Source organism: Gopherus flavomarginatus, chromosome 3 (genome assembly GCF_025201925.1).
Source record: "Gopherus flavomarginatus isolate rGopFla2 chromosome 3, rGopFla2.mat.asm, whole genome shotgun sequence".
Classification (NCBI taxonomy): domain Eukaryota; kingdom Metazoa; phylum Chordata; order Testudines; family Testudinidae; genus Gopherus; species Gopherus flavomarginatus.
This window is the reverse complement of record NC_066619.1, coordinates 156,750,047-156,822,135: the sequence shown is the minus strand read 5'-3', so window position 1 is coordinate 156,822,135 and position 72,089 is coordinate 156,750,047. Positions and strand designations below refer to the sequence as shown.

Here is a 72,089-nt window from a genome sequence, read left to right as displayed (position 1 = left end):
GTTCAGAGCCAAATTCCTTCTTGCATATGGGGAACAGCTCCATTGACTGATAAAACTATTCTGCTTACCTCAGGAGTGAGTGAGCTTCTCGGTGTTCTGTGTGTCTGGTTGTTCGAACACTGTCAAGTCCCAGCAATTTCTGTGTCATCTTTGGAGCTCCTGTTCCAAAGATAAGAGGCTTGGTCATTCTTTAATACAGTTATGACATATTGTTGATGAGGCTGTTCAGCTGACTGTGGCTGCAGCAGACACTTCTAATCTAACAATCCCAATGAAAACTGCAGTACAGCCAATAGCTGCCCTCTGGTTGCAGCATGGGGAAAGCTCCCATTATGGTCTGCTGGTACTACTGACCCAATGGCTTTGCCCTCTGTGATCTTACAACTGGCCTAGGTGTGAGCCCAAGGTCTGCTCTGTCGAACATTTCATATTTTAAGCTCCAAAGGATTTTGTACACTACCAACCATGCTGACAGGGCCTACTTCTGAAGATGCATACTGTGATGGGGTGTCCACAAGGCCTGAAGGGGTTATGACCTGAATGGGCCAATTAACTGCCTAGGCTGCACCTGGAGGAGGAGCTAGGGAGCAAGGACTAATTAGAGATTAAATGCATCTAGACAGGAACAGGTGGGGCCTGTATAAAGCCCCATAGCTAAGAGCAGAAAGGAGGCTGCTGAGACAGAAACTGCAATTGCTGTCAAGGTGAGAGAAGGTAAGATAGGAAGTATCTCAGGGATACAGCAATGAGGTTCAGGACTGTGCAGACTTTGACTACTTGTTGTAGATCCCCTGGCCAGAACCCAGTGTAGAGGGCAGGTCTGGATTCCCCTATGCCACTGGGCAGTGGCACCATTAAGGGGCGGTGAGAGGAAGGATTGCCTGGGACAGTGGGTCCCAAGAGACTTATACTCTGGAAGAGGAGGACTACATTGACCTGGCCAGAGGGTAAAGCCACGAAGTGGGAGCAGTTGAGTCCCAAGTGAGGGAGACAGGTAGAGAGAACTGGAGCGATCAACCGCAGAGGGGCATCAGACTGGCAGTGCTAATCCCCAGGCGCAGCCAGGAGGAGCCACACCGTGAGGACTCCATGAAGCCTACCAAGTCTTTCATAACCATTTGTCACTATCCAGCCCAGAAAGGGATAAGCAAGCATTCCCCCAACTACACTGCTGTATGAACTGTGGGCATTAACTCAGGCCAAGAGAAACAGAGATCATCTCTGAAAATCTGGCCTTTTTGATGGAACAATGTACAAAACTGAAATCCTGGTCCCAATGAAGTCATTGATTTCAGTGTGTCCAGAATTTCAACCTGTATCTTTAGAAGCCTTTTTCAAGTTGGGAGGGATAAAGCTTGGTATACATTATTTACCTGTTGTTTACAGTACCTTACAGGGGAAGGCTATGCAATTCTGGATCTGTCCTTGATGTACATTTTTGTTGCTGATGAATTAAAGTTACAGATGTGAAAAAACAGGGACAAAGATTCTCACAGAAGCTGACAAAATGTAGACAGCCAGGCTGAATGTCTTTATGAGCATGAATAATTTCACTGAAGCCAGTTGAAATGCAGCTTGTGAATCTGGCCCATATTCTTTAGCACAGTAACATTATTAATATGCAAGGCTGAACAACACATGTTCGCATCAGCAGTGATAGCACTGAGGTGGAGACCTATTGTAAGGTGGTCATGGTTCTCTCCCTGTCCATCAGGGAGGGAGACCATGCCCCCTCACTATACCTATTTTATCTCATTGCCTCTGCATTGACTTTTGGCTGCTATAATATCATGGCACCTGCAAACCCTGCTGTCATTAAGGATCTGGGCAAGTGTTCACAACAGACCCCTATTTGCAGAGCTTTATCATTTGGGGTGGAGAGTTGGAATGCACAAGATGTCAGTGCACGAGAGATTTACTGTGTGTATTTTATTATTTCCATGATTGATTTTTCAGATGCATTATGAAATGCAATGAAAAGATTGATAGCTTTGGAACAGCAAGAAACAAAATGTAATTAGAGTACATAGTTATGAATGATAAAACAATCTATGGGCCACATTCCAACCCGCTCAGTCATACTGCACAGCCTAAGACTCCACAACCATGGCTTTTGCAGTCAGTGGGACCATTGTGGGGTAAGGTGCTGTTCAACACACAGAAGGATATCAGAATCTGGCCTTGTATGGAAAAGTTACTCAGGCACCGGTTGAGCAAACTGCTTAAGCACATCATCACCATTCATCATTATCTCAAACCAAAGCGCCACAGAGTCACATCACAATGAACAGTAAGAACAGCACATGAGAGTCATTGGCCAGCAATCTTCCTATGCGTTTTGCAGTCTTCACAAGCCTTGAGAAGCATGTCATACTGCATCCCATCCAGTCCTCCACATTGTCAAACTCCACTCCCTGTGGTCGTCCCCCAATCCCAGGCACCAGGCACCAATCCTTGCAGCACTTGCTTTGGCAATCTTCCTCTGCTCCAACCCACATGTCCCTCAAACTCAAATGTTCTTCATCTGATTATCTTGATGATATCAGGTATCACTCTGGTGATGCTGTCAATTTGGGTAAATTACCTCCTCATTAATCAAATGTGCAAAATATACCTAACATGCAGCAACTGTTTGTAGCATTTCAATCAGAAGGCAAAGAGCCTCTTGATGTCCTGTTTCCCTAGCATCCATGTCTCACAGGCACCTAGCAAGATGCTGAAGATGAGACTGCAGCTATTTCAATTTACACTCTGTGTTAATACTTTTGCTTCTCCAAATGTGGCTGAACATTGTTAGAGAAGCAGTGTGGAGTCCCACTCTATGTCAGATCTCTAAGTAATGTTTAACATCCCAAGTAATCACACTAACCAGTTATTAGAAGTGTTCAACATGCTCCAGTGTCTCATCAGATCTGGGTGGAATTATCTTCACCTTCAAGAGATCTAGATGCTGCTGTTGTCTTTGTCTTCTCATGTGAGATCTTTAGACCTAACATCTCTGATCCTACTGCTATGTCTAACAACTTTTGCACCTCCTTTCACAATGATCTAATCTGTGCAAAACACAGAGGTCTAATTTTTCATCCACTTCAGTAATGGATGTTACTGAAGTGGATGAAAGGTTTCATCAGTGGCTTTTCATAAGATTTTTTCAAGATAACAGCTGAAGGGGGTCAGGACTAGCAACAGAAACCCTGTTTGATACCTATCCTCAAGTCACACCAATGACTTTGCTCACGCCCTGCAAACACTAACGCCATTGCACTTGCACAAAGATTTTGTATCAGCCTTATTACATTTTCACCAACTCCAGCCAGCCGCAGATTTGCCCGAAGAGCTTTGTACCATATACTGTTCAGTGCCTTGGCAAAATCCACATCATTCTCCAGCACTTTCCCGCATATCACATGCAGGTTGAATTTTCGCTCCACTGTGCCTCTTTTGGGTTTGAACCCAGCTTGTTCCTCAGTCAGAAAGTTATCTATCTTGGGAAATTCTGTCCGGGATGATGCAAAGCAATATTTTGGTAGGTTGTATCAATAGTGAGATGTATGGTAATTTCCATAAACAACTGAGTGAGTCCCCTTTTTTGTGAACAGTAACCACAGAGACCGTGTCCAAGTTCTGGGCAATCTTCCAGACTCCCAAATCACACTGGCAGTCTTATGGTGTGTCCAGATGAGTCCCTCTCCACCACTTTTAATTAGTTCTGCTTGTATGTTATCCATTCCAGGGGCTTCTTTGCTTTTTCAATGTCCTCAACATCTCTGATCATAGAAAGGAGTTCATCACGATAAGTCTCACATACATCTCCTCTGCTTCTCTCACTTACATCTTAGAATTCATTTTAATCATGTTATACAGTTCCCGGCAATCCCTACCCCAAGTGTTGGGTGAAATGTTGTTTTTCCTGCAAGAAAAATCTTTGAAAGAGTCTTGATGGTTTTGTTAGTCCTTCCTAGTGGCATTTGCCACAAAGGAGTTCTGTATATAGAGGCACAAGTGTTCGAGCCAATCTTCTTTTGTCACTTTAATTAATGCATCTATTTCTCATGCCATACGGGAATATTGCTCTTTAGCAGTTTTGTCTGTCTTCCTTTGTGCTCTTAGCTTCCTTCATTGATCACACAACTCAGTAATCTTCTCCAATGTTTCTTCTTTAGGATCTGTTTCTCCAGGAGTCAACCCACAGTATCTGCAGTGAAGTAAGAGATGATGTAGTCTATCTGATCTGTGTTGCTTGTGCAGAGATCAGTAGTTTGTAGCTTTTGTTCAATCATCTTCTTGAATTCCACTTGTTTTTTCACAGACTTTCAGTATATCAGCTTTATAATGGACTCTGGCATGCTGGTCACTTCTTGCTTCACAGTTTAATCTTTATTTTGGCTATTATAAAATCATGATTGCATTCTATATCGACCTCCTTAGAGGATCAATTGCCCATCAAACCACCTCTTTGAAATCAAGATGAAGTCATTCTGGTTCCCACAAATCCAGCAATGTCCAAATCCATGGACTTTACAGTTTGTGCTTGAACAAGGTATTCATTAGTACTAAGTCATTTCCAGACAGAAATAGCGTAAGTTGCAGTCCTCAGCTATTTGTCTTTCCATACCTAAATCTCCTAACACAGTTGTGCCATTCTGGGTAACTCTCAGGACAAGTGCATTCCAGTCACCTTTTACAAATAAGATGTTTGTACAGTGAATAGTGGCTTGCTCCTTCTCAATGCCATCGGAGAACTTCGCAACTTCATCTTCACAGATACTAGTAGTGGGGGTGGGTGGGGAAAACAGTGACATTATGAAGAGGGCCTGCCAATCTGAGGGTCATCAACCTGGTGCTGACCAATTTATAGGCCATCACACTGGGGACGATCTGCTTCCTGATCAGAAGAGCTACCCCGTGTTGTCTTATTTTGGTATCACCACCCTAGATGGGTGTGTTTCCTTCTGCAGTAGTCCTTTCCCAATCCATCTGGACTCTCACAAACCGATCTCTTCCCACTTATACGTTGAGAGGTCATTTTGTATTAGCGTGAGGTAACCTGCTTTCATGGTACAAACATTCCACATGCCAATGGAAAACACTTGCTTTATTAGTTTAATTTGCTTGGACTCTAGTCACCCCTTCTCAGATGCACCACTGGAATTACCCAGAGCAAAAGCATCAATTCCCCCGAATGTGGTAGCCAATGTGTTGCCTCTATGCTGAAGTGTTGCCATGTCATCATGATTGATTATGAATAATAATGCTGGCGGTGTCCATCTCCTCTCCAGCATCCACTGCCATTGACATCCAAGGATGATCATCTGCCTTGAGGGACATGGCACGCTTGGTTGGCATTAGGAGTTTCTTCCTCTAGGTGGCTGTGTAGCAAGGCTAAATAACCCTCCTTGCCCTGAGCAGCCTGGTTTCTTTTAAAGAGTGCCAGATAGCTGCCTTTCGCACCCCATTTTTGGTAGAAACACTGCTATTTCATAAAGGCAAGTGATGGGGTGTTTGGCTGCCAATGGGATTTTGGCTCCAAAGGGCCTAAATCCCCTTTGAAATGATATTTAGGTTCCTAAAGCAGTTAGGTGTTGCAACGCTCAGTACAGCAATGGCTAAATATCTTAAAATCTGAGCCTGTGGAAAATACTGTCGAAATGGAGCAGCTGTGATCTGAAGAACACTGGCATTCATTTCCTCTCCTCTTTGGATGAGGATGATGATGTGTCATTTTTAAGAGCATATGTTATTTTTTTCGATCAAAATTGATTGTAAAAAAACCATCTTCACCAAAAATAAATCCAAGGGGGATGGGAGGGGTGGAAGGGAGATTTTCACTCAACAGTTTCTAATTTTCTAGTAACTTAACCGTGATTTCATTTTTAACAATCTCTGCTCTATAGTGTGGGATTGCATCCCTGCTTGTCTTAATTCAAATTTTCTAATCAGAAGGAACTGAAGGCAATGTTATGCAATTTTAAAACATAGGGCTGGATTATGTCTGCAGACACATCCCTAAGTAAGGGGCAGTGAATACGCTGCACCATCCCAGGAGAACATCTGGAGGGTAACCCCACAGAGATGCAAATCTTTCCCTGCTCTCCCCTGGGCCTGGGGACAAATAATTTGTTAGTGGCCTATCATGGCACCATATTGCCTATGCTGGTTGGTGCTTGTAGGGCGAGGGGGGCAGAACCTTGGTACCCCTCCGCTTCCTCTCCACACTTGCTTACACTGAGGGGGAGTAGCAGGTGCACAGAACCCACTTAGTCCTGCACACCCAAGCTGGGGCAAAAAGGGGGTTCTTACTCCCTCTTGCTTCCCTACAAGGGAGTGTTGTCCACTTTACAGTCTAGCCTGATTGTATGCCATGCAGAGGAGGTGAGAGCTCCTGGCCACTTCCTAGGTTTTTCATGGCAAAGTGATACAGTGTAGCATTAAAAACTCACCCACCTATGCTATGTGATGGCTTTCCGCCATCCCCCGGTAATCATATCAAATACAACTCATGACTGAAAGCCCTTTTGCCTGCAATGAGCGGGATCCATTTCCCCCTCGCTGCCCAGGGATGGGGAAGAAGGGATTTTGCTTCAAGTTTTCAGTCTTTCTTCTACCTTTCTGAGCTTTGCCATCTGGATGGTAATTATTTAAGTCTGAATGGTGCCTTCCTGCCAGCAGGATCCCTCAGCACTTTACACACTGCCTGCAAACTGTGGGCCAGATTGTGCCTTTGAGGCACAAGCCCACACTGGTGGTGGTGTGGAGTATATCTGCCTTACCTGGAGTTTCAGAAGACATGGTGCTTCAAGCAGACATACTTTCCACTTTCCACCCCGGCTTTTCCCTGTGTCTGGCCAGCTCTGCTGACATTTGAGAGTGGACAGAAGGCGGGGCCCTGGTCATGAGTGGTAGGATGGAGCTCAGGAAAGTGCAGGGATTGCATTACGCCTTGCTCGAGGTGTGGTAGGAGTTCAAAGAGAGAAGACTCCTTGTATTCAGACAGACCTATGCAGGCATCAGGCACCCTCTGGCCCTCACCCAGCCCTGTAACACAGCCTCTTTGGGGTTACTGTGGCTCTGGTAAGAGAACACAGCAACGCTACCGTGTAGGATGCAAAGAATTCCACAACTGATGGAAGCCGAACAGGGGGATTTCATTGGGCACAGTGTACTGGAATTGCCCAAACTGAAATCAGGATTTATATGTGCAGATGGTGCCATGGACTCTTTAATGATCCAGGTAGGCAGGACCTCAGCTTTATGGTTCTTTCAAAAGACAACACAACATTTGTGGTTGCATGGTCTCTTAGCACCTCCTTAGATGATGGCACATCTACCCCCAGGAGAAGCACTTTTCTGGGTCACGTCACAAACTTTATAACATAGAAACAGACATACGCTATTGATTTAAATAGCAATGTAACAATGGGAGAGGAGTTAATAGATGTGGCAGGTGTTAGGATGAAAGCTGCACTAGACTTCCTTTCCTTTTTCTCTCTCATGCAAAGTCCCTATGAAACATGTCAGCAGAAGGGGACGGGCAACGTAAGGACATGGAGAAAAGCTGTCTCTGGGGGAAGCCCCAAGTCCAAGTGCCCCAAGTGCTAAAGCCTGCGGCTGATGTCCCAAGTTCCCCCAATCCTGCCCCCATCCCTTTCAGCAGCCTCCATCCCTGTGTCATATAAAGCTACCAATCCCCATCTCCCTTCAGCTCCCTGCTCCTCACCATCCCACACCTTCCGAAACAACGGGCCTAAAATGTGCTGCCCTACCACACTGGCTCCATTTCTTCCCCAAAGACATCTAGGGACTTTTCCTTCTCTTGGTTGGGCTTTTTGCTGCATCTGAGCCCCTGTGCTCAAGAGTTGCCTTTACCCAGCTCCTCCTCCTCCCCTAATTCACTGTGGTGTGATCTTCACTTGATGCCAGGAGGGAAACAGCCTTGATTCTTCTTTTGTTCTCTAAGTTACTTAGAACAGATATTTGGGAAACTTCACAAAAGCTTTATCCACTGAAATGGCCAAGATTCCTGGTCCTTCCCATTCTGTGGGATGGGGGAAGGGTGGGTTTACACAGGGAAATCCCATTTTCTCTCACCAGCTCTCGGAAGCTATGATGCTTTAGCCGTCCCACCTTGGCTTATGCACCTTCAAGAGCATGCAGAAGCCATCTCTCTACCATTTTACCAGGTTATCCCACAAGCTTTGCTTTGTGAAGATGCCAAATGATGAGGTTATATCTCGTCCTAGCTCCTCGGCCAATAAGAAAACCCTTATTTGCCCAAGTATCTAATTTCTATTCATTAAATTTGAATATCCACTTCTGGAATGCCCTTGGTGACATGTTGCTTTAGCTGGACTGTCTCTTCATGAATTTTCTTCCACTGGCTAATAATGTATGTCACTGGCATTCTGAACAACCAGGTTACAAATAACAGGGCAGGAAATGCTTCCCCTGAAGCCATCTGGAAGGATGGTGTGATGGGGCCCACTTACCCTGCACTAGCCCAGACAGGGTCAAGCCCCAGGTATTGACAGCAGAAGTCCCACCTCCCTGGCAAGACTGGGCATGCTCCAAATGCTCTAGTAGTATAAAGGGAGAGAGACCAACTCATTCTGGGCTGGAGGCCGTAGGAGAAGGACATGCCTGGGAAGCTCCTGCGGAGGGCCAGCCACAGCCACAGCCACAGCCACAGCCACAGCCACAGCCACAGCCACAGCCACAGCCACAGCCACAGCCACAGCCACAGCCACAGCCACAGCCACAGCCTCTGACTATGCCGGGCATTGAAGCTGTTCATGGCCCACCTGCACCCCGGCGACTGGAGGAGACCCTGGAGATGACTGGACCTGCCGAATACAGAGGACCTGACATCTCATGGGAAACTCCAACACAGACTCTGGTAGGAAGTGACCCAGGGAGGGTGGCAGAGTGCTACCTGCCGCCTGGGGAAACTCAGTGTGTTTCGGTAGGACCACCCCGCTGAGTCAGTGGCAAGCCACTATACCACTGTTAGGGCCCTGGGTCAGGGCCCGGTGGAGTCGGGTGGGCCTGAGCCCCCCTCCCAGGGCTATCAAACCCCAACGCCATAGACTCTGGCCACTAGGCCACACTACCTGGTGCCAAAGGGTTGTTTTGTAGAATCTGGCTGTTAGGCCATGCTGCCCCACACGAAGGGGGCACTATAGACTCTGGCTGCGAGGCCAGGCTGCCCTACACCAAAGGGGCTGCTATAGACTCTGGTCATTAGGCCCACGCCACCCAGCACCAGAGGGGGCGGTATAGATTCTGGCCGCTAGGCCACGCGGCCCTGCACTGGAGGGCTGCTTTGCGAACTGTGACAGATAGCCCATGCTGACCTGAACCTAGGGGCGTGGACCATCACAGATAGGGAAATGGGTTTGCTCCTTCTACTGAAGCTGCTGACTGCTTCCAAATGTTCTTCTTTTTATCTGCTGCAAGCTTCTGACCTTTAGGAAGTTTGATTCCCCTCATTCACAGCAAGGTGACGCAATGGCAACTGTTTCACAGTTCTGTGGTTAACTGTACCTCTGCCCACACTATGACCCCTTCAAAGGCACCCCTTAGGTCTCAGGCCTCCAGCCATCACCTCTTGAGGGGCAGGGACTGCCAGGACTCTCCCTCCAGACCAGAGCTTTGAGGTTTCAGCCTCTTTGCAGTCTGCTGTAATTATACCACCAGGCAGAATTTAGTCCAGCCCCTACGGTTCTGCTCTCCCTCAGAGACTACTGTGGGGTTTACTAGTGACCAGAAAGCTTTCACAGATCACAGTAAATTTATTTAGTACAAGAGCATTACAGAGAAAATATAAAACAATAAACAGTCTACATGTATGCTATGCCTACTCGGAATCACCCGTCTTCCACATGGAAACTGATAGGTTTCATAATTCCTTCAATCCCTCCATCAGGTTAAAGTTTCGTGTCAATTCATGGATTGAACGAGGGTCACCCGTCAACTCAGGCTGACCCTTTATGCCATTCCTATTTCTTTGCTGACCCTCTTCAACATGGTCAAAACTAATGTATGATGGGGGACTTCAACTATCCAGATATATGTTGGGAAAATAACACCGCGGGGCACAGACTATCTAATAAGTTCCTGGACTGCATTGCAGACAACTTTTTATTTCAGAAAGTTGAAAAAGCTACTAGGGGGGAAGCTGTTCTAGACTTGATTTTAACAAATAGGGAGGAACTTGTTGAGAATTTGAAAGTAGAAGGAAGCTTGGGTGAAAGTGATCATGAAATCATAGAATTTGCAATTCTAAGGAAGGGTAGAAGGGAGTACAGCAGAATAGAGACAATGGATTTCAGGAAGGCAGATTTTGGTAAGCTCAGAGAGCTGATAGGTAAGGTCCCATGGGAATTAAGAATGAGAGGAAAAACAACTGAGGAAAGTTGGCAGTTTTTCAAAGGGACACTATTAAGGGCCCAAAAGCAAGTTATTCCGATGGTTAGGAAAGATAGAAAATGTGGCAAAAGACCACCTTGGCTTAACCACGAGATCTTGCGTGACCTACAAAATAAAAAGGCGTCATATAAAAAATGGAAACTAGGTCAGATTACAAAGGATGAATATAGGCAAATAACACAGGAATGCAGAGGCAAGATTAGAAAAGCAAAGGCACAGAATGAACTCAAACTAGCTATGGGAATAAAGGGAAACAAGAAGACTTTTTATCAATACATTAGAAGCAAGAGGAAGACCAAGGACAGAGTAGGTCCACTGCTCAATGAGGAGGGGGAAACAGTAACGGGAGACTTGGAAATGGCAGAGATGCTTAATGACTTCTTTGTTTCAGTCTTCACTGAGAAGTCTGAAGGAATGTCTAGTATAGTGAATGCTTACGGGAAGAGGGTAGGTTTAGAAGAGAAAATAAAAAAAGAGCAAGTAAAAAATCGCTTAGAAAAGTTAGATGCCTGCAAGTCACCAGGGCCTGATGAAATGCATCCTAGAATACTCAAGGAGTTAATGGAAGAGGTATCTGAGCCTCTAGCTATTATCTTTGGGAAATCATGGGAGACGGGGGAGATTCCAGAAGACTGGAAGGGGGCAAATATAGTGCCCATCTATAAAAAGGGAAATAAAAACAACCCAGGAAACTACAGACCAGTTAGTTTAACTTCTGTGCCAGGGAAGATAATGGAGCAGGTAATCAAAGAAATCATCTGCAAACACTTGGAAGGTGGTAAGGTGATAGGGAATAGCCAGCATGGATTTGTAAAGAACAAATCGTGTCAAACTAATCTGATAGCGTTCTTTGATAGGATAACGAGCCTTGTGGATAAGGGAGAAGCGGTGGATGTGATATACCTAGACTTTAGTAAGGCATTTGATACAGTCTCGCATGATATTCTTATAGATAAACTAGGAAAGTACAATTTAGATGCGGCTACTATAAGGTGAGTGCATAACTGGCTGGATAACCGTACTCAGAGAGTAGTTGTTAATGGCTCCCAATCCTGCTGGAAAGGTATAACAAATGGGGTTCCGCAGGGGTCTGTTTTGGGACCGGTTCTGTTCAATATCTTCATCAACGATTTAGATGTTGGCATAGAAAGTACGCTTATTAAGTTTGCAGACGATACCAAACTGGGAGGGATTGCAACTGCTTTGGAGGACAGGGTCAAAATTCAAAATGATCTGGACAAATTGGAGAAATGGTCTGAGGTAAACAAGATGAAGTTCAATAAAGATAAATGCAAAGTGCTCCACCTAGGAAGGAACAATCAGTTTCACACATACAGAATGGGAAGAGACTGTCTAGGAAGGAGTATGGCAGAAAGAGATCTAGGGGTCATAGTAGACCACAAGCTTAATATGAGTCAACAGTGTGATACTGTTGCAAAAAAAGCAAACGTGATTCTGGGATGCATTAACAAGTGTGTTGTAAACAAGACACGAGAAGTCATTCTTCCGCTTTACTCTGCGCTGGTTAGGCCTCAACTGGAGTATTGTGTCCAGTTCTGGGCACCGCATTTCAAGAAAGATGTGGAGAAATTGGAAAGGGTCCAGAGAAGAGCAACAAGAATGATTAAAGGTCTAGAGAACATGACCTATGAAGGAAGGCTGAAGGAATTGGGTTTGTTTAGTTTGGAAAAGAGAAGACTGAGAGGGGACATGATAGCAGTTTTCAGGTATCTAAAAGGGTGTCATCAGGAGGAGGGAGAAAACTTGTTCACCTTAGCCTCCAACGATATAACAAGAAGCAATGGGCTTAAACTGCAGCAAAGGAGATTTAGGTTGGACATTAGGAAAAAGTTCCTAACTGTCAGGGTAGTTAAACACTGGAATAGATTGCCTAGGGAAGTTGTGGAATCTCCATCTCTGGAGATATTTAAGAGTAGGTTAGATAAATGTCTATTAGGGATGGTCTAGACAGTATTTGGTCCTGCCATGAGGGCAGGGGACTGGACTCGATGACCTCTCGAGGTCCCTTCCAGTCCTAGAGTCTATGAGTCTATATGATAGTCTACATGCTCATAGCATCAGGCACATCTCAGTATGATAGTCTTTGACGTTTCCATGCTTCCAAGATCTCACATCTGTCACAGCAACTGCATGTTGTGAAGCCGCCCAAAGTAAATTCGCAGCATTGGAAATTTTCCATGAGCTGAGCCAGCACAGAGAATCCCTGGGAGGGGAATGTAATCTAATGGTAAGAGCTGGGTGGGGAGAATCAGGAGATCTAGGTTCAATTCCTGGCTCTGGGAGCAGAGTATGGTCAAGCAGTGAGATCAAGGGAGCTGTGATATAGCAGTTAGGATAGGAGTCAAGAGATTTGAGTCCTGTTCCTGGCTTTGCCACTGGATAACTCTGGAGCAAAAAATCATTTCCTCTCACTTCATTTCCCCTGGTTGCAAAATGATCATATTTATCAACCCTTTAAGTACTTGGAGGTCCTTGAAGGAAAGTTGCTATCAATGCAGTCTATTATTATTTGTCTGTGGATATTGGCACACCATCCCACAAAGTTTAAATGATGACAGGCAAAATCCATACCAGACCCCCCTTGCAGCTTTTATCTATTCCCCAGAACATGGAGGATTTCTGTTTCTTCCTGCTGATTTTTGAGACTCCAAAGCCAAAAGAAGCCTTTGCTGGGAATTGACTCAAAAGCACATGCACTTAGGAAACTGGTGGCATCTGTTTCTACTCTGTGGGGAGGAACCTGTGGGTGGGAAGTGACTGAGAAATTCCTCCCCACTCCCGTCAGACTTCCAGCATTCTGTCGTCTTCTTGCTCGATCATCCCGTTTATAGGCACCTCTGGGACAGGAACATCCCAAACTATGGAAGTAGTTTGCAGGCAGAGAAATGTCACCGCAAAGGGATTGATGAACAGAGCTGGGGATTTATTGAAACCATTTCTGCTTTCTTCCTTCTTCTGCCCAGGCCCTCTCCAGGCCTTTCCAAAGTGGAATGTTTGTGACACAGGAAATGTCTGATCACCAAACTGAAGAGTCTCTTCCTCAGAGAACAGCGATTTCCTTTTAGGGCTTCCCCTTATCTTTGGATTGTCAGGGGATTCCTCAAGCTCCTCTAACCACCCCGCTATACACACAAATGTTCCTGCCCACAAACACCCTCTGCTTCCAGCTAACTTCCTTCAAGCTAACTTCCTTCCAGCATTTCCTGAGCTGGGTAATTCCAGGATTTGTAGAACAGGGGGGAAACAGAGAGAGAGATGGAGCTTCGGAGTTAGGATAGGAAACTCATTTCTCATTCCATTAACATTGTCCAAAGGCGACAGACAAGAGGGAAAGACTACAAGGTACCTCATTCGGATCCCGGTTCAGCCAGGAACTCAAGCTTGTGACTAAATTTAAGCGTGTGGGTAGTCCCATGGACTCCAGTTGCTCAGATGTTCAGTTACGCACACAGTTAAGAACCTTGCTGTACTGTGCTGTGAGACTTTCCCTGGATTCCTCTTTCTCATTTGTTTGTACTCGTCACCTAGATACCACAGTGATGACTGCATTAGAAATATAGAGGTAGTGTTAATGGTCATAATACTGAACTCTTATGAAGCAGTTTTCACCAGGACTTCCCCTGCGCACACTATGTAAGGGGTTTCATTCTAAAACAGTCATTCTATTGTCTGTTTTTCTCAAAAGCAAACATAACCCTGCCCAGGGAAGTATATCCTTGCTTTCTTTTTCTGTCTCTTCTGATGGTTTTTATTTTCCCAGGGAAATGGCAGTTCAGTAGAGTTTGATGATTTTTTTTTTAGTACAGTCAAAAAAACATAAATAAGCAACAATCTCAAAACTGAAAACACAACCATCATTTGTCTTCTTCATTAGTATTTTCTTTTCTAGCCATATACCAACAATGTTTTCCTGTGTTTTAGAATCTAGAGCCACTGAGCTTTCTAATGATTACGCTGAGTCTATCATATCGATCTTCTGCCTGGCACAGATGTGACAAGACTGGATTCCACTCCAATTAGAAAATCTTAACAGTGATGGTGGACAAACCTCAAAATCTTAAGACCCAATTCTGCAAGGTTCTGAAGCCCAGATTCTCAAAGGTATTTAGGTGCCTAAATCCCACCGATTTCAATGGGAATTAGGCACCTAAATAACTTTGGGCCTGAATGTCCGGGAATGTGCTGAGCAGTCTTCATTCCAACTGACTTCACATATATACATATTAATTATTAATTATTATTATTTATTTGTATCACAGTTATCTCTAGAGTCCCCGGCCAGGACTGGGGCCCCAGTGTGGTAGCCACAAACACTTACTGTGTTACATTCACAGCCCCAAATTGCTTACAGTCTAAATAGAGAAGACAGAGAAAGGGTGAAAGGGGAAATTGGCTGTGAGAGGGAAAGTAACTTGCTCAAGGTCAGACAGTCGATCAGTGGCAGGGCCAGAAATAGTGTCAGGTCTCCAGCACACACATGCTCTGTCTGTGGTTTGTGTTTGATTTTAGAGGTGGTTGATGATAAGGCAGGTGATACCAAGAAGTCTTAAAGGGATTCAGTTGGCCTGGGTCTTGCTGACTTGTTTGGTGTGACATAGGGGGACTCAGGTAATTCAAGCGCTTTCTCTGCCAGGTTACTGCAAGACCAGCACTTCTCAAACTTTTGTATTGGTGACCCCTTTCACACAGCAAGCCTCTGAGTGCGCCCCTCCCTTATACATTAAACACACTTGTTTATATATTTAACACCATTCTAAATGCTGGAGGCAAAGCCGGGTTTGGGGTTGGAGGTGGACAGCTTGCGACCCCCACATGTAATAACCTCGCAACTCCCTGAGGGAGTCAGTTTGAGAACCCCTGCGCAAGAGCATCTAGCTGGAGCATTAGGGTGCTACAGCAACAAGAGGCAAACACAGCTCATCCGGCCTCGCTGGCTGAGTCCTGTGCAGAGATTGATGGTGTGCTGATGCTCAGCAACAGCTGGCAAATCCCCACTCGTCAAAAACCTTCACCCTTCAAAGCTCACAAAAATAAAATGGGGGCAAATCCTACCCATCTGTTTCCCAAGCTAATAAAAGCTACTTTTCATTGGCGTGCTCATGACCTTCAGGTGACCCAATACATTATTGATGACAAATATGGTGTTTGCAGGGAGGAAGACTATGGGGATCAGAGGGCGGGGAATGAACGAAGACTGAGGATTTCACTCGACTCGTGAGCTATTTGGCACAGTTGTTTCCTGTCGCAAAGTTTAGTGTTTCACAGCAGACCACGCTTGGACTAACCCAGCAGCTCCGGCAGGCGTTCCCATGAAAACCAGAGATGGTCTCGTTCCAAAGCAGAAAGGTGACCAGCTCGGCTGAGTGAAGAAGCGCAGCCTTATTCGGAAGATGAATTGTCTAACTGCACAGATGCCACTCTTGGGGCTGAGCTGCTCTTCTGGACTGATCATTATCTCCAGTATGCTGTCAGCAGAGAAAGGGTTGGGCCTTCTGAACAGGAGTGCACTTGTTGAAAGGAAAAAAAAGGGGCAGGTTCTATTACATAAACCCGGCCTCAGAAGACAAAAGGAAAGACGGCAGACACTTTCCAATAAAGGATAAAAGTTATTCAGCAGCTCTAGGATTTTGTGGGTATGGCGGTGAAGGGTGGGGGGTTACAGTATTGCACAGCACAGGCGGTTTGACATATCTGACAACAAATATATTGTTCTTTTGCTTGGTCACATGCAACAAATAGATGACAGGGGCCAATGAACATGCACAGACTTTACCTCCCAACCCCTAGCTGAGTCCAAGCAATGCCATCGTGCACTGCTCAGGGAGGGACTTTAAGGTGTGCTCGTGATCAAGAAAGGTCTTACCCTGATTGTCCTAGCATTGTATTTGTCAGTTCATGGGCCAGGTACACCCAGGACAGAGGCAATACCAAGCTTCATCCCACTGCCCAGCCATGGGACACACCCCTACCTTAGACGTCAAAGAATTGTTCAGTTTACATTCCCATTTAATCCTTGAGCTCTCTAGTGGTGGTTGTGATGATGGTTTTGTGATGGAGCCCTGGGCTTCTGAGAGGTGGAATAAGAGGGCCAACGTGCTTCTCATACCTCACTGAACATCCATGGGATGGTAGTGACTGTCAATCAGTACTAGAACTGAATAAAGCCAGTTGATTTTAGGTTGCAGTGATTTTCACCCTGTTGCATTTCATCTTAAGTTTTGTGTTCCCATGAACCTGAAAATAAACCAAAACCTACCAGGCAACACTGAGTTTTGGCAGCACCAAGAAGTTTTGCATGGTCTCCACCTCAGTCCATAAATCACTCCTCAGCGTCTCCTCTTTGGCCTCAGCACAGAGGAAGCGGCTTCCCAGTTCCTCTGATCCACTGAAGAGTGTTGGATTGCGAAGTCATGTCAGGCCCTCTTCTTCCTTGTAAAAATTCCTAAAATCCATTAAGGTTGCTCAGTGACAAAAATGTGCTTCTTAACTGTCACATCATTCACAAAAACCCAGCACTTAAAGGCAAGAAAATGAATAGTTAATGAAATCACAAATCTTACACTGCCCAGCTTGTAAACTGAAGCATATTCTTCTTACTGAGTATTAAAATATTCATAGTTCATCACCTTAACTCTGACCCAAGGAGCATTATTTTTGTTATCTTGATTCCATTATCTAAATAATATTGTTCAAGGGATATTGTTTAATGGGAATGATTGTTTACAATTTATATAATTTAACAGTAAGGTAGTGTGGGTTTTTTTGTTTTGTTTTTTCTGTAAAGTTGATGCTTCTTACTCATAGACTGTAGCGGGGTGGTTACCCACTCCAGCCCTGGAAGGGTTAAAACCAGCCCTGGGAGAGGGCTGGAGGGCGGGGAGAACAGCCTAGGCTAAGTGAGAAGCAGGGTCAGCTGGGGCCACGCCTCAGTTAGGGCCCAGCTGGCCCTATAAAGGCTTGAGCCAGGAGCTCAAGTAAACACTCTCTCTCTGCTTGTAGAGAGAAAAGGGCCTGGCTGCTAGGAAGCTGAGCAGGGTACTGGGAGTGGAGCAGGGCAGGGGGAAGGCTAGAGAAGCTGGGGAGCTCTGGCCTAGGAAAGCCCCAGACTGTGGGCCTAGCTGAGGGCCTAAGACTAGTACTGGGGCTGCAAAGGGGCAGCCCAGCTATAGAGAGAGGCAGCAGGTCCAACCCAACCTTGCCTGTGATGAGTGGCGTATACTGCAGTCCACCCCAGGGAGTGGGGCTAGATAGTGACTGGCAGTAGCCTTACACTGAGGTTAGTGGGTGGGGGTTCCCCTGGGTGGGGAGAACCAGAGTGTGGAGGTACTGCCAGGGGGACAGCAACCCAGAGAAAGGGGCATGGGGGCGAGTAGTAAGGTGGATCGCCAGCCTACAGGGGATGCTCCAGGATGCTGGAAGAGCTAATTCCCATGGACAACCAGCAGGAGGCACCGCAGGGGTGAGTCTACTCCCTTGCATAGACTTATAGACTTTAAGATCAGAAGGGGACCACCATGATCCTCTAGTCTGACCTCCTGTACATTGCAGGTCACAGAACTTCACCCACCCACTCCTATGATAGACCCCTAACCTCTGGCTGAGTCACTGAAGTCCTCACATCATGCTTTAAATACTTCAAGTTATGGAGAATTCACCATTTACACTAGTTTAAATCTACAAGTGACCCATGTTCCAAGCTGCGGAACAAGTTGAAACCCTGCCAGGGTCCCCATCAGCTGCCCCAGCTGTAAGACATGGTTTGCAGCTTGGTGCCACTCATGGCTTATCGGGTTTAGCTTAGGGCTTTGGCCTGTGTTCACTAGTGGTTCATGCTGTTGGCTGACCATCCAGGGCTGAAATCCCCAGTGTAGTAGCCTAGACAAGACCAAAGACCAAGATTCACAAACACGAGACTTACAACCTGTTTAAAAAAGATGATTGTGCACATCAAATCTGTCTCTATGGCATCTTTGATATCTACAATCAGTTCTTACAAGATTAATAGCTTGTGCTCGCAATGAACTCAGTGGCATTATAGGACAAGAATTTTAGATAAAGGCTACTAAGTTCTTACAAACTCTCCCCTATTCATTAGCCACAAACAGGCTTTCCTTCCCCCACCAAAAATTTAACCTAGTTCCAGATGCAGCATGGAGTTTTTTTCCAAACCCATATTTGTCTTTTTTCCTCTTTTTTGCTAACTCCCCTGGAAGACTCCAGTTTCATAAAGCAATTGCTCATGTTTAGTGACCTTCTGCACCAGTAGTTCCATCTGTTGAGCACTGAAATAGATTTCCCTCATCTTCGCTTGCAAAAATCAATGAGAGCGAGTGTCCTTTGTCCCATTTGCCCAACACGTAGGCAGCAAGAGCCTGTGAAGGCAGCAGGTTTTAAGGGCATCCAAAGTGGCACCATCAGGAGCACCAGCATGAGCAAACAGTGCTGCAGCAGTTTGCCTGGCTTCTGCTATGAAACCAATCCATTCCCGAGCAAGGCACAGTCCCACTGGCAACCTCTTTGTTGCTGAGCATTGTGGAAAGTGCTTAGTCTGCATTAGAGACTTGAGTGATTCTCGTCACACAGTCAAACATTCCGCCTGGCCTATATACAAGTGCTTTTTTGTTTTCTCACACCTGTCCTGTTGCAGAAAAAATCCAGTGATAGGAAACAGTGCCTATATAATTACAGCAGTCAGACTGGACTGTGGATGAAACCCTATTGCAGGGTTCTGTAAGAACCAGGATATTTTATTTCCTCAAATGAATGTGAGACACGGAGAGGGTTTTTTCCTCCCAAAGTAACAAAGAAAGGCATTCTAAACCAGTACAGGGATTTTTCTGGTGCCTTATGTAGTCACTGAAGACTTCTTTCAAATATCTATTAGTGCTAAATCTTCAGCTGGTGTAAATCAGCAAAGCTTCAATGACTTTAATTTGCATCAGCTGAGGATACAGCTGCCCATGGTGTCTAACTATAGGATACTTTCACTTATCTTTAGACCTGCTGTTTTATCATCTCTCCAAAGTTGTTTTTTGTCCCGAGCCAGTCCCCCCAAATACAACTACAAAACATCACGCCCACTTCTAATGCTGTATAAATAATATTAACTGTTGGCTTACTATTAAGGAAGTTGCTTTAGGCAGATTGTAACTGATCAAATCCTTGCCTTAACCACAAGAGTTGACTTTGCAAGTGCAATTTGGTGGTTAGTCAAAATATATTTGTTTTTGTTCTAATTATGCTGACTAAAAAAATAATATTCTCCAAATATAGCCAGAATAGAAGTGGAAAATGTGTCTTGACATCTGTCTCCAAATCTCCTCATTTTAAATTAAATGATAAACATACAGGACCAGATCCATTCCTGGAGTTACTCCACTGAATTTCAGTAGAGTTACACCAAGATGAATTTGGCTGGTGGAGTTGATCTTATCAAGTGAAAAGACAATATGTACATAAATGCCATCTGAAATATCAAGAAACAATGGAAAAAAAACTTTTTTGCCATTTGAAAGGGAACTTTGCTGTTATTTTTTAAATTTCTTCTTCCCCCCCTCCCCATGGTAAACCTTCTAGAAAACAAATATTACACCCCCACACACACACACATGTGTGGCTTTAGTCAAGATAATATTGTCATGGTCTCCTCACACCGTTTGATCCTTGCCCTCAATATTCTGATTGCAATAATTTGATTCATTCTGCTTTGGGAAAGCAGCTTTGTGTGAAAGGGACAGAGCATGAGGAAGGGTTCTCTCTTATCCTCTTTAGGCACTTTAGGTTAAATTAAAATGACTCTGTGCATCTGCATATGTTGTAGATTAGCATCCCTTTGCAAGCCCTTTAAGCATATTTTTTAATTACTTTTTTTTGGGGGGAGGGGGAAGCATTACTCAGGTAACGTTCCATTTGGGAGGGGGTGGTGCATTCAGATCAAGATCAGGAAAACACTGACATGGCATCCGTATGCAGCTTGGCTTTGCTGCAATGTCTAGTCAGCAGAGGGCTCCCTCTCCTATGCCAGGCATACATATACAGTACATTCTCTCTCACTCACACTCACACACACACACACACACACTCCTGATGAATAACGCTGTCATTTCTCATTGTTCTCAACTCAACCTTAATATCAGCTGATACTAAGACACAAGGGCTTAGAGAAATTAAAGTCCACTGAGCAGTACCATTGGCATCCACTGGCAATATGTTAGGGATATTTCTTACCTGGAAATACAGTGTCCTTCATGACTGCGTTCTTCCCTTCTTTGTACAGCTGCATTCAGCAGGTTTTGGACCTGTTCTTGTGCACTTGGAATATTTGCACATCTCTATTCATCCCCTATGTACAGCTTTGCTTACAGGGCAACTATTATCTTGCAACTAGCAATGAATTTAATGGAAAGAGGATACAGGCCCTCATCCAAACCCTATTGAAGTCAATTGCATTGAGCTTTGCAGCAGGCCCTATAAGATGGTAGGAAAACAGAACAGTAAAGCCCATTCCCCTAATCCTTACCAGTGGGTCTGAGCAACTTTTAATTGTACCAGAGTGGGTGGGGGAGTGGGGGCAGAAGAAATGTTTTTGACCAATACTGTGCTGCTTTTCCTAGCAGCATTGTTCTTGGGTTGGCCCTGCAGGAGATGATATATCTGAAGATCCTGTCTGTCAAAATGAATGACTTGTTCATTGTGTTTTACCTCAGAAGAGCACTGTTGTCTGAGCACAGAACTTGCAGCTAGGAACTTTAATCCCATCTTTGACTCAAACTCTCTGTGGCGTTGGGCATGTCACTTAACCTCTCTGACTCACTCTCCCCTATCTGTTAAATAAGTATGTTCGACGGAGATAATATGGGTTGCCTGCTTCATGGGGATGTCACAAAGTTACGATCAGCTAATGCTTGCAAAGCGTTTTTAAAGTGAAAGTTCCTGAATAATTATTATCCATTGAACTTTGAGGCTCTTGTGTGGTGGCACTGTACATACATATATACTCTGTTTAAATTAGTGCATAGTGCATGTGAATGTTGTTGCATTGGACCTCTCCCGCACCTGTATGGAGTTAACATGATGGGACTGGGAGTCTGAAAGCCTGGGTTCGGTTCCCAGTTGTGCTACCTACTCACTATTGATCGGATCCAAAGCCCACTTGAAGTCAACGGAAAGAATCCCACTGATGTCAAAGGACATTGTATTAGCCTCTGTAGGTATGTCTACCCTGCAGTTAGACACCTGCGGCTGGCCTGTGTCAGCTGGCTCTGGCTCACGGGGCTTGGGCTGCGGGGCTGTTTCATTGCTGTGAAGACTTCCGGGCTCAGGCTGGAGCCCAGGTTCTAGAACCCTACAAGGTGGGAGAATCCCAGAGCTCAGGCTTCAGCCTGAGCCCAGCAATCTCCACTGCCCTGAAGCAAGAACCCAAGTCAGCTGGCATGGGCCAACTCTGGGTTTTTGTTTGCAGTGTAGACATGTCCCCTGCTGTAACACTGGGGGTAAGGATACTTTTACCTAAAAGAGGCACTGTGAACCTTAAGAGGCCTAATCAGTTCATGGTTGTACAGTGCTCCTGCCTTGTTTGGGAGACAAGCACCCCCACACTTCAGAGTTAGTACCGTAAATGCTGCATACCGGTTAGGCTGGATAGAGTCCTTATTCTGTAAACATTTATTGCCTAGCTAAGATATTACAGGGTTTAACAATCTGTCACAGTGATTTTTTCCTTGGAACCCCATTGTTCTTGATGCCTCTGAGCACCACCACCTCCAAGAATTCACCATCCATGAGCATCACCAATATAGCCACTAACATGGGTCAAGACGGAAACAGAAAGAAATGGAGTTATGACAGATGTGCCAGGGCCAGGCCATTAGCACTGGGGGATTTGGTTGTACTCAAGCAGCAGAGATGCTCCAAACTGGATTCAGCCTAGGGCCCATACACCATTGGTGGGATCCCGTATTGTCAATGGCCACTCTACAAGATCTGAGTGGAGTCTGCAGCAAGGCCAGAGAAGGTGGCCTATGAGAATGTGCTGAGGCCTTGCCACTTTGAGCCCCAGCCAGGAAACAAGGTGGGGTGAGGAGATCCTAGTAGCCAGGAGGCAGAGCCAGGAGGAGTCACAGAGTTGCCACTAATGGGGTGGATGAGACTTGGGAGATCCCCACCAGAAGCACCCTGCCCTGAAGCAGAGGAAGAGCAGAGTGAAGTCAGGGGACTCAGGGAGGAGGCACCTGAGTCAGACACTGAGGTGTGGGAGGAGCAGGGCAGGTAGAAGGCAGCCAAGCCTGAACATGGGTTAGAGGGGAACAGAGCCAGAAGACCCCCCAATGTTCTCAAAGGCCAAATAGAGGAGATGCCCCAACCTGAATGATCCAGCAATGTGGAAGCTGGCCAAGCCACAGGGCACACCTGCTACCTGGGGGACAAGTGTGTTCACGTGGTGGCAGGTGTGCAGTGGGTGCGAGAGATCCTTCCACTTTTCTCCCCTCCCCACCAGGCTGCACAAAGTGGATTGGCTGCAGGGGAGAGCCAGCCAAAGACACAGAATTAACTCTGACCCCTGAGGGTTTGAGCAAATTAGCAGACAGGGGCAGCATGGAGAACAGCCTGGAAAACTGGAAAAGAAAGAAGCAGCAAGAGCTCTGAGCTGGGGCAGAGAGGGAGCTGCTGGGAGGAGAGACGGCTGCTGGCAAAAGGGGAGTCTTGGAAACTCTCATTCTGGAGCTGACCGGACAGCTGAGACTATGTAACTGACATAGCATCCTGATCTCACCCCGCGTGCCAGCATCAGCCCAGAGTGCACAGGCAGGTTGGAGTGAGGGGATTGCATTGATGTGGGGCAGAGAGAATATGGGTGTCTATTGGGGGTGGAGGAACAGTGGTTTTTCTGTATGCTATGCCAAGGACGTGGGAGTTTGAGTAACCCTAGAAATCCTGAGCTGGATCTGCTCCTGGCTTTGCCTGCTTTAGTGCTGTTCTCTTGTTCTGTGTGGAGCTTGTTCCAGGGGCTAACTCTGACCCCCCTAGGAGGGAGGGTTGATGTCTGTGCCGAGGCACATGGTGTGGACCTGGGAGTCCTTCCCCATCCCTGCTCTGCTGAAGGTCCCCGACCATTTCTTTGACTGGTGCCCGCAAGGTGAGCCACAGGCCGAGAATTAGCTCAAGCGACAGAGCACTTGCTTTGCGTGCGTTGCATAGCAACCTTGCTGTCCACATGCTCCAGTTGCTGGGGTGAGGACTCTTGCCCACTCCCTGGGATGTGGTCGGCCTGTGTGCTTCCTCATTTTGTTCTCCCTGCCCATAGCAGTGAGATAAAAGAGCAAAAGCTAGCCTCCCTCAGCCAGTGGTCACTGAGGGAATTCAACCCACTATCCTGGCAGAGTCAATGACCTCTCATCAGCTGACCTAGGCAGCCCACGTGAAGCATCTCTCTCTCATGAGTAGGTGACCAGATGTCCCAATTTTATAGAGACAATCCTGACTTTTGGGTATTTTTCTTATATAGGCTCCTATTACTCCCTACCCCCATCCCTATTTTTCACACTTGCTGTATGGTCACCCTACTCATGAGTATTGGGCCTGCAAGGTGTTTCCCTGTTGCAAGCTCAAATGTAAAAAGTTTGTGAAAGTTCATAAGGTGTTACCATAACTGTGGAAAATAGGAGTTGTAATTTTGGCATGGCAGCCATTTTGAATGTTTTATTTATTTTTTTTATGGGGCGCATTAGGACTGTTTGTGTGTGTGTGTGTGTTTTCACACTGAGAGCCATTTAAAAAGTTTTAAAGGTTAGAAGGAAAATAGGCTTTTTACATATCTAGGGCCATTTTCATTAAAGTTTAGCCACTTCTGTGTGGCTGAATAGGGTTAATAATACAGTGCACAATTCCCTATGAAAGAAATCTCTGTATGTGCGATTGTCTACCAGTGGGTAGAATCCTGTGCCTGCGTGCTTGCGTCCTGGGGAAGGATGCTTTGACACTTTGAGGATTAGGGAAAAATGGGTAGAAGAAAATAAAGCTGATTTAGAGTGCCCGTACCCCATGGAACAGTTCTCCTGCTGCTCCTTGCTGGCTGACCTGGGTACTCCAATCTAGGCATGTAGGGCTGCTTTGACCAGTAGGCAGACTGAGTCCAGGAATGCCCCAGCATCACCCCCCTGAAGGCTGACTATTAAGCGTCTCCTCTAACTTTGGGTGCCAACTATTAAGCCTTCCTCTGTGGCTTCTGCTGGGGAGCATGATTCCCTCTAGGATACATTTAGGTGGGCATCCTGGCCAGAAAGAATTGGGCCACCAGTTCAACCCATGAGGTACAATGGAGCAACCTGGTGGCCTTGTGACTTAGGCCCATTTTCCTACAAGTGGAGGACTCAGCTGCCAAGTGTTGCCCTGTCTGCCCCCTCCAGCCCTGAGTCCAAGAACCTTTCAGTCACCAGGTCCACCCAGACAGGAGAGGAAAGGAAGTGACCAGACCTTCTTCCCGTAAGGGTCGCCCTGCCCACCTCCTCCTCTGGTCTGGTCCTAGGCCCTAAATCCTTCTCGGCCACCAGATCAACCCGGAACCCCAGAGAAGGGCAGAAAGGAGACGGATGGCCCCACCTCCTGTGAGGGTCACCCTGCCAATCTCTCCCAAGGAGACGGAGGAGGGAAGCATGAGGTGGCAAAGGTATCTTTCCCATCCTGCCAGATGTCCCCCTTTAGTGAAGGTGTTGGGAAAAGAGACTGTGTCAAAGGCTGACTTTCCACAGATCATAGTGAGGTAGCTGCTCTGCTACACATGAAACCTTGACCCAGAAGCAGTTAATTTACGAGACCATGACCATATAGTCCACTGTGAGTCAGAGGTGACTCCTTCTGTTCACACTCCAGTCCCGAAATGAATGGCTCTCCATACCATGACCTATCCTCTGGAGTGAGTGGCTAGCTCTCCAGGGCCAACCAAGGCTCCACAGCAGTGCCATTTAGGGAGGATTCTGACTTAGATGCATTCAGTCATAATCCCACAGATGGGAGCTTCACCCCATTGGCACCTCAGCCAAGCACATACACCAGATGTTTGAACCTGCAGTTCCTCTACGACTGAGCAAGATTGCTACTGCAACCACAGATCATCAGCAGGGTAAAACTAACCTGTCTCACAATAGTTGAAACCCAGCTCACGTTCCCTATTAGCGGGTGAACCATCCAACGCTTGATGAATTCTGCATCATGGTGATAGGAAGAGCCAATCCTGAAGGGTGAAAAAGCAACGGGACTATGAACACTTGGCCTCCACAAGCCAGTTATCCCTGTGGTAACTTTTCTGACACCTCCTGTTTAAAACCCAAAAAGTCAGAAAGATCATGTTGCCCCACTTTCACGGTCTGTATTCATACTGAAAAGTTCAAGAGGATCTTCTTTCCCTGCTGATTTGGCCAAGCCTATTCCCTTGGCTGTCGTTTCACGCAATAGTGGGTAGAGACAGTGGGAATCTTGTTCATCCATTCACACATGCCCCATCATCTAATTAGTGACATTTGGCTATGTATAGCAGCCCTGTGGGTTGCTTTTCTGTGTTGTTTGGGGGGTATTGAACCCATCCTAGCATGTGCATCCATCCATATGATCCTAGAATTATTTTAACCACCATGAGATTCCCAGAAAAAAGAATGGGGTAGATAGGACAGAGAAGAGAGAGTAGGGGGGAAAAAAGACATTGCATGCGGGAAAAGACCCCCATGGAACAGGTATCATCAGAACTTTCTAAAGCCAGCACTACAAGGCATTCACCAACCTATTTCAAGGACTGGTGACTCTAATCCCAGTCCTCTCATCCAGATTCAGCTAGTTCTCTAAACACCAACCTTCAGGTGTAGCATCACTCTCAGGGATAATATGCCTGTGTAGCCTTACTTAGCAACAATTCAAAGCAAGCCACTAAGGGGTCAGACCAAAGATGTGACTCACCCAACTGGGTGAATGAGTTCATGGAATCCTGAACATAGCAGCTCAAGCTCTCCGCATCACCTCCACATCACTGCGGGCAGTCTTGGGGACTGCACTGAGGAGTGACTCTGCTCTTTTGGGGTCCACCATCCCAACTTCAAGTGGCCAGTTCTTGGTGCCTGAGGCAGTGTATCCCAAGACTTCAGACTATTCCAGAATGGACAAAGAGATGGCATAGAAGTTCTATGCAAGAACCCCCAGCATTCTCAACATGTGATTCTCGGGGTGGGGGGCATCATTCCCTGAGGCATGCTGAGGAACCACCACCATGGCCTCCCCCTCTCCCAGGGATCTGGGTCTCGCCTCTGTTCCTGGGATGCCTGGGAGGCAGAAATGACAGAGGCTATCTCAAAGCCAACTTCTATGTGCCATTCCAGCTGCAGCCTGCATTGAATGTCCCACCCCAGTCAGTCACCTGCCCGTTCCAGTCACATCCTTCCCCAAGTACTCATGCATGCCAAAGCAGCATAGAGTTGGGGAGGATGGTCTTGCTGACAGGGATGGACAGACAGCTGGGAGGGCAACGGCGGCTCAGAGGGCAGCTTGGGTACACACATGGCTGAAGACACAAAGGTTACTTGGTGATGGATCAGTGCTGATGGAAGAAATCCCCTCCATCAGCCTCAGACTCTTTTCCCCCAGCCATGGGGAGGGAATGGAGCAAACATGGATGGGGGCTGCCCAGCCCTCTGCATGCACAAGACCCCACTATCAGAATCTCATCCTGCACATGGAGAAGCATCCAAGACAGTTGGTATGGCAGCACCACAGCTGCTTTCCTGTGGGGGCCTGAGCCAGCACACGTAACCCAATTAATGAGCCTTTTGCAGGTTTACCTATGGAAACTTGATTACAATGTTTATTTCTTCTAGATAGTTAAGTTTGACCATCTTCTTGGCACTCCACCAGGGCCGTGACTGACCCTGGCAGGGTGGATCCAAAGAGCTCATTAAACCGTCCAATTGCTAGTAACAAAGTGTGGTGTGTACAAAAGGTAGGGACTTAATCAATACAATTATGACCTGCACTTACTGGGAATTCCTCAGTCATCAGGAATAATTGCACTCCCCAATCCCAATGGAGTTCAACAGGTTACCTCCACCTGTCAGCATAGGGCAGACACACAGTGGCACCACAGACCTGTTATTGCTCAATCTTGGGTGGCTGAATGCCACTTTTTCCTCTGAGAAGTTAGGTACCGACTGCTCTGGGGTTGCCTGGCTAGTTAGCATGCCAGAGTCTTGTTCATTGTCAGAATTAAGCAGACATATCACTCCACCTACTATGAACAGCCATGCACCACCATCCACAAATTCAAGAAAGAGCTATCAATCTGTATCAATCCTTCCCATGTCCAGGTCAGGTGAGGTTGCCCGTGTTGAGTCAAGTTAACCTGCAATTTCCACTCTTGGTGGTGCCCTTCCATCAGTTCCTTTAAGTTTCAGCTTTGCAGTCATATCCCACTTGGAACTCAAGACTTTGATTTCCCATAAGTTGCCTGGCAAGTCATGGAATAAGGCTGCCTGATCACTAGTCGGCATCATTTATGGTCGGAACTATGACAGTATCTGATCATCTTGGAACCTCTGAATTTCATTCTTGATTAATGAAAACATTCTTGGCAATGCTTTTGCTTTGGTTTAGCTTTTGCCAGTCCAAGAATTTAACCTCTAGAGGCACAGTACAATTGCCCCTGGCCATCCCTCTTAATCATGGCTCCAGTTCAGAAAACCAACAAAATAGAACCAGAGTCCTATTACATTATTCCTAGCTGGAGTATTCCAGTGACCTGCCTGCTTTGAACACTCTAATGTTTTTGAAATAAATGCTTCGGACTCCCCAGGACACTCAGTTAAGAGCATCAGGGGAGTGCTGAGAGGCAGGGGCTGGGAGGGGTAGTAACTCGCCTCACAGCAGATTGACATCTCGATTCCAAGATCCAACTATGAGCTTTTTAACTTCAGCAACTTTAATATACGCTATTGGAGCTGGGCTTACCCCATCTGCTGGCATCAGACTTGCCCTCCAATGGATCCTCGTTAAAGGCTTTAAAGTGTACTCATTCCAATTACAGGGCCTTCACAGAGTCCAGTATTGTTATCTCTAGTCACTACCTCCCTGGGTCGGGAGTGGGTAATTTGCGCGCCTGCTGCCTTCCTAGGATATGGTAGCCATTTCTCACTCTCCCTTTCTGGAATCAAACCCTAATTCCCCATGACCCGTGGTCACCATGGTAGAAGAACCTTCAAAAGTTGTTAGGGCAAACATTGAAATGCATTGTCATCGCCACAAGGAAACATGATAGGCCTGAGGTTATCTAGAGACACGAAAGCGGACAGGTGAGCCCAGGTTGGTTTTGGTCTGATAAATTGATGTATTCCCAGAGGTCATCGCTCGTCGGCATGTATTAGTTCTAGAATTACCACAGTTATCCCAGTAGTGGTTGAAGTGAACAAAAGGAATCATAACTGATTTAATCAGCCAGTCATGGTTTCACTGTACCAGCCATGTGTATTTAGACATGCCGGCCTTAATCTTTGAGATAAGCATATGCTGCAGGCAGGATCAACCAGGAGGGAGAGCAAGGGCCCCATGTAGGGACAGCGTCACCCTGTGACAGTCCTGCCAGTCTTCCCCAGGAGGCCCTGCCAGTCTTCCCCAGGAGGCAAGAGTAGAGTCTGCAGTGCAGCAGATTGCCCGACAGGGATGGCAACCCCACAGGATCCGTCTGGATCACACCAGGAAAGTACAGTGGAAGAGATAGTGGGCCTTCAAAACCTTCTCCCTTTTATCCCCAGCGGCCCTCCAAGACAATATGGTGACATGGCATGGGTCCCATATAGCCTAGACAAACTTACTATAATATAGGTGCACAACTGGCAGGAAAAGGGTACTCAGAAAGTAATCATCAATGGTTCATATTTGAGCTGTAAGGGTATATTGAGTGGGGTCCCACAGGAATCTGTCCTGGGTCCAATTCTGTTCAATAGCTTCAAAATGATTTGGATAATGGCTTAGAGAGTGAGCCTATAAAGTTTGTGGATGACACCTAGCTGGGAGGGGTTGCAAGCACTTTGGAGTAAATGCAAAGTACTCCACTTAGGAAGGAATATTCAATTTCAGAACTACGGAATGGGAAATGACTACCTAGGCAGGAGTACTGCAGAAAAGGATCTGGGGGTTAAATTGGATGAACAAACTACATAGGAGTCAACAATGTTGCAAAAAAAAGCAAACATAATTCTGGGATGGATTAGGAGGAGTGTTGTAAGACATGAGAAGTAATTCCTCTCCTCTACTCAGCACTGATAAGACCTCAGCTCAAGTATTATGTCTAGTTCTGGGCACTGTACTTTGTGAAAGATGTGGACAAACTGGAGAAAGTCCAGAGAAGAGCAACAAAAATGATTAAAGGTCTAGAAAACATGACCTTTGAGTAAAGATTGCAAATGCTGAATTTGTTTAGTCTGGAGAAGAGAAGCCTGAAGGGGGACATAATAACAGTTTTCAAGTATGTAAAGGGTTGTTATAAAAAGAAGGAAGATAATTTGGTCTCTTTAACCACTGAGGACAGGAAAAGAACTAATGGATTTAAATTGCAGCAAGAGAGAATGAGGTTGGACATTAGAAAAAACTTCTTAACAGGTTAGTTAAGCACGGGAACAAATTACCTAGAGAGGTTGTGGAATCTCCATCACTGAGGATTTTAAGAGCAAGTTGGACAAACACCTGTCAGGGATGCTCTACATAATACTTAGTCCTGCCTCAGTGCAGCAGACTGGACTTGATGTCCTATTGAAGTCCATTCCAGTCCCACATTTCTATGATTCTATGATTACATGGAGGCCCAGTTTCTTACATTTGGTCTGATTTATCGACCAGTCCAATAGTTGTAATATCCCTATGCATAACAACTCAGAGATCTATGGCCCTGCTTAGGACATTTATGACTGTAGTTGGTGTATTTATTGCCTGTTAATTTCCATTGTTGATTTTGTTGCTTTTAGATGTAGCCTACAATGTAAAAGAGTGTGCCATTTTATACTTGGTTGGTGGGTTCACTGCCTTGGTGGTTATTAATTCTGAGCTGAATCCCAGTGTTTACGCTGTGCCCAACAAGGAAACGCAGCAGGTTTTCTTGTGGCTGTCTAATGAAGACCAGCATGGCCAGAATTGTTCCTATTCATCTCAATGCAGATTATAGTTGAAGTCAGTCTATGGCTTTTTAGGTTACAATTAAATTTTTCCCAACTTTATGCACTTAAATCATAGGAAAAAGTATTACTCACCTTTTTAACTTTGAGTATCTATTTATCACATAACTTGTTTTTGGTTTGGGTTTTAATCCTGAAAGAGAACTGGCTCAGGAATAATATGAAACTAAGGGTGCAACAGTCCTCATCCTCCTATGCCCTTAAACAAAAGTTCCTCGTTACTTAGGGGGAGAGGCCAATGGCCTTTTGAAATATTAGCCCTAAACTGTTGGTTAACAGCATTGTGCCACAGTTGTATAGAAGAGGATAGGTCATTTAAACAGACCTGTTGATTAAAGACGGAAGTTCCTAAAAGTCCTTTAAAACAAGCAGTCAAGTGGCTCCTGAAGAGACAGAGTACAGATGAAGTTGTGGGAACTGAAGGAACATATATAACGTTGACACAAGGGGTTTTTGAAATATGTCATAACAGATGGACAGCAGGGCTGGCTGCTGGTGAATGAGCTCACAAGAACGATGTGGAGAAGAAACATTAGACCAGACCACTGACCCAAGTTTTGTTTGAGACTCCAGACACCAGCCAGGAGACCCCAAATGGTTCAAACCGAGAAGACAAGTCACAGGTACGTTGCATGTGTGAATGTTTAGGGGGTTGGAGGGGACCTGGCCATGGTAGCTTGATTGTATGGACTCAATCCAAAAGGCTTTAGCCAGAGAGATATTTTTAAAGCTGAGAGCTGAAGGGGTCTCTTGATACACAAAGTAAAAGGTTTATAAAAAAGTACAAAGATGCTTTACATCTTGTCATATTCTGGTATGCAATTCAGACCAGTGAAGAGCTGTGTCACATCTTATTCTGTCACTCTGAGCACTTCACAACGCCACTCTCCTGTGACTCTGTGTCTGGGACTCCCATAGTCAACAAGAAGCATATGCTCCATGTCAATATTTTGGGCAGCTCTGGTCCATGACTTTAGATCCTGGAGCCTGCCAGGTCTCTACCAGCCTTGGTTAATAATTAGTAGGTGATTCCTCACTCTCCCCAGCCCTGAATTTTCCCAGAACCATGTGTTCTGAAATGTCCTGAGCCCTGTCCTGGAACAATCAGAGGAATATTAAGGTCCGTTGCTCCTTTAAAGAGTCAATATTCAACAGTTTATTACTTTAACTGGCGTTATCAATCAGTTCACTTTAAACATAGCACTGGATTGCTTGAGATTAAAAATAAGACAAGTTTATTTAGTTAGAGATTTCAAGTGAGTACAAGTATAAGGATTTAATGTCAGAAATGGTTACAAGAGAAATAAGGAAAAAACTCTTTCTAGTAACTAAAACTTAACAAGCTAGACTTGGCTCAATGTAAAATTCTAACCACATGTTTCCATCAAGATGGCTGACCAAACTTCAGGGTCAGGATCTAACCCCCAAGTCAAAGGGTTGGTTCCTTTGTCGTCTTAGGTGAAAGATAGTTCACTTGGGGCTTCCTGGCCCCTCTTTTTTTATTGTCCAGTGAATCTTTGAAATGGATTCTTCTGAAGGATTCCTCCTGATGAAAGTCCATTTCCAGCCTTGAGATAGGCAACCTGGAGTCTATCTTGAAGGAAGTGCCCTTCTCTGGTGCCACTGAATGAGCATTAGATATGTGATTGTCTGTCTCCTCCCCTGCCATGACAGTGTGAGGTTTGCCTCCACATGCTTTTAGCTTGCTGGGTTTATTTACGCTGTCTTTCAAAGTACTTGGGAAGTAACTTTGCTTTCCTAGAGTTGGGTAATTCCTGTTTGGCTGATAGACAAATCTTAAGAATTATAATTTCAGTTTATGTCTATAACTTTACATCTGTTGCTTGCACCTACTTTATGCAATGATATTAATAACCAGCGAGTCATGAGCTTTTCACTGACACCTTGCATGACACTTATCATTTCTTGTTCTTAATTTCACACACGTATTTCTTGTTTTAAATTTTTTTGCAGCTCAGCAATGGTTCTTCAGAGGACTTGGAGAATCTGGACACCAAATGCTCTGAAGGAGCAAATGGATTGGGCCTGATCTGGTATTGCCCAGTCAGCAAACCAGATGCTCAACAGGATGCCGAGAGAGAAGAGATGCTTATTCTATAGGCCAGTATGATCTAACATTGAAGAAGAAATACGGCGTCAAGCCTGTGCGAGGCCGTAACCATGAAGTGTGCAATTGTGTGGGTTATCAGGCACTGCCGGAGAGAGATGTAATCTGAGGGCTGCCCAGTTGTGTCATAGATGTCCCTCCCCAGCTGGAGGAGTCATGACTGTGTGAACTGGACTGTAGATGATGTGAACTGTAAAATCAGAGTAATTAGTGGTAATTTGTGCTTTGAGGATGTTTTAAATATTCTCATCCCACTGGGACACCCACTGCAGTGCCTCTGTTTAACCCAGGAACATTTGGCTCAAGAGGCAGAGCTGGTGGAGCAAGTGACAGAGGCAGAGATCCCAGACAGAGTGTTCAGTGAAATAATCAAACCGACAGAGGGAACAGAGTTAGTGTCAGAAATGTGAAGGCCAGACATGCCCATTGTGACCATCTACTCTGGCCTCTTGCATTACCCAGGGGACAGTTTCACCCAGTGACCCACAGCTTGTGGCTGGGCTACAGCCTGTATTTTGGAAAGAGCCAGTCCTGAGGGAAAGCCGGGAAGTGACAGAGAATCCACTGCATCCCTTGTTCTTGCAGAAGGCTGGTGCAACTGGCTCTGGCATGGGAATGGCCAAGTTCTTCTGGGTCCATGTGTCTGAAAACACCCTGCCCTGCACCCAGGTGCTAAGTTCCCAGGTGCTGTTTTTTCTACATCAGGAATATTCTGCTCCCAGATGAGGCCCCAAAGTTGATAAACGTTGAGTTGTCCATTGTAATCCTTAAGTTCCCACCCCCCACAAAGTGTATTTACTACATCAGGCCTGAAAATCAGGCTTTGATCTTGTGCTGGTTCTGTCCAGGGCTAAATTTTCTCCAGCCTGAGCAGCAGGGAGAATTCACCAGCACTCGCTTCAAGCAAACTCCTCAGAGAACCTATTGTTCAGTCTGAGAGCCAGTCTGCTGCGTGGGGCCAGCAGAGTGGGATGAGATCAGAGGGTGGACGGGATGAGAACCCGATGGACGAGCCTGGACCTTTCAAGGTGGAGGGTGGATCCCTCTCATGCAGGAGTGGCACTATCCGAGGGCTCTAGCTCCAGAGCCAGGGATCCACTGCCACTCCCTGGCAGAGATGGGAGCAGAGTATTGATGCTGGGCAAGGTCATTCAGGAAACCAGTGGTGGAGGGGACAGTAAGCCCATCTCCGTGAATGCCAGGCCCCACCAGAACTCCCAGCTCATCTTCCTTCTCACACTGCCCACTATGTCCCCCAAGGGTGGGCCCTGGGGCCTGGTACCCAGCTCCTTCTTGCCTGCATGGAGCCGCCTAACCCAGAGAGTTCCCCTTCCAGGGAAAGGGCAGACTGGGGGCGACTTGGACGGACTGGAAGTGTCCCAGGGTGTATGGGGGGGGGGCAGTGGTCTCCGAGCTTAGGGCAGCACTGGAATGTCCAGAAGAAACCCACGGTCCAGGATTGGACTTAGCACAGGACACTGGGTGAAAGAGCTAAACAATAAAACTAAATACTTGCCGAAATTGTGTGGGAGGTAACATGACATGGCTTCTACTTTGCTTCCCCAGCTGGGTTCCGACATCCCTGTGGAGAAATGAGCCAGTAGCAGATCGTACCCTCCCTGGATGGGGCTAGAGAGGGCTCTGAAGGCAAATTTACATTAGGACTCACCTACAGAATTTGTCGTCCCTCTGCTGTGAGACTCTCCCAACACACAGACAAATGGAGACTGAAGAGCCTGTTGGATGGAGACATCTGGCTCAGCCTGGCCTCGACTCTTTACCCATTTAGATTCAGGAACAGTTAAGGCATCTGTTGGTTGTTTCTAAAGCACAGGGATGCTCTCTGGACTGAGTGCAGATGCCAAAAGCCAGCCCGGGGAGCTTGCTGGAAGGACCTCCCCCAGCCAGACATAGCAGCAGAGAACACACCTGGATAAATGAGGTGGTACAGAAAAGGGAGGGGAACCAGGGACTATCCAAGCGGGAGTCGGGGCTGGGACTGGTAGCAAGGAAGGATTCACCTGAGGAGGGGACATCAGTGAGGAGGAAACTACCTTGCAGGTTAGCTAGAAGCAGTGATAGCTCCACCTTAAGTAAACATGGTCAGAGAGATCCTCTCCCATGGATGATAGCTCTGGGGAAGAATAGGCAGTTTAGAAGTAGTGTGGTGCATAGACGGGCACAGCCAGTGCAGGTCATTGCATACACGAGGATTGGACAGCTCAGGAGACAAGGAGGGCTGGGATAGGCTGGGAAAGTGTGCGCTGAGTAACTAATGCAGAGATGGGACCTGCTGAAGTTCTAGCAGGGAGCAGAGCATGTAACCCACGGTGGGGAGCAAGCAGTAGCTGAGCAGGAGGAACAGAAAGTGAGTGGCAAATGGATGGAGTTTTCTACAGGGAGTCCTTAGCCAGAAGGGAAAGGCCAGATGCCCACAAGGAGTACAAGATGTGCCCCTGACAGCCCCTCCAGCACCTCAAAATGGGCTGCAGCCCACCCTCAGAGATTTGCTATCTGTTGATTGGACACGTGACTCTAAAACAAGCCCCTTACAAATAAAGCTGGCGGAAGGATGGCTTGTTTGATTTGCTGGCAATTTTGGCAAACTAAAAACAGGCTTGTTTGGGTAGGCAAAACAAAGTAATGAGTATGAATGTCAGTGAATCAAAAAAACAAACACATTTCACTCAAGTCAAAACAAAATATTTTGCTTTGATGTTTCCAAACAATATCATTGCTGTGTTTTCGGATCACTGGACAGTGTTGAGGAAACAGGACATGAATTCTCCAATAGTTTCAGGTTGAACAAAACAGCATTTTTCAATATATAAACTACTCAGCAAAAATGTTTTCTGCTCATTTGCACTCACCAAACCAAAGCACTCGTTTCCCCAGTAATTAGAACCATAGATCCTGTTGTCCCGCAGAAGGTTGATGGAAGGCCGGGGAAGGAAAAGCGGCCTCCTTTCTTTTTAGAAGGTGTTTACAGTCCCACACTGTAAGCAGATGACTGAGCTGGCCCACAAGAAGAACAAAGCAGTTAAGAGCACCCAGAGACCGCACTCTCACAGTTCCCGCCACGTAATCGCTCTTTCTCTTTTTCTAGTGTTGGCCTCATTGCCCATAGCCAAAAAGCACTGGCCACATCCTGAAAACGAGTTCCCAGTCTGGGGCCTCAGCTCATGATGTTAGTGTTTGTAACACAAGCCTCTGCCCAGCTGAGCTAAATGGATCACAAAGATTAGCCCTCCACTGCCCCTTTTGAGAAGAAGGAACATACACCACAATGACTTTCAGTGTAAAGCATGATAGAAGAAGGTGAAAAGAGTCCCAGTGTAACTGTATTAGCACCAGTGGTAGAGTGCCTGCTTTCTGTGAAGGTAATTGGGGTTATCTAGGGTCACAGAAATAAATTTACAAGCAATTGGGGTCATGAAGGGGTCAGTAAGGGTTGCAATGCTGTCAATGGGGTCATATGACGATAAGTAACCTAAGCCTCTTATGGGGGGGTGGGGTCATATGAGGTCATCAAAGAAAAATTTGGAGGCAATTGGGGTCATCTAGGGTCATAGAAGCTGAATTTACAAACAATTGGGGTCATGAAAGGGTCAGTAAAGGTTAGAATGATGTCAGTGAGGTCATATGGGGACAAGGTGCTTAAGCCTCTAATTGAAGTGGGGGTCATATGAGGTCATGAAGGAAAAATTTGGAGGCAGTTGGGGTCATCTAGGGTCACAGCAGCTGAATTTAGAAGCAATTGGGGGTCATGAAGGGGTCAGTGAGGGGTGGAATGATGTCAGTGAGGTCATAGGAGGACAAGGATCTTAAGCCTCTGATTGAAGTGGAGTCATATGAGGTCATGAAGGAAAATTTTGGAGGCAGTTGGGGTTATCTAGGGTCACATAAGCTGAATTTACAAGCACTTGGGGGGGTCATGGAGAGGTCAGTGAGGGTTGGAATGATGTCAGTGAGGTCATATGAGGACAAGGAGCTAAGCCTCTGATTGAGGTGAGGTGACGTAATATGAGGTCATGAAGGAAAAATCTGGAGGCAGTTGGGGTTATTTAGGGTCACATAAGCTGAATTTACAAGCACTTGCGAGGTCATGAAGGGGTCAGGGAGGGTTGGAATGATGACAGTGAGGTCATATGAGGACAAGGAGCTGAAGCCTCTGATTGAGGTGGGGTCATATGAGGTCATGAAGGAAAAATTTGGAGGCAGTTGGGGTCATAGCAGGTGACTTAACAAGCAATTGGGGTCATGAAGGGATCAGGGAGGTGTGGCATGATGTCAGTGAGGTCCTATGAGGACAAGGAGCTTAAGCCTCTGATTGAGGTGGGGTCATACGAGGTCATGAAGGAAAAATCTGGAGTCAGTTGGGGTCATCTAGGGTCACAGCAGTTGACTTTATTAGCAGCTGGGGTCATGAAGGGGTCAGGGAGGGTTGGAATGATGTCAGTGAGGTTATATGAGGACAAGGAGCTGAAGCCTCTGATTGAGGTGGGGTCATACAAGGTCATGAAGGAAAAATTTGGAGGCAGTTGGGGGTCATCTAGGGTCACAGAAGCTGAATTTACAAGCAAGTGGGGTTATGAAGGGGTTAGTGAGGTCATATGAGGACAAGGCGCTTAAGCCTCTGATTGAGGTGGGGGTCACACGAGGTCATGAAGGAAAAATTGGGAGGCAGTTGGGGGTCATCTAGGGTCACAGAAGCTGAATTTACAAGCAATTGGGGGTCATGAAGGGGTCAGTGAGGGTTAGAATGATGTCAGTGAGGTCATATGAGGACAAGGAGCTTACGCCTCTGATTGAGGTGGGGTCATATGAGGTCATGAAGGAAAAATTTGGAGGCAGCTGGGGTCATCTAGGGTCACAGCAGCTGAAATTACAAGCAATTGGGGTCATAGAGGGGTCACTGAGGGTTGGAATGATGTCTGTGAGGTCAAGGCGCTTAGCTTCTGATTAAGGTGGGGTCATATGAGGTCATGAAGGAAAAATTTGGAGTCAGTTGGGGTCATCTAGGGTCACAGATGCTGAATTTAGAAGTAATTGGGATCATGAAGGGGTCAGTGAGAGTTGGAATTATGTCAGGGAGGTCATATGAGGACAAGGCACTTAAGCTTCTGATTAAAGTGGGGGTCACATGAGGTCATAAAGTAAAAATTTGGGGTCATCTAGGGTCACATAAGCTGAATTTACCCATTCATGACCCCAAATGCTTGTAAATTCAGCTTATGTGACAAGCAATTGGGGTCATGAAGGGGTCAGTGAGGATTGGAATGAAATCACTGAGGTCATCTGAAGGTAAGGATTACGTACGCAAGAAGTTTTTGATTTGTTGTCTTCAGTCTCCATGTCTTGGGCCTTTGTAGCTCACCAGTTCCCTGCAAGATGGTTGGGTCGGCCTCACCTCTCCTGTCATCTTTGACCCTCTTTCCCCAGCATGGCCCTCTGGGTAATGAGCAAAAACCACAGGCGGGAGCTTGCGCAGCTAGCCCAATAACCTACCTCAAGCCTCAAACCCCGAGCACTGGTGGTGTTAGCACTCTGTTCTACCCAACTGAGTGACCCAGCACAGGACCAGCCCGCCGCTGGATGGCCACTGCTGATATGAGAACTGGCCGCAACTGGGAACCAGCAGCCTAAGAGCTGACATCAGCAGAGCAGGATATTTTTCTGGTGAAGGGAATTAGCCCAACTCGTATAGGGCTCCTTGTGCACATTAAGCTCATGGAGTCACTGATGGCATTTTCCAGCAGATGGTTGCTGGGGTGCCAGCTGATTGCTCTTCCTTTTTAAATGGCATTGCCAGCCCGTCGACTGTACATTTCCAGAACCCCGTCCTCCCTCCTTGCATGAAATGCAGGGTGGAGGGGTGCTAGGAAAAGCAGCTCAGCCCTGGCCCTTGTCTGCCTGGCTGGTGCCTGGTGGATTCTCTCAAATGGCAAAGCACTCATTTTCCATGGGAGAAGTGATGGGCTCAATGCCTCCATTTTCCAGACCGCTCTGCTGCAGCTGGGGAGATGAACCTGGCTGATCACTTTGCTAAAGGCTCCAATGGTAGAGTGTTTGCATAGTATGGAGCAGAAATGGGCCTGATTCCCTCATTCTCCAGCAGAAAATAGCTCATTGCTGGCTGCCTCCCTCTTCTGAGTGCCTCCCACTGAGTATCAACAGGACAGCAGTAGCTACAATCTGAGGCCTGCTCCAAGGAAGCACGGGGAGGCAAACTCACCACTTTGCTGCTGTTAGCAGCACAGTCTAACCTCTGAGTCAGCCCCTGACTGCCTTCCTCCCTCTTCTTTTGTCCACTTTCCACAGCATTCAGACAAAAGAAAGATCCCAAAAGCTACATTCTTGGTGTCATTAGCATCCTGCACAAACCAGCCAACAAGATATGTGCATCCACCCTAGTCCTTTCAGTAACGGGGAACAGTCCATGCTGCAAATCTCGCAGCCCCTAGCACAACAGCAGGGGCAGCAGAGATGGTACATAGTGGGGAACCCACATGGTGAGGGTGTCATAACCTAGTCCCAGATTTGGACCTTAGCGTCCAAAATATGGGGGTTAGCATGAAAACCTCCAAGCTTAGTTACCAGCTTGGACCTGGTAAAGCTGCCACCACCCAAAAATTTAGAGTGTTTTGGGGCACTTTGGTCCCCCCAAACCTTCCCTGGGGACCCCAAGACCCAAATCCCTTGAGTCTTACAACAAAGGGAAATAAACCTTTTCCCTTCCCCCCTCCAGGTGTTCCTGGAGAGATGCACAGAAGCAAGCTCCGTGAATCTAAACAGAGGGATTTCACCCTTCCCGTTTCCAGCCTTGGAAAACAGAAGTACCGAGAGCTAATCTCTCTTCCCCCCTCACCCAGAGGGAATGCAAAGTCAGGCTAGTAAATTTAACACACACAGATTTCCCCCTGACTTCTTTCTCCCACCAATTTTCTGGTGAGCACAGACTTAATTTCCTGGAGTTCCCCACTAAAGAAAAACTCCAACAGGTCTTAAAGAGAAAGCATTATGTAAAAAGAAAAAAAATACATAAAAATGGTCTCTCTGTATTAAGGTGACAAATACAGGGTCAATTGCTTAAAAGAAATATGAATAAACAGTCTTATTCAAAAAGAATACAATTCAAAACACTCCAGCAACTACACACGTGTAAAATACAAAAAAACATATAAATCACTATCTGATCTTTTGTACTTACAACTGGGAAACAGAAGATTAGAGAGCAAGAGACAGAAATCCTCCCATAGCCGAGAGAGAGACACAGGCACAAGACAAAGAACTTAGACACAAACTTCCCTCCACCCAGACCTGAAAAAGTCTGGTTTTCTGATTGGTCCTCTGGTCAGGTGCTTCAGGTTATCTCTTTCCAGGTGTAAGAGACATTAACCCTTAGCTATCTGTTTATGACAGAGGGAAGGGAAGATGTTGCAGAGGAGAGCAGGACACAGAAAGCACTGGGTATTGGGAGCACCTGTAACACGACTGATCAGCCTGTAACCAATTTGCTCCAACATAGCTCTGCCACCCCACATGGGTACTTTAAGTCAGGCAGAGATCCCCCTGGCAGATTGCTGGCTGGCACCAGGGGTTTTAACCCACAGATGCTGCTCAAACGCCAAGTCAAGTACTTGGGTGTCCATGCAGTTCTGCACGCGGGGTTGGGGGCTCTTCATCTCCCATCTCACTCTGGTATGAACGTGACAGCACTGCCAGGACCAGGGACTGTGCCTGGGCAGAACCTCCTCCCTCCAGTTCATTTGGAAACACCTGCTCAGTGGAATGCTGCATGCTGGGATTCAGGGAGGCAAAAAGGATCAGTGCTCAAAAAATAGGGTAGCTGTGTGTGCACTGTTAGTATACGCAGGCTCCAGGTACCCACAGAGCTGGCACCTTGTAACCACCCGCGTCTATCTTTGAACTGGGGTCAAGAGGCAGCAGGAAGACCCCACAGCCACAAGAGGGGACCGGAATGTGCTGTGCTCTTCTTGCTAGTCGCTTTCTTGCTCCAAGTAATAGAAAACTTTAGCAGCTCCCTTATGCTTTCCATTACAATGTGTCATTCGAACTGTGGAGGGGACTGGCTGGCTAGAAATACAGAGCCTTCCTGAGGTGACTGGTTCACACCCAACCCAAGTCTCATAACCAAAAGGTCACAGCCCCTGATGGCAGTATGGGATTCATAGGCCATTTCTCTTTGAACAAGTGACCATATGACAAAACTACTCCACCATGAGCTCAAATCAGCTGCCTTGGTGGAGGTCTCTGCAGAGACGCTGTGACTCTAGCAGGCCAGGTGCCAGCTAATACCGAGGTCCCCATGTCTCAACGGGACACTGGCAGATACGCAGCTGGAATGTGTCTGGCTCACTTATGGCTGAGTATTGATGAAATAGGTATAAGAACATGTTCAGAATCTATTGAATGGTTGTGAGCTGTGGCATGGTTTGGGGAGCAGAGAGTGGGAAACAGAGTCTCATCCCCCCCCCCAATTTAGGCTTAATCAGTTTTGCCTTTATTTAATACAATTTCAGACAGAATTATCATCACTTGTAGTGTCTAGCACATATATTCACGCCAGACACGTAAAAACAGACAAGACAGAACAGATAAATGGGCTCAGGTTACCACATTCCAAGGCACCAAGAAGACCATCCTTCCTCCATGACATTTGTCACCTCCTCTGAGCTCCTGATCTGGTCTTTTAGTATTGTTTTTGACCCAGAGTTTCTACAGTTTTTTTTTTTTTTTGGGGGGGGGGGGCGCATTTTACATGTAGTCATACATTTTTACATTCACCACTACCTAATTTTCCTCTCATCACATTCAACACATTATCCATTGAATTTTACAAAACCTGTGTATTATACATGCACAAACATTAATCACCTAATATCCACAGTTTTCCTGATGAATTTACATTTCCTTGGTCCTTTTGCCCTGGGTCATCCAGTTTTTAAGTTTCCCAGAACAAGGAAGATTTTGTTTATCATTACATGTTTGTATCTTTTACTTATATCTTCTGACATGACACGTTAGTTATCCTGCTAACAGCAGCATTTTAAACAAATCAGCCAGTTACATCAAAAAGAAATTAACAAAAATACACTGATGCCCGGCAAAACCTGGGCCTGCCTGTTACCTTATCTCTGCTTACTCAATATCCCTAATTACAATTCATTACAAATAGCGCTAACAAAGCTTTTAACACTGATCATTGACAATCCTTCGCTTCAATGTTATAGATCAGTTCCTGTATATTCCCGTCCCCCTTCGTCTATTAGGAAGGGAATTTTAGAGAGCACATTATGATTCTTCAATGTTAACATTTCTTCTTTTCTGTTATTTTCTGTAAATACAAATTTGTCAGGGGATTTTTTTATTTTACACAAAGTCCAAAAAAAATTGTACAGCCAAATCTTATCAGTGCTTCTCCTGTTACAAAACTGTAGGTGCTCTGGGTGTTTTAGGCCTTGGTATATAGTTACTTTTAATGATACCCCAACAATGCATTAATCTTACTTGTAATATCTGTGACTGTATAAATCGCCACACAGGAGAGGGGTGTTAATTAGTGTGAGAAGTGGCTCTTCTATAGAAATTGTTACTCCTCTCCCCACAGGAGGCAGACCCTTCAATACCAGATGGGTTACGGTTGGATCTTACAACTGGAAACTCCCTACATCTGGATTGAAAACCCGTCAACAAAAGAACTAAAGACTTTTATTGTTCTGCTTTCCTCCTGTGAAGATGAGTCATGCAAGTGGACTCCTCCCATCAGATGAGGTTGCAGCTCAGAGCACATGGAAGGGGCGGATAAATCCCCAAACCAAAGGAACTAAGCAAGTGCTGTGTTTTATGTCAAAGCATGGGGGCTTAAAGCAGCCTTTGCCCATCACCAGGGAAGTGTTTGCCAGCGTTTCTATAGATATTGTGGGACCCCTACCCAGATCTTCTAGAAATGGAAAGAAATATAGTCTGGTTATGGGGGATTCTGCCATCAGATATGCTGGCATTTATGTTTCCTCTACTGGCCGCTGGGAATAATTACACTTCATTACACAAGGAATGTTCTTGACCTCAGTGAATTGATGAAAGTGTTGGCTCTGATTCTGGATCAGGTCCCTTCCGCTCTCCCCAGCTGAGAATTCCTCTGGTGCAAGGTTTCTCTAGGGGGTTGAGGCTGGAATATCAGTGTAAGGTTCTGCAGGGACTAGATCCTGGCCTGAGGAGCAGACGGCCTCTCTACAGAGTTACCTGACAGCCATGATAGAGCCATATGCATTATCACATTGACCCTGGGGAGATAAACACCACAGGAAGTGTCAGTGTGGAAGGCCAGACTGACCACTTCCCTCGTGGTCCCTGATTGGCCTATTTAACCCCAAGAGAAGTTCCAGGAAGTGTTCACCTAGCTCCATAGACACCCTAGCCAGCTGTAGCAACTAACCTTGACTCACTCCTGGACTTCAACCCTGACTCAGACCTCTGGCTTTCCCCCTTGAACCCTGGCTTTTGGACTCGGACTCTGCCTCCTGCTTTGACCTCAGGCTTAGGAGCATGGACTCTGCCTCTTGCTTCGACTTCTGGTAAGTTTTGGGTCCTGAATGTGTCCTGTGAAAGAAAGAAAGGAGACATGGAAGTCAGAAGTTAGAGCTAAATAAGAAAAAAGACAAGGACTGACAACGCTGAAGACCCACACTGAAGTCCATAAGTGACCTCTACCCAGCTTCTGTTGCTTCCTCCAGATCTTTCAGATTAAGTGGATCTAACCATAAAGGATGGCACAGAATTTCTTGGAAATATGGCATCCTGCCTACCAGGGAGACAGCTAAGACACTCAGATTAATTTTTAAAGTTATGCTACCTGTCATCTTGCAGGTGAAAAGGTAAGTCCTCTAGCCAGGGCTGGTTCCAGGCACCAGCTAAAGAAGCAGGTGCTTGGGGCAGCCAATACCAAGGGGAGGCCCTCCAGCCACTATTGGGGCGGCACGTCTGGGTCTTCAGTGGCAATTTGGCGGCAGGTCCCTCAGTCCCTCTTGGAGTGAAGGACCTGCTGCTGAATTGCCGCCGAAGAGTGGAGCGGTGCCATCACGCTGCCGGGGCTTTTTTTTTTTTTTTTGCCACTTGGAATGGCAGAAAACCTGGAGCCGGCCCTGCCTCTAGCTCCCAAAATCAGCTGCAGAACATCCCTCCTACCTCTGCTGGTTTTCCAGCTTCCAATCTGTGACTGACTGCAGCACTAGCTCCACAGTAGACTTTGTCCATCAACCTGTCAACTTCCGCACAGAAGCTACAAGTAAAGGCAAAGCCAGTGACAAAAACCCAAAGCTAGAAATATCAGCGGGGAGCCCTGATTGGTGACAGGATAGGGGCCGGGGAGGAAAGAGAAGATGGGAGCAAAATAATAGGGTAAGAGGCGGGCCCAATATAAGCTGTTGAAAAACAAAGAAAAAACAAAGAATTCCTGGCTGCCAGGCTACCAGTGAGAGACTTGCTATTATACCTAGCACCAAGTCACTGGGATTCTCCTGTAAGGGATGAGCACTAGGAGAAGATTGAGAAACCTTGCTCTAGACATTCATGGAGGATAGGTCCATCAGTGGCTATTAGCCCCTATCTTGCTGCTCATGAATGTTACTATTGGCTTTAATCTTTGAGTAACATGGAGGTTTCTACTGACTAACCACAGGGCAATTGTCTGTGAGCATCATCAGTTAACATCAAAATTACACCTCCAATCATGGATGAAAAAAACTGATCCTGGAGCAGCACTGGGTATAGTATTGACTAAACTCACCGGAGAAAAGAAGATTATAAATAGCCCTAATGCTCAATCAGGTTGATTTTTCTAGACTGTTTTTGTGCATTTCCTTGTGTGCTTATTAAAAACAATCCCATGGCAGCAAAACTAGAATAAAAACCAATGTAGTGGTATACAGTAAGTAGGTATTGATTTTGTTTTTTAACTTTTACTTGTGAATAAATGATTACTGGAAAATCAGCTGAAAACATTCCATTTTGCGTTATAATTATTATAGTTGAATGAAACACAAAATATGGCTTTAGTCCTGCAAGGATGTGTCACTCATTTTAATTCCAAAATTCTCATATTCCACGCAAATTTGGTGTTTCTTGAGGGTTATTTTTGAAAATTGTTTACATCAGAAATAAAGAAACATAAGCATATGATCGTAGGCAGTTATTTCCATTAAAGAAAGGAATCCCATAGCATTTTGTGTTTCCTACATATTCAATTATTGTGCGTCCTTCATTTTGGCTTTTTGTCACATATTTCATCCCATATTTGGGCCTTTGCAGGCTGACAAATCTGTTGCTAACCAGATTCTGTCCTCATTGATCTAATTACAGGATTGTGGCCTATATCAATGCAGCAGTATTCATTGCATACCATCCCAGCAAAAATAAGCCATAATTTCTTTTTAAATAGAAAAATGTGTGTATGATGTTGAAGTCATGTCAACTATGTGACCTTTATGCTGTACGCTGCTTTGTAGAATATTCAGTAAACACATACTAGACATAAATACCCTCACTAGATGGAAATGGAAGAATTATTGATAATAATGCAGAAGAAGCAGAAGTGTTCAATTAATATTTCTGTTCTGTATTTGGGGAATAAATAGATTATATAGTTTCATCATGTGATGATAACAACACTCTTTCCATTCCACTAGTATCTCTGAAGGATGTTAAACAGAAGCTACTAAAGTCAGACACTTTAAAATCAACAGGTCCAGATAACTTGCAGGCAAGAGTTTTAAGAGAGCAGGCTGATAAACTCAATGGATCGTTAACATTGATTTTCAATAAGTCTTGGTGCCCTGGGGAAGCTCTAGAAGAAAGCTAATGGGCCAATTTTTAAAAAGAGTAAATGGGATAACCCGGGAAATCATAGGCCTGGTAGCCTGACATTGATCTTGGGCAAGACAATGGAACGGCTGATATGGGATTTTATTAATAAAAGTCTGTAGGAAGGTAATGTAATTAATGCAGATCAACATGGGTTTACGGAAAATAGATGTTCTCTAACTAACTTGGCATCTTTTTTCTTTTATAACATTGTGATTTTGGGTGATAGAGGTAACGGTGTTGACATATCCTTAGCCCTCTGTAAGGTGTTAGACCTCGTACTGCACACAATTTTGATTAAAAAGCAACAATGATATAAAATTAACATGGCACACACTAAATGGAGGAAAAACTGGCCGATAGGTCTAAAAATGTAACTGTAAATGGGGAATCATCATTGAGTGGGGCTGTTTTCAGCGGAGTCCCTCATCGATCTGTTCTTGGACCTATGCTATTTAATGTATTTATCAATGCCGTGGCAGAAAATATAAAATCATCACTGATAAAGTTTGAAGATCACACCAAAACTGGCAGAGTAGTAAGTAATGTAGAGCGCAGGTCACTAATTCAGAGCCATTTAGATCGGTTGGCAAACTGGGTGCAAGCAAACAATGTATTTTAACACAGTTAAATGAAAATGTATACATCTGGGAACAAAGAATGTAGGCCATACTTAATGGATGGGGAAATCTATCCTGGGAAACAGTGACTCTGAAAAAGATTTGGGAGTCATGGCAGATAATCAGCTGAACGTGAGCTCCGAGTGTGACGCTGTGGCCAAAAGAACAAATGTGATCCTGGGATGCACAAACAGGGGAATTTGGGTAGGAATAGAGTTATTTTACTTCTGTATTTGGCACTGGTGTGACTACTGCTGGAATCGTTTGTCCTGTTCTGGCTTTCATTTGTTCTCTTTTCTGTTTTTCCCTCACTTTCTCCCCCAAATCCTTCTCAGTGTCAAAACAGAAAGGGATAGGGATAATGATGGAAGTAATGATTAAAAATAGGTTTATAAAACACATTAATTAGCATAACATGATCAGGACAACCCAATGTGGCCTTTGTCACTGTCCTTTGATCATTTCCTTCCCCAGGAAAACTGTGCCTCTCTGATCTACTAGAATTATTTGAGAGAATTGGGACAATTAATGGCTAAAAGAAAACAAACAAAGAAAAAAGCCAAGATGTTCACAAATGGGTGATCTGAGTGATTCCTTAGCACCACTGGTGCCTTAAGGTTAGCCTTCTAAGGCTGAGAGTTTCGAAGGTGCCTAGATGACTTAGGAGCATACGTCTAATTGACTTTCAGTAGGACTTTAGCTCTTAAATTAGGTGCTTTCAAAAATCCCACCCTCTAGTCCACAGTTAGGCACCTAAATAAGTGGCCTGATTTTGAGAGGCAATGAGCACCCAGCTGACTTGAATGAGTTCTGAGGATGTTCAGCAGTTCTCAAGAACTGGTGAATATCTTCTATGCCCTAAGGGAACTGATGCAAAGAATTCTGAGGTCAGTGGAGAGACTCCCATTGACTTCAATATGAAGTTTTTGATCATGCCCCAAATGCACCATCCATTTAGGTGCTTGATCCTGTCATTGTTAATGTCAATGGTAGTTTTACCACTGTCTTCAATAGGAGCAGGATTAGGGCCTAAAATGAAGAGACTAGCTATGCTTGCTGAAAGAAGAGGAACTCCGTTGGACCTGCACTCTGAGCTGCTTTGATTTTTCTTTTTCATTCTCTCCTTATTGAGGTCAGAATTGACACTTTTTTTCATATACAAGTGTCTAAGCTTCACATGGGGAACTACTGGATCACCGCAGGCACAATAAAGTTTAAAGTTTTTACTTTCCTTGCCACCTCTAGGAAGGCTGGGGCCTTTTAGGGCCCACTCAGCCAGGCACAGAACCACTCTAAAACCTGTTGTTCTGGTGGTAGGGAGCACCAACTCCACCCCATAACTAGTCTACTTGTGTAGGAGCCCCTTCCAACATCACCCCACCAGCAGCAGGCTGGGATGGCAGCAGAACGGGTTCCCACACCTGTACAAAGTCTGTTTCTGGCAGGATTGTTGGTGGAGCAGCATCATTTAGAGGCAAGAGGAATACGGCAGTTCACACCGCTGGGAGCTATTGTTTCAGGCCATCTGCAGACTCAAACAATCACCGGTTAGGCTTAAGTGATGTTCTCAAGCTTTTCTTCACAACCACAAGGGTCAGAAACATTGTTCTTCTGTGAAAGTTGAGATTCTGCTCTCATTATTGATTCTAGGAGCTAGAGGACTAGGCACAGCCTATAATGCCAATGCCGTACTTCTGCCATATTTCCTTGCCCATGGGTCCATTATCCCAGACCCTTTTCCCCTCCCCACCATCCCTCCAGCTTCCCTTTATTACCATTCCCCACCCACTCCCCAAACTCCCTGATGGTTGAAGAGAGCAGGAGGGGTGAGGGTTTACTTACAGTTGAGGAATTAAGACAGTAGATGCAGACTGGAGGTTGATTAGCTCATCATTCTCCATTTCCTGATTGCCGAGCGCTTCCCCACTCTCGTTTAAGGTGACTTTTTTTTCCTTGGAATTTGCCTGAAAAGAGAAAAGAGAGAGGAATGAGCATTTGAAGCTAGAGATTTAGACCGGAGCTCTTCCTTAATCTCAAATACAGTGTCCCAGATTCTTGGTTTTTCTGAGCTGTGCTCAGCGTAATTCAAGAGGGGGAGCTACAAAGGTGGTTGAAATCATTAGACCTAGCTTACACCCCACCTCTGTCCCTGGGGCTGGCTGGGCATAAGACTAGCCCCTGAAACAAAATGGAGTTGCCTTAGGAAGCTTCTTTTTTATGCTGGCTGCTCTCTCCAGCAAAGGTCATTCCAGCAACCAGGGACCGCCAAAGGGCAGGACTGCGGCCACACCTCCCTTCCATGGGCATGCCGGAGAAGCTGGGATGGGGGTAGTGTGGGACCCCCTCTACTGGCCCTCCCACCTTTCTGAGAGCAGCACAAAGAAATTGGAGTGAGCGCCAGGATCTGGTTTAATGTTTCCTACCAGTGTGACTATTTTGGGCTAGATCCTAAATGGCATAAATTGGTGTAACTCTGCTGACTCCAATGATGCTATGCCAACTGACACCAGCTATGTATCTGGCCCAATTCCTTTTATGCAGTATTTTCCATTTTCATTTCTCTTTGCCTTTTCACTGTTCAGGGCCTAGTGCACTCCCTGATTTCCAGAATACTTCAGCCAGCGTTTGTCCTGCATTGGGACTGCAAGATCAAGGGTTGAACATTTAATGAAGCAATCTGATGTAGCAAAGATGCAAAAAATCCAGGCATTGTAAAAGATGAGGGGAAAATGCTATAAACCATAATGTAATGCAGATGAGAAGCACAAAGAACCTGCTCAAAATATAATATTTTTAATAATTGTTTTACATTTAACTGACTAACTTCTATCAGAGGAGCCCGGACGACATTTACAGTATCCCTCTGCCCTTGAAGGAGACTACCTGAGGAGAGCAAATCGTGAAAGAGAGAGGAGGGAGGTGGGAAAACTATTTCCAGAGTTCACTGTTAATATTACTTTCCTGTTGTGTGTATTTTTAGGAACAAGACAGAACCAGTGGAACTAAGCTTGGATGAAATAATGGAATGGCAAGCTGTTCGGAATAACTGCATTTTACTCACTGGACGTCCATCACTGACAAATGTTGCTCTCTTGCAATTCCCAAATGCTCTGACACCAGTGTGGATAGAACAGACCCACAAGCCAACCTGCAAACGTCCTCACAGTCTTGTAGTCCAGTAAATGGGGCAAGTGCAGTTAACAGCAGTAGAGAAATGCTTCCTATTTGATTTTATTAACTGATTGACATGAATTAATGCATGAGGATATTTGATTGTGTCATAAAATGTGTATATGAACATCATGATTCAATTTAATGTACCCATTACTGCTTGATGTGCCATTATATTAGACTAAATTAAAAGAATTTTATGGAAAAAAAATTACAATTAAAGGCTCAAAATTGATTACATTCATAACTTAGAAGAAGATATTCACTTCTATTAATATTTTGAATAATGACAATAAAAGTACTAGAAAACAACACAGTCTATTTGGGAGCGGACAAAGAAAAGAATGGCTGAGATAAACAAAGACAATGCAAACTAAAGTTAGGATTCTTTAGAATCTCATTTATGCTGAGGTTAAGAGACATGGGAACAAACAAGCGATACACCTACGGCAGTTGCTGTTAAAAGATCAGTGTTTGGCAAGAGCCCCAATGCAACACAACACAGCAGTTTCTAAGAGAGAATTGTCTCCCTGCTGTGTAAATATTGGTCATTGTTTGTTTTTTTTCCTGTGGTGTCCACTACAGTACTTTCTGTTCTAACTAGTAGACGACAGCCAACATTTTCAAAATGAGTCCCAAAAGTTATGGTCCATATTTAAGTGCTAAATAGGTGGCTCATTTTCGAAAGTGCCCAGCACTCAGCAAACTCCCACTGAAGTCAATGGGAGTTGTTGAGCACTCAAAAATCAGCCCACTTTTATTCAGGTGCCATAAGGAAGGACCATTGATAACCCAATTACTACTAGCAGCCAGATGTGGGATAACTTTATTGTTGGAAAAGGACAGATTCCTCCATATTAGTGGCCTGGAGAAATAAAGCACGTGGAAACCTTTCAATGGAAAAACCGACAGCCTTATGTCAGGATTAAATGGATTTTATAGTATATCGTTGTAATTTTGGGAATTGGAACAAAAAAAATATATAGATAACGATAAGAGTCTGCCCAATCACAGACAGGTATTTTAAAGGTAACAAACAGAAGTTAAGATTTGTTTATAGTTAATTGCATGGAAATTTCATGTATGTTAATAATAACAAAAAAAGGTTTTTTAAAAACAAACAAACAAAAAGGCTTCAGAGGCTATCATTAAACACCTATTGTTGAAAACCTTAGCACACATTTTTATTAGTTTCCTGGATTTCTTTTGCTTTGATATGTAACCCTTGCGCCAGATACCCTGGGCAGCAAAAAAGGCCAAGTTCTAATGTCTAAGGGTCCCTTCTGAAAACAAAACAAACACTGGCCCCAGCCCTTTCCCAGAAACCTGGGAAACTATCAATCACCCTGCACACCCTCGACAGGCAATACTTCCCCCTTGCAAACATGGAGTCCATTGTACAAGTAAACAAAGTTTATTGGGGGAAAACGGGGCACAGAATAAACCTGGGGAAAGCCAGCAATCAACACTATCTATTAGATAAGACTGCGGCTCCCCAGAGCATCTTGGCAATAGCCTTAACCTCAGCCCTCCTTTCACAGCTGCAAGTGGCTAATGAAACACTGCAGTGGGACATCAGCCATTTCCCTCCTCCTCCACATCACACTCACAATTTGTTGTCCAAGGTTGGTGGAATCTAAAATTCAGGCATATCCATTTCCATCCCCTAAGGGAAAGGATTACAGCTTTGGTGCTGACAAGGGAAGGCCTTACTGGAGTCCCACAATGAGGCTACTGGTCTCTGTGGCTTCAGTCCAAACTACCTCAGTGTCATTGCCTGCTTCAATTCTGACCATCACCTCTATACTGTCCACTGCCTTAGCTCTGTTCTGAGTCTTCAGAAAAGAATCCATGGCAGGTAGGACCACCAAGGAGGCGCTCTCAGGATAACATAAGAATCTCTTTACTCTCTTTTTAGTGTTGCTCAGATTCTCTTACCCAACTGTGCCAGACTGCAGTTTTGGTCAGGGTGGCCCCTCACCCCAGGCACACTTGGTGCAGTCCTCTTGTCCTTTCATTTCCCAGCTGGGATAATAGTGCTTTATTCTCTCAAATCTCAAAATGTAACTGTATGTTAACCAAAATTCCCCACACTATCACGTAACTGAAATGTAAATGAGGCCACATGCATTCAGTCATTTCCTCTCGCCCACCAACTGATGCCGGTAGAGATCTCCCTTCCCTATGGATCCCAGGCCGCTCTTCTCCCTACTCTCAACAGGTGTCGAAAGTGAGCTCCCTACTCTCTAGGACTCAGGCCACAAGGCTTACAGATATTCTAAAAAAATATGAAATATGCTCAACTGAGTCGGCTAAAAGGTGCTGTTACAGCTCTGAGAGTACAGAGATAGTAATATACACTAAAAGAGGTGGGATCCCACATCACTTCAAATTTCCTTCTTCAATAATTTGTGTGTCCCCCTCCCACAAATTGTGGATTTTTCATACATCATGTGCCAGGTGGAAAGTATCCACATAACATATGAGTTCAAGTACCCAAATAACATACCATATCTACCCAGTCGTAATGCTGTTGTTATCTGACTCAAATAATATTTGAAAACCAGTCTGCCTCTGAGAATGGAGAATTGAAGTCCACAGGGAAATATGTCTGGGAATATTCTCTTTAGGGTTACCTCCATGACAGAGAGAAAATTCAAGGAGCAGAGAGGCAAGATATCACAGAGACCTATCACACTTGCTCACATTTCATCTGCCACAAGATATGCACTGACCTTGAGTTGACCTTACAGTTTACAGAATAAAAGGAACAGATACATAAGTGAAATCTGCAAAATTTTACTGGTATAAGAACAGATGGAGAGGCAGGCAGGCATGCACTCCATCACCTGCTCTAAAAATACAAATCAAACTACATTGATTGGTAGAGTACTTTTAAGCAATGGCACACATTCCTTGCCATCATTTACTTCCGCATATGAAGTCTACAATGCAAAGCATAGGAGGTATAGTAGGTTAATGCACTAGCCCAGTGGTTCTCAAACTGGGGATTGTGACCCAAATCATGTAAGTGGGTCATTGGATGCTGCAGTCTTCACTGAAATGTGTTAAAAATCTGCCCATCCAGCTGGGATGCACCTTGACAGCCTGCGGATCACGCTATCCTTCTTTTCTAGTATTTGCTGACCTGGCACAGGCATCTGGAAAGGAAAAGCAATGCCATGTCCCTGCACAAAAATGCTGTACCTTTCCTGACCACTGTAAGTGAAATTGACCTGGACCACACCGTCTTACTTAGTCAATTTCACTCACAGCAGGAAGTGTGGGTAAAACTCTTCAGTGCCTGGCACTATTCTATGAACCTGAAAGAAGGGAAAAGAGCTCAGAGCCTGAACACTGAGGATAAAGGGAGAGAGAATTAGGAAGGAAGACAGAAGCAAACACACAGAGAAATTGACAGACAAACACAGACAGGAGCATACAAAGAAGTGAGTGAGAAAGAGAACACACAGGAAGAAAAAGTGAAATATCCAGGATTCCTACTCCCAAACATTTGTCCACCTCACTATGTTAAACATATTGAACAAATAATTTTGGTAGCCCACCTCAAAAATTTGGTAGCCCAGTAGTGCAGAAACAATACAGCAAACCAAAATCAGGTGAAAATTGAATGATGCAGGAGTTCTGTCAAAAAAATAGCAAGTGATCATGGATTTAAAGCCTATATCATAATGCATATGCATCCAGAGGCCAAAATAAGATTTCATAGGCAACCGTAATTCTGGTATTTCTTGACTTTTGAGTGCTTGAATACGAAACATTCTTTTAACATAGAGGTTTTTTTGTATGTAGTTTCCTAGGTTTGTAAACAAGCAAACTGAAAAGACAGCAATTCCATCATATTGGATCATATTGACAAGCACATGGTTCAGCAGCAGGGTTGGAACTAGAGCTGTGTAAATAACTGAGTCCTCAGTTCACAGCCAGTTCTCAAAAACGGAAGAAAAATTCTTTTTGGGTTGAAGAGAAACAAAGATGTTTTGAATTTTTCAGCAAACTGAAAAGCTGGGGGAAAAAAATCAACCCAAATGAAAATGTTTCATTTCAATGTTGAGCTTTTTTAAAACATGAAATTGAAGGAAAATCCTAAATGCAAAGCTGTTTCAAATAGAAAAAAATCATTTCTAATATGTCAAAATGAAACATTTTGATTTTTTCAGAATTTGGCGGAGGTTTGGTTTTTTGTTTTTGTTTTTTTACTGGCACAATTTGGCAAAATTGACACAAATTCACAAAACGTTTCTATTGACCTGAATCAGCATTGATTTTGACAAAATTAATTTTCAGCCAAAAAAGTTTTCCCAGCTCTAACCGGAACTTTGTGATCCATCAGACAGACCTCTGCCACTTGGGCTAATGCTGTAACTGATAGTAGTGATACATTGTCAGTCTCTGAGTGGAGCAGCACTAGAGGGGGAGGAGACACACTTTTTATCTTTCACTCCTTTTCACTGTGTTTTCTTTTCATTGGCAGCTGGTATTTACACAAAATGATTAAACTGTCCTCCCCAAACACCTTAGAGATTGTGTTTGGAAAGAATTAGAGTCTATAATTTGATTTTTTTCCTTTTTCTATGAAAAAAATTACAGCAAGAAAACCGACATAAAACGCTCTCACAGTCATGTGTTTGAGGTAGATGGAAAAAGTTTTTAAAGTTTACACATGGTGTATGTGTTCTTTGGGCTATATGCTGTGATGGTTTTACAAAAGATTTAACATATATCATTTTATATGCAACGGCTATTAACTATTCACTAAGGGTTACGTCCTGTCGCTCTTACTCATGTTGAGTAGCATCTGACTACACAAGTAGTCCCACTAATACCAACTGAACCATATGGGAAGAATTCTCAGCAGCTGTCTGAGACCAAGTACTAGCTCTAGAGTTATCTCCAAGCTTTGGAAAACTCTGCATTTGTCCCAGCCAAAGGAACTCCTACACAGAGGAAGCCTTAGCTACCTTCTGAGAATGTTAGAGCTTAATTAATCCAATCTGCAGTGATCAAGTCCAGGGACACAGGCTGCACTCCTGGGGAGAAAAAATCACTCAACAGATGTGAGGGATTCCCTCAGCACAATCTTCATCAAGGACCCTTTAGATACTATTACAGGTGGATAAGCCACTGGGCCAATGAGGCCCATGCCCAGAGGCCCCAGCCAATTGGGGGTGGGGGTGGGGGTGGAAAAATGGGCTACTAGGCAACTCATGGGAGGGACACAAAGGGGAGGCACCAGCTAAAGGGGGGACACATGACCTCCCCACATGATCCCCTACATGACCCCTCACATGACCTCCTCCCCACCCCGCCCCCAGCCTGGGGACCTCGCGCTCTCCCCATTCCCTCCCTGGCAAACCCATGTAACCTGGGGGACAGATTTCTAAACTGCAGGGCTCTCCAGAACTGCAGCAGCAAGGAGCAGAATGTGGGGCCAGCAGGCAGCCCCACACCGGCAGCTCCTCCGGCGTGGCCGTACTGGTTCTGCCACCAGCAAAGCTGTACAGACCTCAGGAGATGCAGCTGCATGGAAGCACTGGGGGTGCTACAGCCATGCCGGAGAAGTTGCTGGCATAGGGCCACCCACTGGTCCCACATTCTGCCCCTTTCACCGCTGCAGTTCCCTGGTGAATGTGCCCCTGGGGAGGGGCATGTGACCCTTGTTGCCCCTCCCAAGCATTGCCCCACCTGCCACTCCTATCAGGGAGCGGAGTCGGGGCACAGGGGCTTGCCCTGCTCCACCCACGAGGCACTCCTGGGGGGAGGGATAGCTCAGTGGTTTGAGCATTGGCCTGCTAAACCCAGGGTTGTGAGTTCAATCCTTGAGGGGGCCACTTAGGGACCTGGGGCAAAAATTGGTCCTGCTAGTGAAGGCAGGCAGCTGGGCTCAATGACCTTTCAAGGTCCCTTCCAGTTCTAGAAGATAGGTAATCTCCAATTATTATTATAAGTCCCCATGCCTCGACACCATTTCCCCTGCAGGAGCGCCGGAGGGAAAGGGAGGCACTGCAGGTGGCAGGGGTGGGGAGGGGCCCCTGCTTGCTCTGGCCCACGGCCCCACAAAACCATAATTCACCTTTGCTATAATATAAATATTTACTACTGTTATTATTACTTACATGTCAGGGGACTGGCCAAAGAGCTTTTCTACTCCTGTGGACTGGAAACATGAAGTCCCAAACGCATTCCATTGCACTGTAACAGGAAAAAGAGGATCAACCACTGCACTGTGATCCATACAGTTCCCAGACTACAGGCTGAACATGTTGGCCCAGTCACAGTTCTAGGGAACCCACTTATGATTCCACCTCCCTCCAGATCCCTATTATCATCCAAACACTCCAGAAAATAGACAGTTTCTCAGGTCTGCTCTCTGACACAGGCAAGCCCTCAGGAAGAGGATCTCTCTTTTTGGGAACACAGTCTAACTATCAGATTCTACACAGAGAGCCCCAAAGAGACTCACTCCATGCATATCAAAATGCAGCCAAAGATGCCACACGGACATCATGGAGATGGCATAGCTGTGGATTTAGGTCACATGGATAGTGCCCATTCTAAACATGGTTGTTATTGAGCTTCCTGTTGGGGCTAAGAAGCAGGGCCACACACAGGTTGTTTCTCCACAGTGGTGGCAGCAGAAATAAGGGAGAAGAAAGGGAAGTCAGACAGCCTGAAATACATTTAAAAGGTGGCAGTCACATTTACATAAGAAGACTCGATATCAAGGTGCACTGGGACCATCTGCAACTGTGTTTGCAGTCAGCAAACCTGCACCGATCTCAACATATTGGAGACCAAATGCATTTACACCAGCCAAAAGCTGTGAGAGGAGAATCAGGGCCATTATCTTCTACTCTGTTGTGAGATCAAATCTCAGTTGCAAGACATTTCGCACCAGTGAACAAGCATAAGGCCCTGGCTTCCATTAGCCGTACGCGCCACCCTTTTAATATCTAGTCCCTGCTTAACTTCAGTGCTTCAGCTGATGCTAACAGCCTTATGGCAGATACCATTACTTTGATCAGAGCCGTGTCGGGTGAATGGTGAAAGGAGCTGTGAGTAACCCAGTGGGAGCCTGCAGTTCTAGGTGTGTGGCAATGTCTACTGAAAGCTGCTTCTTTTTGCTTTGAAAATTAAACTTGAAATGTTTTAAAAAAATCCTTTTGGCTGAAAAGAACCTTTAGTGCTTTATCATTTACTCACTCATTCAGCTTGCAGCTCTCCTGGTTTGCTGGGTTGCTGCTCTCTCTAATGCCACATTCTGCGAGTGTCAGCAGATAAACATCCACTAGCAGGGCAGATAGGCTAACCAGGATAGTCTTGCTTGCACCACATACATTACTGGTCCTTTTCTGCAGCTCTCTAGTAGCTATTGAAAGTGTGATGGAGTCCCTCTCTCCATTGCACCTTACAGATTCTGGGCTGCCCCAGGCACCAGTGCAGCCCAAAACAGAAGTTACGGTCGCAGTTGGGCAGCTTCAACTAATCACAGCCTTCCCTGGGTACTTAGGGACTGTTCTACAGACACAGAATTTATTGCTATCAATTTGAGATGGAAAGCGCTCAGATACTACAGCAATGGCAAAACACTATGAACCCTAACAGATAAAACTGCTGGATCACAGAGATCTCTAGCCTCTAACGCCCTCTCCCTTCCCTAGCACGTCTCTATACTAGGGAATATGAAGAGGGGCCGCATAGGATCGCATACACTACCTCTGTGCTATTCCTGTTATGGGAGAATTCCCCTTGGGTCTGCTCCAACCTCTTTACTACCTGGGTACAATGCTGGAGTGCATTACGGGGCGATAGCAGGGACCAGAATCTGGCCCATGCTGGATACTGCTTTACAACTTCAGAACAGTTTACAAATATTTACTAAGTAATCATCACAACCCTCCCAGTGGGGTAGGTCAATATCATTACCCCCATTTTACAGATGGGGAAACTGAAGTACAGAGCAGTTGCCCAAGGTCACAGAGTGAGCTAGTGACAGAGGTCGGAACACAACCCAGGCATTCTGATGTCCAGCTTTTCTCACTGGTGCTCCAGGTTTCTGTTTCCTGCCCTAAATGAAATTCCCAAGTGTAAATGTATGAAAAAATATCTCCAAAGTGTCTCAAAAAGTTAGCAAAGGTGTGTCTGTTTGGCACTAAAAACAGGTGAAGGTTTTGGAAGATAGCTTTCTTTTGGTTCATTTATCTCAACCACTCACCTACTGCCCCACTAAGGAAACTTTGTGGAAATTTATGTTTTGGCTGAAATTTTCCATTTTTTTTCAAAAGCTCATTAACTTTAGCAAAAGTTATAACACAAGCAAAGAGGAAATAGACAAGATATATACAATTCTCAGTAAATACAGACCAGGTGTCCACTGTACTGAATCAAATTGAGTAATAATGCACACATCCTAACCAATGATATTTTCTATATGTCAGCAAGGCCAGATGTCTCCTGGCCTAGTAATGAAGGATTAGATTGTTCCTCTGTCTTATTTGCACACATGTGGTGGGGAGACGGAGTAAGGAGCAAGCCCAATGTGAGCTGGCTAAAAAAAAATGTAATGGGATAATTTTCCACTGAAAAACAGCTTTGGAGAAGCAGATACTGTTAGCTTGAAAATTCCAGTTCTGATGAAAAATGTTTATTTTCCTGTGAGGAATCGCAAAACAAAAAATTGTTCACTTGAATTGACGAATTTACCAAATGAAAAAATTCATTTCATTTCTACTTAAAATATTGGGTTTTTTTTCAGTTTTAGGAAACCAAAACACTTTGGTTTTCCATTTTCTGGTTTTGGATTTTTCGTTTTTTTTCCTTCTCCTCCATTTTCTCTCTCTCTCTTTTTTTTTTCTTTAACCTTTTCCCTAAAGGAGGGTTGGGGAAAAATAAGTGAGCAATTTGGGGTGGAGGAGAACTACTTTTTCCAGCCTCTTTAATATTCTTGGATGATGATTATCTGGGCCCCCCGATTTAGTCCCATTAAGCTGTTCGAGTTTGGCTTCTAACTTTCCTCTAGGTTAGTGGAGCTGGCTGGGTGCATGAAAGGAGAGTGCTGCATCCCAATAAGGGGTGATATAGAATTCTTTGTCTCTCCATACGCTGTGCAACTGGGGAGCCCTGGAAAGCCACTGGGTGCTGCTCTTGGTGACACAGCTCTGTCTCCTCCATATGGCACAATCTAGCCATCATGAAAGCAACATGTATCCAGAGCAGGAACAAAACCACACTCATAAACACTTAAAATGCACGAAGACATTAAAGAAATGGTGGAAGCATGTGCTACATATTAGCAAAGTATGCAAGGGAGCATCACAAGACTCAGAAAACAGTAACAAACATCTCTGAACAACTCCAGAGTTAATGAAGCACAAATAGAGTATCTTAAATCATGTCCAGAAATTTCAGATATAAAGAATCCTATGCAACCACTTTAAAAGGGCAAGGCACCCAGCTCTGAGAGGTGAAGAGAGAAATTCTATAAAAAGTTTTTTAAAAGTCTCCTTGTTACAGATATGGCAATTTTGTGCAATATCTTTGGGAGACCTTATTATATTAAGTTTATGTATGAATGTGGGCCAAGGACTGTATATAATTCCATGGGAGAGGGTAACTACAGTCCTCCAGGACCTAAAAATGGTGTGTGATTAGCCAAATTCACTCTGTTTGCAACACTACAGATAGGTGCCACCTCCTGGGAAGACTTGCATGTACTGGTTCAAACTGGACCAACAGACTTTGGATAAATTGCCTGTGTTTAAACTGACACAGGACCTTGTTTCTGATCCAGCAAACACACAGGACCTTCTACCCTAGGGGAGGGTCCCAATCCGCAGGGAAAAATTCAAAGGTTTGACACTAGCCAGAGCCTTTGTGGAGTTGGGATGATCTCTGGTGAGTTTATTAGCAGGTGGGTTCTTTTGCTGCTTTCATGTTTTCACCTTAAGAACAGAACGGGCTGTGTCGTACCTTGTAAATGTGGGCAATTTATAGACACTATGGAAGGCAGGCAAAGCAGGCCTACTCAGGCAGCCTGACTTGCTGAGGAATTCACACTGTAGGCAGGGAACTGCACATCCTGGTCAGGAGGGAGAGAGATCTTCAGACATTAAAAGGTTTTAATTGTTATTCAAAAAAAAAACCCACAAGTGGGGGATAGAAATTTATTAACACTTGATGCTGAAAAAACTTTTGATGGGGAAATTGTCCTTTTTAATTTTCAGTTTTAGGAAAAATACATTTCCCAATAGAATACATTTAATGTAGAGGTGGCTGGGAAAAAATATATTTGGATTTTTTTTCACTGAAAAATCCAATTTCCAATTAAACATTTTGTCAAAATCTCAAAATTGAGAAAATTTTGACTCACTCTAGGACAATAGATTAAGCCTTTCTATCTTGGGGTTTAGATGGTGATGTAAAACCAATAGCAATGGCCCAGACTCTCAAAAGGTATTTAGGCTCTTAACTTCCTTTGTAATCAATGAGACAAGGTGGGTGAGATAATATCTTTTATGGACCAACTTCTGATAGAAGATATTATTTCACCCAGCTTGTCTCTCTAATATCCCAGAACCAACATGCCTACCACACCACTGGAAATTTGAAATCAATGAAAATTAGGAGCCTGAATACTTGAGGATCTGCACCTAAGTCTCTAGTGGACTTCAAGAAGTCTCTTGCATTTCTGCCCTTTTGAAGTGAAAACTTTGCTTGGGGTAGGGCTTTTGGGGTGGACGCATGGTAGGAATTAATTTTATTAACTGATTCCCCTTTTTTGGTTGAGTTGATGGGTAAAAAAGCGTCAGTGTTGTGTGTCGTTATTACGGTGGAAAGGCTTTTTTAAAAGAGGAAACCATGAATGACAACCCTGAAGCTCATGTTAGACTTAATGGCTCAGATTTTCAACAGTGGCTTAGGGATTTGGATGCACAATTAATTAAAATTAATAGGGACAGGGTATCCAAACCCCTTAGACACTTTTGAAGATGCCAGCTAGTGGCTATACCTCAAAGCCCTTGACACTAGGGTGAGATACACACTAGGCTTGCTTGTTTTCCCATTCCTGTTTTCCATTTCAACAGAACCACTGTCAGCCACTGCCAGAGAAAATGAAAAATTAATGGGACTAAAAAACTAGGGAACGTCCTACATACAACTTCTTTTTGCGTTTTATTCGAGATTTAAAATTCTTCAAAATCAATCCCAGAGCCATTCACAACAAAAAAGAAATGAGACTCAATTTCTGGCTACATGATAAATGACAAGAAACAGAAGCTATGATGCTAAGTAGCTGGAAACTAAAATATCGAGGAGTACAAACGTGTCAGGTACCCTAAAATCTTTTAAAATTGCCTCAAATGTTGTGCTCCTCCAAGGCTCTATAATATTTCAAACTTTTTTTCTGAAGTCCATTACTTTAGTACTTTAGCGTTTCTTATGATCATTAGCATATAATATTTTTATTAGAATGCCACATAGAGGCCCCGGTAAAGACCAGAGCCCGATTGTGCTAACAGCTATACAAACATGTATGAAAACAATGTACTTATCCAGAAGAATTTACAAACTAAATAGACATATACAAATAACGTACACATTTGTGGGAGCATGGGGGTAGGCAGCCGGAGAGAGGTGGTTTAAGATCAAATGCCTTCATATGCACTCATATAATTTACATTGAAAATCTTGGGCAAGATTTTCAAAAGTCACTAACGATTTGGGGTGCCTCGATTTCTGGGGTGCCCAATTTCTGTTAAACTTTTAAAGGGTCTGATTTGCAGTGGCTTTGTGCTCAGCACTTTCTGAAACTCAGACTCCTTCACAGGATACCAGGTTGGGCACCCAAATCACTAGCTAATTTTGAAAATATCGGCCACTATTGTTATGGAAAGGTGAAGTGCCAACCTTCATCTGACCTTCAATCCAGATATTGTTCAATTTCTTGCAGGCATCACAGCAGAGGTCATACTTGCAGCAGGAGACAACAGTGATCTTATGGAATATCCTCTTGAAGAGATGCCAAAAAGTAAATGGTTGAAAAAAAAATGGTACAAGGTATGTTGGATTTTTAATTACGTGACTCTTTCCCCAACAAACAAGTGCAATTAAAGTTAATCATTGGTATTATATTATACAATGCCTCCATTACTAATGGAATAAAGAATGCATGAAAGAAAAGCGCATTAATATATAAACACTCTCTTTTCATACCAGATGAGTATTTTGTACTCTAAACACACTCAGATATAGTAGTACTTAATTATGCATCACCAGCGTTACTACATAACTATGTCAAATGCCTTTAGTTTAGACAGACAGAGAAACTGACTTAAAACGCTCCATGTCCCTGTGGATACTCATTTCCCCTTATGCACTGAAAGCATCCAGAAGATCCTCCAGCATTAGTCTTTGACAGTTGTCACCTCTGTATACTTATGAATAAACCAGCACGTCTCTCAAGTTTCCACCGAGCCCAACTGCAGCGCAGCACATCAGATCTACAGGAGTTTCAGTATGTTGCGCAAATGACAAACAGTGGGAACAACAGAAAAGATCAGAGTGTTGTATAATTTATATGGCGCAGTACAATGTAGTGCAATGTTTGGAATCTAAGATGCACAGTACAGGGTCAAATTCTGATCTCCCTTCCACTGGCGTCCATCCAGAGCAGCCCCACTGTAACCTGGGGGTTTACTCTTGATTTACACCAGATACAAATGAAAGCAGAATCTGGTCCACTCTTTTTGATCTCATCTTGAAACAATGTTTCTTAACAGTAAGATTTTCAAATGACATATTCATTACTCTTTCATTCATTACACTGCTATACAGCCAAAATACTTCTGAAATAAATGTAGTCCAACTTTACTAATTTTGGGTCACTGAGAACAAAAATGATGCTTAAAATTGTTGATTGGCTCTAGTTTTCAAGATATGCTATTGGGTCAGTATATACGACCCTTGACTTGGGAATGGCGGAGGATAAGTGAGTTATAAAGGGAAGGGATCTCAATTTAAACCAGAAATGACTAAAATACATCTTTGACTGGATCTATGAATAAATCTATGACTGGGTTTGGACAGTACTTGCTTTTTAGGCAAAACAATGAATGATGCAATCTGAAGCTGGTATTGCATCATACATGATATGAATTGCATCATGTTATTCCTAGAAGTCATGGATGATGCAATCCTAACGAAGCTTACATCACTCTGCTGAACAAATTGCCCTATATCAGCTCTAGAAATCATACAGTGTCATGCTCTCTTATTTGTCAGTGTTTGATTTTGCAAAGGGACACATTTCTGTTTAGCCAAAGTGAGCAGAGATGCCTCGTACTTGTGTGAACAGGGCAGATAACTTCTGCTATGTTTGTGGTGAAGTAACTTTTGCATCACAAAAGCGCAGTATAACCACTATGGTTAAGAAAGCCTATCACCTTTCTTTTGGCTGCAAAATTGGAGATCAGGACAAGAGGTGGGCCCCAAACATATGCTGCAACACTTGTGCAACAAATCTTCGCCAGTGGTTGAACAGGAAAAGGAAATCTATGCCTTTTGCAGTGCCAATGATTTGGAGAGAGCCAACAGGTCATACCAGCAATTGTTACTTCTGCATGGTGCCTCCAGTTGGGAAAGGTGTGTCAAAGAAGAAAAAGTGGATTGTGCATTATCCAAACATTCCATCAGCTATACGCCCAGTACCCCACAGAGAAGGACTGCCGGTTCCTGATGCACCAGAATCATTCTCACGCGAGTCAGATGAGGAAGAGGAAGAGGATGAAACTTCTGGTCCTGAACCATCAGTGTCACAGGACCCAAATTTTCTCCCATCCTCCTCCTCTGAACCACACCTCATAACACAAGGTGAACTGAATGACCTTGTTAGGGATTTGGAACTACCCAAGAGTAAGGCAGAGCTGTTGGGCTCCAGACTACAGCAGTGGAATCTCCTGGCAGGCTATCAGGGCAAATGGAGCCCATCAATGCCTGCAGACTATTGCTAGACAGTGACAAGAGATGCTCCATTTAATGAATACAAGAGACAAGCCCAGAAGCACCAAGTAGACACTGAATAGGACTAAACTATGTACATAATAGTTTTTTCTTTTGTTTCAGAATAAATTTTATTTATTTAACCCTTTTGCTGATTTTTCAAGTGTTACCTAAACAGGACAGGTGAAATATTATCATGTAAAGCAACCATAAACACATGAAAAGACCTAGGTTTACAATTTATGATTAAAACTCTACTATCTACACAATATACATAGACATAAAATGTAAAAACTTAAATATCTTAGAAACAGTAGCCAATCAGTTGTTTTAATTGTCATATTTGAATTCAGCACATCAAAATACATAATAAATATCACATTTTATCTCTGAAGCAGACGACTTCTCAAAAATTGTAGACCAGTGTTATTATATAATAAATATTTTGGGCTAGACTGTGACTTTAAGCATAGCATTAAGCAAGGGTCACTATATGAGCTACACCTCTCCTGAGTTAGCTCCAGAAGAATTGTGCCTCAGAGACACCCCAGCGTCAGACTCTTCCTATGCTTCCCCCTTTGGGTGAGGGGACAGGGCAGGAACTTGATGCTTCCTTATACCACTAGCAAACTGGAGCACCCTCATGTGGAGCAATTGCTATTGTGGGGTCTGCCCAGAACCGGCGCTAGGGGTTTTAGCGCCCTAGGCGCATGGCAATTTTGCCGCCCCGCGCCCTGGTCCCGCGGCTCCAGTGGAGCTGCCGCAGTCGTGCCTGCGGAGAGTCTGCTGGTCCCGCAGTTCTGGTGGAGCTGCTGCAGTGGTGCCTGCAGAGGGTCCGCTGGTCCGCGACTCCGATGGAGCTGCCGCAGTGGTGCCTGCGGGAGGTCCACCGGAGCCGCGGGAGCAGCCAACCATCCGCAGGCACGACTGCGGCAGCTCCATTGGAGCCGCCTGCCACCCCCTCCGGCAAAAAGCCGCCCACCAATAATCCTGGCGCCCTAGGCAATTGCCTAGGCCGCCTAAATGGAAGTGCCAGCCCTGGGTCTGCCCGCACACCCTCTGTGTTCAGAGGGCTCTGACTGGCCAATGGCTGGTCAGCAGAAGAGTTCAGCATACAGCAGGAGCTAGTTTCTGTGGTAGGTAATGTCTGAATAAAGAAAGAATATAATTGTTAAATACAAGCTCCCCACGTCCTACTAAGAACAATGCAACCCCGCTGCCAGCTCGTCTGCAGAAAACGGAGTCAAAGACCCACCTACTCCCTGCCCCTTAAACAGCATGTCTCAGGATTCAGCTGGCTGTGAAAATATCTGAAATATGGATGAATATTTGAAAATGACAAAATTTTGTACTGATTCCAAGGTAGGGGTGGGTTTAGTGGCTGTGTGCATGTATGTGATAGAGAGATCAAGCAAAAAAATCATAAAAACTGGCAGTAATTTCAACAAAACTTCAGTAAATTTTTAACTTCACTATTTTCATACTACTTATGTGAATTTCACAACTTGTATAATATTCTACAAAATATGGACTGTGCGCACTTCCTTCTGGTGTAAATCCGTGCACAAAGAAGGTGGGCTGCATCTAAAAAATATACCTGGCCAACACTTCATAGCATGCCCCTAAAGCACAGTGCAACATGAACTGTTGCATCAGATGTAGCACAGAGTTTCTCTCTTTAAAAGGCATGGAGGACGTGACAGAACAGGCTCTCACAGAGAACATAGACACTCAAAAGGTTTGGTCACCTTCTAAATGACCATATCTTTAAATAATGGAGTGTTTTTACCTTAGAATCATAGAATCATAGACATTAAGGTCAGGAGGGACGATTATAATTATCCAGTCTGACCTCCTGCACAATGCAGGCCACAGAATCTCATCCACCCACTCCTGCAACAAACCTATGTCTGAGCCATTGAAGTCCTCAAATCACGGTTTAAAGACTTCAAGGTGCAGAGAATCTTCGAGCAAGTGACCTGTTCCCCATGTTGCAGAGGAAAAGGAAAATGTGATGGTAGAATTACCTTGGTGCTAAGAAGCAGCAATGTTTAAGACTCCATTCTGAGTCTTGTGGAAGGGGACTGATTGGTCAGAACCTATGAAGGGTAGAGCTATGGGACTAAAGCCTGTTCCAGGTATTTCTCTCTTATGGAGCTGCTTCTCCAATTTTGTGCATTAAAATTTAAAATCCCAGAAAAGACGATAAAAAAAAAACTTACTTTTCTATATTTTAAGGGCTCCTGACTTTTTCTGATTTTTTTCCCCTTCACTGCTCAGTTACAAGTCTATGCTCACAGAGAACATTACAAAGCAGCTGCATACATCTCCTGTAACACTGACTAACAGTTGTGAATTGCTTTCTTGGCAGGTCTGGTACAGAATAATCTTTACCTATGTGGAGAGGTTTTTACAGCTGGCACGCTGAGCATCCCTATTTCACTACAACTCCAGCTCTATTGCCATGGAAACATCCATGAATAGGCAATGCACGGCTCAGGTTTCTTCAGCTGGCATTTTAAAATAGCCTTTCCCATATTCGCTGATAGGGCACTGGTCTCAGTGCCAACCACAGAAGCCTCGGTAGAACTTCTCCATGCAACTTTGTAGTCTTATGGAGTCTTCTGCAAAATCTATGTATATACATGCAAAGAGAGAGAGAGAAAGAGAACCTCTCTCTCTCTCTCACACACACACACACACACACAGAAGAAAGGTCCAATGATTAAGGCAGCAGCCTTAGTGGGTTTAAATCCCTGATCCAAAAGACTTCCTGAGTGACCTTGGGCAAATTAGTTAGTCCCTCTGTGCTTCATTTCCCCATCTGTAAAATGAAGATAATAGTGTTTCTCTACCTTACTGAGGTGTTGTGAGAATAAATACATTAAAGATTGTGAAACACTCAGATGGGAGGGAGGCCATGTAGGTACCTTAGATATGTGTATCCATATATATCTATACAAAACATACTGTTTTTGTGTGCATGGAGAATGGTTGAAAACTTGACAAAAGCTAACTCTTGTAGTGCATGTAAAAGGCTTGTTAAAAAAAAAGCACCAGGCCCCCTAGTCTAGTAAAAGCTCAGTACCAGACTACTTACATAGGGCAATCTTACAAAGCCCAGTGACATGTTATAAAGTTTCCAGAGTCTGCATAATCCAAATGATTACTTTATATATGTTTTTGTGTTTGACTCTCTGCCAAAACAAACAATTAACAATGGTGTCTTGGATGCATTAAAAACAAAAGGCAGATAAAGCAGAGGACACTCATATTCAGCAGAAACAGCTTTCACAGCCTTTTCTGTAATAACAAATACTCTTCAAAAGTATCTTTAAAAATATGAGAAAATGCGTTGTTTTAATTTCAGGGAAGGTGGCTCAAGCCAATAAGCCTGAGTAGCTCATTGTTACTAGGTCTGTTTGAAATGTTTTTAGTTAAGGAAGGTCAGTACTTGAAAAAGTGAAAAGCTGTTCTCTTGTAACAAGCTCTTATAACTATTGTTGCCCTGTGGCAGGACTCTGGATATATGTTTACTAAAATATTTTCAATATGGTCCAGATGGGCTTTCCAATAATCAAATTAGGAAGAGAGAAAAAAATAAAAAAAAACATTTATTGAAAAATAAAACACAAACCAAAATGTGAAAAACGTCAGCTCTTTGAATTCCTTTCTAAGGGGTTGCTTTTAGTCACAAGGACTTACCATTTCCTTCTGTTCTCACAGCTCTGTGGGACATCTGTCTCCCCATGATTATCCCAAGTGTCAGGGCTCCCTCCTCACTCTGAACTCTGGGGTACAGATGTGGGGACCCACAGCTTAGGTTAAAAGCTTCCCCAAGGCACAAATCCTTTCCTTATCCTTGTCCTTGAATGGTATTGCTACCACCATCAAGTGATTTAGCCAAAATTCAGGAAAGGGGTCACTTGGAGTCCCTTGTTCCCCAAAATATTACTCCAAGCCCCTTCACCCCCTTTCCTGGGGAGGCTTGAGAATAATGTGACTACTGAGCAAACCCTTTGTCTCTAGTACACTGAAAGATTAACCAGGTTCTTAAAGGAAGAAATTTTTTTAAAGAAAAAGTAAAAGAATCACACCTGCAAAAATCAGGATGGAAGGTAACTTTACAGAGTAATAAAAAGATTTAAAGCATAGAGGATTTCCCCTCTAGGCTCAGCTTCAAAGATATAAAAAACAGGAATAAACCTTCCTCTTAGCATAGGGAAAATTCACAAGCTAAAACAAAAGATAATCTAATGCATTTCCTTGCCCTTACTTACAAATTTTGTAAATCTTAGATGCTCATTTCAGGTATGTTTTCAGGAGATGTTTTTCCTGCCTGGTCTCTCTCTCCATCGGGAGAGGGAACAACAAAGAGAGCACAAACAAACCCTACCCCCTGCAAGATTTGAAAGTATCTTCTTTCCTTATGTGTCCTTTTGGTCAGGTGCCAGCCAGGTTATTTGAGCTTCTTAACCCCTTACAGGTAAGAATTCAGTACAGCTGCTCAGGAGGGATTTTATGCTACCCTTAGCTGTATGTTTATTACACCAAGTCACATACCAGGCTACACTGCAGCAGGCTTGAGGTTGATCCTTCGCAGCTCAAACCCCTCCCTTCAAAATTCCTCCTCTCTTCAACAAGTCAGTAATCTCCACCAAGCAGGCTGACAAGGCAACAAATCATCCATGAACAGCCCTGAAAATGAACATGGCGCCAGGCTCTATGGCCTCCACTATGACCCTGCACCATCATCCTTTGAATTTAATCAGAGAGGAAAGAAGAGAGGGGATGTCCAGCGGTCAAGAACAGGCAAGATGTTCTCTGAGATTATTTTGGAAAAATCAGGTGTCCTGGAGAAAGAAAATAGGACTAAAACAATGAGAGTCTCAAATTAGCAATTGCCATCCAAACAGAACATCAAAACAATGATAGAAATGGAATGAGTCAAAAAGCCACTGCTCCATGCTTGGATTTTGTCTAAGTTTAATGAACATCCAATTGACTGATTGATTGGTTAATTAATTAAAAAGACAGGAAGTCCATATCTTTAGACCTAAGATAGGACTGGGACCCAAGCTGCAGGTCTGAACACCCTTACCACTTTTCAGGAAGACCATAACACCTGGATCTAGATCCAATTTTGATATCTAGCCCACAAATCTATAATGCTACAAACCAAATTATCTAGCTATACAAATTGCTCTACACACAAAACCCCTCAGTACAGTGCACAATGTTAATCTAAATTGTCAACATTAAATGGAAGATCAGCAGCCTTCTGGATGAAATGACAAAACCACCACTAGTCTGGATGTCTACAGACAGAGAGTAATCTGGATAAAACAGAATCTGATTGGGTCAAAATCACTTTGGGGAACAAAGCCAGCAGAGGCTCGACTGGGATAGTGCTTGGGGTCTGCGACAGGCTCCCTAGGATTCGATTTGGATATGGATAGAGATCTCTAATATTTTTAATGAAATAAATACTACTGGAATTTTGAGACTATGAGAGACTTTAATTTCCCAGATACAAATTGGAGAGAAGTGCTGCTAATAGTGGTAGGGCCCAGAATTCCTGGATGTGATAGCTGAAGATTTCATCACCAAACAGTCACCAAATAAGAGGTGATGCCATTTTAGATTTCATAGAGGACAGCCTTGGTTCAAATGACCATGAGCAAATTCAATTTAAACTACATGGAAACATAAACAAAAGTACATCTGCAACCAGGGTCCTTGATTTCAAAAGGGCAAACTCTAAAAAAATAAGACAATTAGTTAAGGAAGTGAACTGGGCTGGACTGGACTGAAGAACTCAGGATATGAATGTAGAGGAGGCTTTGAATTAGCTTCTACAACTTTGACTTACAGTATCTGAAACTTGTATCCCAAAGAAGGGTGGGGGGGAATGTAGGGAAGGGTTGTAGACCAAACTGGATCAACAAGCATCTCAAACAGGTTATTAAGAGAAAGCAGAAAGCCTACAAAAAATGGAAGATGGGATGGATCATCAAGAAAAGCTACCTCTTGGAGGTCAGAAAACACAGGGGAAAAGTGAGAACTGCTAAAAGCCAAGCAGAGTTGGGCCTTGCAAAGGAAATTAAAACCAATAGTAAAAGGTTCTAAAGCCATATAAATAAAAAGAAAACAAGGAATAAAGAAGTGGGCCCGTGAAGAACTGAGGATGGGGTGCAGATTAAAGATAATCAAGGCATGGCCCAACATCTAAATTAATACTTCGACTCAGTTTTTAATAAGGGTAATGAGGAGCTTAGGGATAGCGGCACAGTGGCTAATGGAAACCAGGATATGGAAGTAGAAATTACCACAGCTGAGGTGGAAGTCAAACTCAACCAGCTTCATGGGACCAAATCAAGGGATCCAGATAATCTCCATCCAAGAATATGTAAGGAACTGGCACATGAAATTGCAAGTCCAATAGCAGGGATTTTTAATTAATTTGTAAACCAGGGGGTCATACACTATGACTAGAGAATTGCTAATATAGTATCTATTTTTAAGAAAGGGAAAAAATGATCTAGAAAACTACAAGCCTGTTAGTTTGACCTCAGTTGTATGTAAGGTCTTGGAACAAATTTTGAAAGACAAAGTAGTTAAGGATATAGAGGTATATAGTAACTGGAATGAAATACAACATGGTTTTACAAGAGGAAGATCATGCCAGACCAACCTGATCTCATTCTCTGAGATTTTTTAGACCAAGAAAATACAGTAGATCTAATCTACCTGGATTTCAGTAAGGCATTTGATACAGTTCCACATGCTAAATTATGTTAAACTGCAGAAGATAAGAAACTGGTTAAAGGGGAGACTACAATAAGTCATGCTGAAAGGTGAACTGTCAGGCTGGAGGAAGGCTACAAGTGGAGTTCCTCAGGGACTGGTCTTGGGACCAGTCTTATTTAACATTTTCGTTAATGACCTTGGCTCAAAAAGTGGGAGTATGTTAATAAAATTTGCAGATGACACAAATCTGGTAGGTATTGCCCATACAGAGGAGGACCAGAATATCATACAAAAAGATCTGGAGGACTTTGAAAACTGGAGTAATAGAAATGGGGTGAAATTTAATATTGCAAAATGTAAAGTCATACAATTAGGGATTAACAACTTGAATTTTTGCTGTAACCTGGGGACTTATCAGTTGGAACCAACAGAAAGAAAGAAAGAAAGAAAGAAAGAAAGAAAGAAAGAAATGATTGATCACAGAATGACTATGAGCTGCCAATGTGATGCACCTGTGAAAAAGTCTAATCCAATCCAAGGATGCATCAGGAGAGGTATTTCCAGTAGAGATAGGAAAGTGTTACTACCATTATACAAGGCATTGGTGAGACTTCATCCGGAATATTGTGTGCGGTTCTGGCCTCCCATGTTTAAGAAAGATTAATTCAAACTGGAACAGACGTAGAGAAGGGCTATTAGGATGATCCAAAGATGGAAAACCTACCTTATGAGATGATACTCAAGGAGCTTGGTTTGTTTAGCCTAACTAAACAAAGACTGAGGGGAGATAGGATTTCTCTCTATAAATACATCAAAGGGATAAATACCAGGAAGGTGGAGGAGTTATTTAAACTCAGTACCAATGCTGACCCAAGAACAAATAGATATAAACTGACCATCAACAAGTTTAGGCTTGAAATCAGACCAAGGTTTCTAACCATCAGAGGAGTGAAGTTCTGGAACAGCCTTGTAAGGGGAGCAGTGGGGGCAAAAAACCTAACTGGCTTCAAGACTCAACTTGATAAGTTTATGGAAGGGATGGAGGAGATAGGCCACAAGCCATTGTAGGCAATCTGTGATGGCTAGTAACAAATATCCCCAAATGGACACAGATGAGGCACTAGATAGGGAGGGCTCTGAGTTACTGCAAAGAATTCTTTCCTGGTATCTGGCTGTTAAGTCTTGCCTACATGCTCAGGGTCTAACTGATCGCCATATTTGGGGTCAGGAAGGAATTTTCCCTCCAGTTAGATTCAGAGAGACACAGGGTTTTCACCTTCCTCTGCAGCATGGGACAAGTGTCATTTGCTGGCTTAAACTAGAGTAAATGGATACTCTGTAACTTGAAGCCTTTAAATCACGATTTGAGGACCCCAGTAATTCAGCCAGAGGATATGGGTCTATTACAGGAGTGAATGTGAAAGGTTCTGTGGCCTGTGATGTGCAGGAAGTCAGACTAGATGTTCAGCGAGGGTCCTTTCTGACCTTAAAGTTTATGAGCAATTCATGCTAAGGGCCAAAATTATGCCCTGATTGGGACAGAGGCTTTACATGAAAGCAGAGAAATAGACGAACACATATTAAACCACTCTAAAAGCTGAGCAGGTTGCATGTGTATAATGATTTTCCTTTTGATATTACTAAACTAGTAAGTTTATCTATTGAAGACATCACAGATCATTTGCTAACTTGCTTAAAAGATGTGTATGTTTGGCACTGGGATTCTCTGGTAAAAACTGAGTTGTATGCATTACATATGGTGCTTCTGACAGAGGTATATAAAAGAAAGAGCTTCAATAGTCTTGGCCCAGAAGTAGCTGGATTCTTGCCACCTGGACCTCTAGTTACTGGAGACGTCAGAAAGAGATGTATGGT

General features: G+C 44.4%; 1 long non-coding RNA gene across 1 annotated transcript; it reads left to right on the top strand.

Moving 5' to 3' along the window:
• The first annotated feature begins 36,713 nt into the window (after positions 1 to 36,713).
• On the top strand, positions 36,714 to 37,306 carry LOC127047211 (uncharacterized). Its single transcript, XR_007773333.1, has 3 exons — positions 36,714 to 36,744; positions 36,916 to 37,049; positions 37,215 to 37,306. It is a non-coding gene; the product is annotated as an uncharacterized LOC127047211 (long non-coding RNA).
• Positions 37,307 to 72,089: the final 34,783 nt, after the last annotated feature.